The sequence below is a fragment of the Rhinatrema bivittatum genome, chromosome 4, assembly GCF_901001135.1.
Source record: "Rhinatrema bivittatum chromosome 4, aRhiBiv1.1, whole genome shotgun sequence".
Lineage (NCBI taxonomy): Eukaryota > Metazoa > Chordata > Amphibia > Gymnophiona > Rhinatrematidae > Rhinatrema > Rhinatrema bivittatum.
The window spans coordinates 200717786-200789874 of record NC_042618.1 but is presented as its reverse complement, the minus strand read 5'-3'; positions in this window follow the sequence as shown (position 1 = coordinate 200789874).

Genomic DNA, 72089 nt, shown 5'->3' with positions numbered 1-72089 from the left:
ACTTTATGTGGGCAAGACAACACATGCATTTAAAACACGTATTTTTTAACACCTTACTTGTATCCGCAACTCTCGAGAAGAGGCTCCACTGGTTTCCCATTGGATCACAGTGAATCATTCTGTTGAGGATCTTTGTTTCATAGCCATCAATGCTCCCATCTGCAGCTCTCGTGGGGGCAACTTCGATGAGCATCTCATACGTAGAGAGTGGATCTACACCATGAATTTTCTCACCCCCTTTGGTTTAAACGGGGACACTGACTGGACCGTCTTCTCTTGATTTCATCTATTACCTTTATTCCTTTCTGTATCCTTTATTTATTTATTTATTTATTTATTTATTTAGAATTTTTATATATCTCACTTTGACCTGCCCTGGCCTTGTTGTGATTGGTTGAGTCACACCATGTGACTTTTGGTGCTTCTTTTCCCACTTTCTTTATAGTACTAGCAGCTTGTTTCTCAGCATCCTTTTGATTCTTATCCAGTTTCTGAATCGCTAAAAACTTTATTTGCAAACTCATTGGTATGTATCTCTATTATCATTGGACCTCTTTTTCTTCTACGTGTTTTTTGCTGGAATGATTTAGGCTTGTTCTTCTATTTTACAGTGTTTCCCATACACCGAGATAGCGCTTTTGGCTTTTTTGCATATTTTGACTTTATTGTTGTTATGGTATGTATATATTGACTTTAATGGGCAGCCATCCTGTTTTCATGGACCCTTATTTATTTATTTATATACCCTGCGTCTCTTTATTCTGTTAAGAGTTGCTGTGACCTGGCTTCTCCCGACTCAGCCATTGTGGCGAAACACGGTCCATATTGGGGGACTGAAACCCTGTGTTGCTTGATACAAATCGCATTCAAAACTGTCATTACTTGATTGGATGTATATTAAAGCTACATTCCTCTGGTTTTAAAAAAATGATTGTTTTTTTCTCCTCCTTATAAGAAGATAGCACTACACCTCTATGTTTTGAACCTTTTCATTTTATACCTTAGTTTCCTTCCATTTTTATCCTAATGCAGTTCTTATATTTTGCACTCTTTTTTTTGGAGGGGGGTGGGGAATCAAAAAGGCATACAGATGCACTTCTTATTTTATTAGCACCCCTGTTTTGAAAACTCTTCCTTAAGTTCATTTTGTAGCTATTTGTGCTGTAATTATACTCTGCTTACACCATTTTTATGCCTGTCTTGGGTTCTGATAACTGCCATGCACCAAAGATGAAGCTACAGGTGGACCTTGGGGGCCTGGCCCCCTCACTGTTGGCTCAGTCCCCTACCCCTAGAAACAGGGTCATGTCCCATCTCAGTCAGCTCCTTAAAGATGCAACCGTTAGAGGACCTGGAAGCACTGGAATCACTGCCAGTCCATGATCCCTTACTCCTTTAAGAGGAATAAGGTGAATGGGAAACATTGTTGCCATTGGGCTAAACATGCAAAATCTGAGGACATCATAGACTTTTTTTTTTTTTTTACTTTCGACAGCTAATTATTTATCCCGCCATCTCTGAGAGCCTTCAGGAATGCCTGGGCTGGGTGGAAGCCTATTTACAAAATTGCTGTTCAGCAACCTGAGAGATTAACACTTGTATAAAGTAATCTTAATCACAGAGAGAGAATGAAAAATAGTAGAGACAGGCCATGGAAACAGGGAAGAGACAGGAGACAGTGCTGCCAGAGTTTATTATTTAAATTGTTACCGTACCATGATGGCACACGAGTAATTTGTAATCTATACCACCCATATTTCTCTTTATCGTGCCCTTCTGTAAACCTTTGCGATGGTATTTAACTTAACGACGGTATAGAAACATTTTTAAATAAATAAAAATAAATAAATTAAAGAGTTTTGCAGCCACTGTGGTCAAGATCCAGATGGAATGGGGTAAGGGATGGGGTGAGGTGAAGGAATGGCCATAGTGTTCACCCATGTTAATCTTGGTACCCTAAAAACTCAGTTCTGGCTATGCCCCTGGCCTGCACAGTAGCACCATGGGATTGTCATGGGTATTAGAACAATTGAATAGCTTTCTGCAAGAGCAGAGGAGGAATGGACTTCCTGGAAGACCCTGAATTGGCTCCATACACAAGACAGCAGGTCAAGGGCTAACATGGCAACAAGGAGATACTGTACCAGACCTGAGACCTGCAATTGTGACAAGAGGCAGACCATGCAACACCTTTTGGTCTGCTCATTACTTGATGACAGTCCTTGCACAGTGCAAGATTTGCTGAGGCCAATTCCCGAGCACTGAAATGTGCTGGTCAATGGAAAGATATAGGATGTTGGTGGATGGACAAGAATAAGAAGCAAAAACCATACAGATCTCTATTTATAATACAGTAAGGAATATGACTAGACAGGAGGAGTTTTCAAAACCTTTAAACCCAGCTGTCTGCTCAGGACCAAACTATAAATCAGAACCAAAACAAAAATCCCAGGAAGCATAATCATTTTATTAATCTAACTGGCAAAATAATTATTTTCTGCTGTTGTTTAAGAGGTCTATATGTAGTTTTCATTCCAATCCACCAGGTGGCGGTCTGAGCCCACATTATAAGCATACTGCCTTTCCATCTTCTCTCCTTTGTCGTCTTTGCTGTCTTGTAAACAATGTCTTTCATATAGTGCTACTCAGGGAGAGTTTACCATGTGGGGGTACCATAATCAATGGGGGATGGGGAAGAGGAAGGGAGTTCAGCACATGGCCTGCTAGGCCTTGTGCACTCAGGGCACCTGTGACACTCTAGCCCTCTTTCTGGCATCCTCACTGGCTTCCTAATACCATGGAGTCTCTGCAATGGGTGGGGCACTGCTGGGTTTCTGAATGCATGAGACCTTGTGGCCCCGTGCTGAATTCCCTTTCTGAAGTTGCTGGTGCTGCACCTTTATTGAAGGAATCGCCTAGAGCAGTAGGCTGTAAACCAGTGAAAGCAGGGTTCAAATCCTGCTACTGCTCCTTTTGATCTTGGGCAGGTCTGTGAACAGGGAAATACCTATAGTACCTGAATGTAATCTACCTTGAAGTGTCTGAAAGGCAGAATATAAATAAAATTGGATTGGATTGGCATGGAGGACAGTCTGCAGGTCCAGATTGGTGTGAAGACAGTAGGAGCAGCAGCAGCAGCACTGTGCCCTTATGAAAATTTGGCATTGGAAGCAGTTGCTTGGATTGCCTATGCCCAGGGCCAGATTAAGGGGCTGGCTAATCAGGCAATCACCTGAGGCATCTGCCAATAGGGCACTGAACTGAACTGTGATATGCAGTCAGGGCTTTGACTATTTTCAAAAAATGTTTCCACTTGCAAATAGTAGGTGCCAGATTGTGATATGCTGGTGGGACTCCCTGCCAGTATCAGAGGCCCAGCATGTTGGTGCAGCGTTGTGACACACTGGCAGGGTTCCCATCCCCTGCCAGTGTGCCAGGGTTATGATGCGCTGGTGGGGTTCCCAGCCCCCTCCAGTGATGAGGCCCTGCGTGGTAGTGCTGGATGTGCTGGCAGGGTTCCCACCGCCAGCGATCAGAGGCCCCATGCGGCAGCACTTATTGCCTAGTGGTGAGCCAGATAGTGACCTGCTGATGGGCTTCCCACACCCTGCTGGCTGGAAGAATAAGAGGAGGACCACCTGGGGGGATGGGGAGTCGTAGGGCATTGTGACTGAGATGGAAGGAAAGGGGTTGAGAGTGAGGGATGGGAAGAGTGAGTAGTGAGTGACTGGAGGGGAGGGAGGGGGTGAGTGATTGAGAGGAGAAGGAAGGGAAAGAGTGAGTGGGGGAGAGGGATGGGAGGGTCAAGTGACAGAGGGAAGGGAAAAAAGGTAGTGGGAGTGAGAGAGTGAGAGTGAGTGACTGGGAGGGAAGGGAGGTGAGAGTGAGGGAAGGCGGGTTGAGTGACTAAGAGAGAAGGGGAGTGGGTCAGAGTGACTAAGAGGTGAATGTGAGGGAAGGAAAGGGGAGAAAAGGGGATGCGAAGAAGAGAGGGTAGAAAGGTACATGCGTGTGCGTTATGTGTGAATGAACATGTGTGTAAATGAGAGAGAAGGTTGAAAATTTGTGTTCCCTCCCCCAGCCCCCTCCCCTCCACTAATCCAAGACAATCTTAGGGCGACTGTAAATAAAAAGCTCCCAGGTATATTGAGGAGGAAATGTTCTACCCTTATTAATTGTAATTATTGGGTGTTTGATATCTCTGCTGTTTTGAAATATTTAATTGATTTTTGGGAAATGTTTAAAGTTGTTTTTATCCTTAATCATCATTTGCTTTTAAATATTGTTTTTATTAGTATGGTTTACTTGAGAGAGGGGGGCTGTATAGCAAGACTCCTGGGGATTGGAATGGGAGAGGGGGTTGGGGGAGCAAAGCTGCTGGGTACTGGGAGGGGTAGGAGAAAGAGACTGGTATTGCATCCCTTTCTCTGAGATGGGAATGATTTTCATTTTCTCTGTGTCATTTTTGGGAAATGTGTGTCTGAATATTTCTGTTTGGTTTTTTTTACTGCACAGGGAAAATGGAATTGTTTTTATTTCTTTGGTGTTATACTGCAGGCCCCCTGATATCGATTTAGAGATGCCCAATTTTTGGACATCGGTCCTTCAAGGTGTTATACATGCTCAATCATCAGACGTTGTTGATCGGTAGAATGCCTTTTTATGGACGTCTGATTCCTGGATGCCTTTTTTGCGAGCAGTCACCCAGGAATCGGACGTCGATAAAAAAGACCCAGTTTGCGGATGCTTTCAAGGACGTCCATTTATTCCACACTGAAAAAAAAAGCAAACACTTCTTACCTTTGGAAAATGAAGAAAATGTAGATATTAAATACAGCAGAAGTCACCTGAATTCAAGGGACCAGTTTGCACCAGTCTGTAGCCAATACAGATCCAATTGAACTCAGCACAAAAGGAAAGTTTCCTTGCGGCAGTGATTTATATATAGAATTATGACATGCTTGCTGACGTCACAGTGGGGGAGCAAAGCCGGTTTCAAATATTGCTGTTTTTTTAATTAAAATATCGTTATTTTTGTAATTGAAACAATTGTATTATAGTATTACAGTTGACAAAAGCCTTTTTGACAGGTATACACTGACATTGATCACACATGTGATGCAGCATTGGACATCCAATTCAATAAAATGTACAGCGCTACGAACACCCTGTTTTGAACTACGTGCGATTTTTTCGCTTGCTTTTCATTTCCGATTCTTTTAAATATTGCATGCGCGGTACCGGCTGGAAATTGCGCATGCGTTAAAACCGCGTGCCTTCCTCATGAACACATTTTCTTTGCGAGTCTTTTATTGCATCAGCCCCAGAGTCTGGCTTTCTAGGGTTTCCAATTCAGCTTTTGTCTCCATGTTCTCTTTCTAATTTGTGGTCAATCGTTCTGTATTTGGTGAGGTTCTATTTTTGTTTTGCCTGTGATACCAAATGTTCTGCTAGCATGTAGTTTCTGTATCAAGATCGGTAGCAGTCCAACTTGTTCTTTTTTTCAATATGTGCCATCTAGTACCAGTGCGTTTTATGATGTAGATCAGTGAACATGTGTGAGCATGAGAGAGAGAGAGAGAGCATCTATGTGAGTAAATGATCTTGTATGTAAGCCTGAAAGTGCATGCATGAGTCAGTGAGCATGTCTGTGAGCCTATGAGGATTCCCAGGTATGGAGAGCAGAGGATTTTATTTTATCCTTATAAGTTTTAATTATTGGATAGTATTTGATGTGTCTGCTGTTTTTAAAATATTATATTTGTGTTTGGAAGATTTTTAAAAATTTTATATTAGTTTTAAATTACTAGATGTTCTATTTGTCAGCTATTTTGAAATTTTAATTCTTTTTTTTTTACTATCTAGAATTTAAAGAAAGAAGGCATGCTATCTCATTTGGAGGTCACCAGCTATTCTCAGTCCGGCCCCGTCTATGCCTAAATCTTGGCCTGGTGCTATCAAAGCATATAAATCTCAAATGACTATTCACAACAAGAATATATATTTGTAAGGAAAAACGTGGATTAATACAGAGTAGCTGGAATACAACCAACTCTCAACAGCTTTATAAAGACTGCAGTGTTGTAATGAGCTGCAATTTAAGAAAATTAGGTAGTCTATGCTTTTTATCATACAATTAACATCTATTTCTATGAGGTGTTTCAATTATATTTGTATACATTGAGTTGAAGACAACTTGCCAGTGAACAGCATGCTTCTCCTGTTCAATCTTTGCTCATTCATCATTTGCCAGTCCTATACAGCTCATCTAAGGCTCTGTGTTTGTAACTTCGGCAGCAGTAACCTCCTCACTGATGTCACACACCGGCCTCCACACCACTCGGCCCCAAGAAAAACAACAGATTTAAAGGTCACCCACAGTAGAAACACAGCACGGTATTGCGTAGCGTCGCTTTCCTCCATTCGGCACTGCTTCCGCTCCCTCCTGCGACTCTCTCTTCTGCATCAAGGGAAGAGAGCTGATGCTTGGGCCTCTGGGGAAAGAGGGAGGGAATTCAACCTGTCTGCTGGGAGGAGGGAGGTGAGAGACAGAGAGGACCCGAGAGGGGGAGGGAAAGGGAAAATAGTGCGGGGGGGGGGGGGGGGGGGGAGAGGAGGATGTTGTTGTATATTAGGGCGACCAAGCCCCTATCATTGTTCTTTTGTGTATGCACAGGCGATTGTGTACGTGACGGAGGTTTTAGGTTGAGGCCACTAAGGCCACTTCATTCTCCATTTGTGTGTGAGTGTGTGTGTGTGTGTGTTTGAGGGGGGGGCAGGGGGAGGAAGGGGATGTATTAAGTTGGAGCTGCTGATCCTCCATCTTGAAAGGGTGGTGTTATATTATGGTCCAAAATGTCCGGATAACAAATGCCTTTTCCTTTTTGGTTTAGTGATTTGAATGTTAGTTTTGGGAATGTGAATCTGCAGCATCTCTGAGATCTCTGTATTTTTAATCGCTAGCACGTGCAAATCCCAGTAGATACGCGTGTGGCCGGGCCGTGTGCGCGCTGAGTGCATTTTAGAAATGGCCTGGCCAGGCGTACACACAGAAGTGCCGGCAGAACCAAAAGGGGTGGGCCAGCGGGGCGGGGCAGGGGCTGGCCAGGATAGCGCCATTAGACACTGTCCCGGGGCAGCATGCACTGGCAGCCGGCTGGCAAGCACAACTTACTTCAACCAGCAGGATGAAGTAAGTTAAAAAACAAAAGAATTTCGGGGCAGATTTTAAAAGCCTACGCGCATAAATCCAGGTGGATTTACACGTGTGGGGGGGGGGGGGGGGGGGGGTGTTACGTGCACCAGGCCTATTTTCAAAAGGCCCGGCGGCGCACGTAAAGCCCCGGGATGCGCACAAGTCCCGGAGCTTGAAAAAATGAGCGGTCTGGGGGTGGGGCTTGGCGGGGCAGTCTGGGGGCGGGGAGGGGGCAGGGCCGAAGCCTCCAGGCACAGCGACCATTTGCCGCTGTGCCCGGGATCGCGGGCCGGCCATCAGCCAGCGCGTGCATCCTACACCTGCCCGGAGTCAGGCGCAACATATAAAATAAAGGTTGGGGGGGGGGGGGCGTAGGTAGGGCTAGGGGAAGGGGAAGGGGAAGGGAAGGGAAGGTGAGGAGGGCACAAGGAAAGTTCCCTTTGAGGCCGCTCCGATTTCGGAGCGGCCTCGGAGGGAACAGGGAAAGCCAGCAGGGCTCCCCAAGGGCTCGGCGCGCAAGGTGCACTATTGTGCACCCCCTTGCGCGCGCCGACACCGGATTTTATAACATGCCCGTGGCTGCGTGCGCATGTTATAAAGTCCCCCAGATTGTCCTGGTGGCCTTAGTGGCCCTCTACCTGCATCCCCCTGACCCCCTACCTTTAAAATTGTTACGGATTTGATAGTGAATCCCTTAGTAGACAACAGTCTTCCCTTAGGCCATGGTGAACACAATAAGCGGAGAGCAAATCTCAGGAACACTCCAGAGTCAGGATAAGCAGCAGGCAAAAGGAGAGTCAAGTCCAATCCGGGTCATGAGTAGTCAGCAGGCAGGTAATCCGAGGCACAATCCAAGGTCAGAGACAGCAAGAAGAAAAACTGACGAGAGCACCAGCACAAGCAAGCCTGTAGCCGAGGCAGTGCTGTGCTGGGCTCAGGGCTTTAAATCTAAAAAGTTCCCACGCAAACGCGAGGACGTCCGGGAGGGCTGCTGATGCGTCTCGGTGGGCGGAGCCTGAACGTGACTCACGTGGGGCCGTGCTGCCACCGGAAGACGCCACTGAGCAGCGATGCCAGAAGGAGCCCCAAGCGTCACGGATCGCCGGACGGTAACAAAAATGCTCATTGGGGTCAGTGGAAGGCCCGAGGTGCCATTTCGGTGTCAATGGTAGGGGAAAAGGCTGGTTAGCACAATTTTGGAAAATGGGGGTGCTCCGAGCCTTCGTTGAGACCATTGAGACTTTTAAAGGAGGGAGGGGGCCACTAAGTCTACCAGGGTGATTTTTGGGGGTTGTTGGTGGTGTCCTTACCTGGGTTAACTATTATTGGAAAGAGGAACCTCGGCATGGAGGGGGGGGGGCAGATATTGGGGATGAGAGGGTTTAGGTAAAGGAGTGGTGGTTGAAATTATGGGGAGGGGTTTGGGGCAGGGTACAGGGCCTCACCATGTTGTTCTCTTTATCTACGTATACACAGTTTTCGGCAGGGTCGCCTCAGATGGTGGCCCCAGGATAGACTGGGAGTCTAGTAAGACTGATGGCTTTTTAAACTATTTTGGGAAGGGGATCATGTTGAGCCACATGGTGCTCCAGCACTAGAATAACGTTTTTAGAAAGTTATACACAAAATAAGGTGGCTGAAAAATGTCTAAATCGACTGTTATTTTATTTACATAGAATTTATTGTGCATTTGGGGGTCGATTTTCAAAACCATGCATGCAGGTCTATCTGTGTGCCGATTTTATAGCATGCACACGCCAGTGTGCGCATGTTATAAAATCCAATGTCTGCGCGATCGCGCTGGTTTTTAACATCCGTGCGCGCATGTGAGGGTGCACCGTGACTCGCGCGGGGGAGGACTTTCAAATTACGCGTGGTGATGCGATCAGCCTGTTTTCCAGTTCCCTCCCAGTCCGCTCCAATTAAGAGTGGACTGGGAGGGAACTTCCCTACCCCCCTGACTAACCTTCCTTCCCTTTCCACCTTGACCCTTAACCCCTACCTAGCTACCCAAAATTGTTTTAGTTTAATACTTACGTCTCCTCTGGAGCAGAAGTATTTTCCAGCGAGCGCTTCCCCAGCACAGCAGCTAATGCCCGCTGTCCTGGCAGGCCTTCGGCCCGCCCCTTTTTCAAGGCCCTGCACTTCTGCATGTAGCGGGAGTTGCGCCCTGCCACGTGCGTAACCCCTGTTTTTTATGCGTGCGGCCCTTTGAAAATGTACTTGTAACTGCTTTGTATGATTTATGCAAATGCATGCAAATCAGCTAATTGTAATGATGTGGATTTTTTTCAAAAAAACAATGAGCAATATCACACAAACACTTTTTAATGGGCATTATAGCCCTATTGCGGCTTGATAAATGTCCCCTTAAGTTTGTACTTGGAGCAACAGAGGATGAAGTGGCTTTCCCAAGGTCACAAGGAATGGGAGTGGTATTTGAATGTTGGATTCCCTGGTTCATAGGCTGCTGCTCTAACCACTAGGCTTCTCCTCCAAACATATGCGAAGCAGCTCATTACTACTCACTTTTATGGTAATAAAATAATGCGGTTTGCCTGAAAAGTCGCAAGCTGACTTATTTTCAGGAAATTTAGAACGACTCAGGAGTTGTAGTTAACTTTACCTGCGGTCATCAGGAGCATAATGTGGGTCCCATTGCTCCTGGGGCTGTAGCTTAAAAGGCCCTAATGGCCCAAAAGAAGCTCCTCCCTCCAACATGTGTAACCCCTCCCAGGGGGTCTTGTGAGACCCCAGTTCCAAACCCCTGCCATCTCTAGCAGTGGTCCCAAGGTAGAAAAATTAACAAAAAAATAAAATCAAAATCCTGTGGTGATGGCCCTCCCCCAACCCTATTCCTTTGCAAAATTAGACCCCCAGCCTCCAAAAGTCCCTCCTGTCTCACAGCTATCCTCCCTGACCTGCAGAACCTGCCCCCCACGCCCAAATGGCACCAGTCTGCCACCAAACTGCTTATGCCCCTTCATGTGGCCCCCCACTAATCATCTGGGATTGCGAGGTATGGCTGGAGAGGGGAGGTAGTCAGGGGATGGGCTAGGGTGGGGTGGGGGTGGGGTTACTGAAGGCCAGGGAGGTTGGTTGTGACATGGAGGGGGGGGGGGGGGGGGCCTTTGGAGCCAGAGAATGTCTAATTTATCAAAGGAGTGAATTTGATTTGATTTTTTTTGTAAATTTTTGTACATTTGGGCTACCTCTACAGGTGACAGAGGTAAAAACAGGGGTTTTACAAGTCCTCTGGGTGGATTACACATGCTGGGGAGGGGGGGGGGAGCATGAAATTAGCAAGTAGCACATTTAAAACAAATCAGAGAAAATTCTTTTTCACTCAATACACAATTAAGCTCTGGAATTATTTGCCAGGGGATGTGGCTAGTGCAGTTAGTGTAGCTGGGTTTAAAAAAGATTTGGATAAGTTCCTGGAAGAGAAGTCCATAAACTGCTATTAATCAATAGGGAATAGCCACTGCTTGTTGCTGGGATTAGTAGCATGGGTTCTATTTAATGTTTGGGTACTTGCCAGGTACTTGTGACCTGGATTGGCCATTGCTATAAACAAGATTCTGGGCTTGATGGGCCCTCAGTCTGATCCAGTATGGCAACTTCTCATGTTCTTATGTTCTTTCAGGCTGTTTAGGCCCTTTAACATGATGGCAGCCCCAGGTGAAGGGGCTCCATCACACATTATTTTTGGGGACAGCAAAGCCATGGTATTTTTCTTGGTGGTATTTTGCCATTGGGGAACATACTGCAGGGTTTACTACACTGCGGTACTGAATACTGCAGTGTAGTGAACTCCCATAGTATTTTTACTTTTGGGGAAAATACTACAGCTTAGTAAATGATCACTTTAGACTGCTAGATCAAAGACTGAAAATTTGGCAGCTTAACTGGCTACATTTATCCCCATAAATTTCAGCAGGAGGATAAATTTAGCTGAATAAATTCTGGATGGGCCTGCGGATGGGGTGAAGGCAAGGCCAGAAGGTAAGGCAGCCAGGTTTCTACAAAGTAGTCTTGCTGCAGTGTTTTGAAGAACTGGAGACATTTAAAAGAAGTAGTAGTAAGGCACATGTTTAAAGTGTTAGATTTGTTTTATATTCCTCTTTTTCAAACACCTAGATTTAGCTAAATTTGAGAACCTAGCTGATTAAGTTCAGTTGAATATTTAGCTAAAGATAACTACCTAACATTAGCTGATTATAATACCCATTCAGTAGGTTTTTGAGTATCTTGCTCATAATGCATGGTTTTATGCACATAAATGAGCTTTTGGAAAACCACACAGGGTGTTGTGTACGTAAAAGTGCAGACAGAAGAGATTCTACATGTACTTTTATGCATGTAACATCTCCATGACCAATTACCTTGCGGGAGAATTTCTGGGTCTAGGATCAAACTGGAGGGAGCACCACCATGCCCCAGGGTAGGCTCCATCAGTTCTTTTGTACTTAGCGCCGGCCGCCCTGATGCCTCCACCTGGGGAAGAAAGTGTTAATGGATAGGATTTCCCTCTCTTCATTCCAGGAAAGCCTGATAAAAAAAAAAACAACCCAGATGGAACTGTAATCAGGGCTGGCAGTAATTTACAAATATGTTCAAGTTTTATTAGCATATATACATTTCTACAAGATAAATCAAACAGCATTTTTATCTACTTGTGGGTATTAGTCTCAGACCACACAACTATATACATTTCTTTAAGATATCAACCCGTACATTTAGCTTCTTAGAGTGTTAGCCCCCATAAAATACCACCATAGAGATAAGAGAAAATTCTGGCATTCACTTTGATCCAATACAGTTACTATTCCCCCTTTTCCATTCCCACTGTACCCCAAGTCTCACCCATGTAAAGAAACACAGCTGGGCTAGTGGGTACTGCTGGTCATAAAGGGAAGAGATCCATTATATCTAGACTGCTGCTGTCTCCTCTGCTCTACTTCTGCTCTACTGCCAGGTCCATGCCCTTCTGGAGCACCAGGCTCTATCTCCCAAACTGCCACTGGGCTCTGTTTTCTCTGTGCTGGGCTCCATGCTCTCCTGGGAGAACCGTAGGGACCCAACTCCAGACTGCACCTTCCAGTTCACCACTTGGGTCAATGCCCTCCTGGGGGACTCAATGTTATCTCCCAATCAGATGCTGGGTCCACGCTCTCTTGGGGGAACCAACTTCATCTCTTCACAGCCAATGCATTGAAGCTTTCTTCCTTGGTGGGAGAGGTTTCCTCTGCTGGGATTTGTAGTTCAACTAGGACCATAGTTTGCTTATTTTTCAGTGATTATCAGGCTGATATAATACAGTGCGCTCAGTGGATCACACTGCTTAACCCGTGGTTGGACGTGGGTGTTTGCAGCATGTCCACAACCCCTTATCCTATAAGGGGATCAGCACGTCCAAAACACACGTCCAACCCCCTGTGAAACTAATAGTGCTATCACATGCAAATGCATGTTGATAAAGCTAGTAGCGATTTTCCCCAATAAATAAAAAAAAAGTGCACCCCATGTATTGTGGCGTCTGGCCACGGCCGGCCAGCCCCCTATCTTCCCGGGCCCCTCTGGCGCGATGGCCCTCCCTTCGCGGTAGGCTGCGAACGCTGAACCGCACGGCTCTGGCAGCGTCTCCTCCCGGCGAGCGTCTGGAGGCCCCACCTCTTAAAGGGGTCGTGGCAGGAGAATCTACCCAGCTCCCGAAGATGACGTTAGCTGGAGGGGTATTTAAAGCCCGCTGCTACACTCTTTCTTTGCCTTTGCAACAGAATCTCTCTGTTGCTCTCAGGCTGTACCGCCTTGTGCTGTGCTCCGGTGCCTCTGTGTTCTTGTGCCTCCATAGTTCCTGCCTCCGCCCCTGGACCCATTCCTCAGCTTGATCTCCTGGTTTGACCTCAGCTCGTCTCTTCATCTTCGCTTGTCTGCTGCCCGTCCTGACCTGTATCTTCATTCTGCATCTTTGCCCCGGATGTTCTGCCTGGGCTTCGTTTCACCTCTTCGCTGCCTGCCCTGGATCTTCTGCCTGGACTTCGTTTCGCCTCTTCGCTGCCTGCCCCGGATCTTCTGCCTGGACTCCATTCTGCCTCTTCATGAAGTTTGGTTCCTATCTTGCTGGGTGAACGCTCTGAGTACCCGCTCCTCAGGGGCTCTCCCGTGTTCATAGGCTATCCGATCCTCGGAGGGCAGTCCTGCCTGATTCCTGGAACTAGTCTTCGTGAGTCCTCCTCTTCTCCTACTCCACCTCCCGGAGACAAGCTCCACTGAGGATTGCCCCTCGGCGGTCTTCACTTCTCGCTCCGGCTCAAGGGTCCACATCTTCAACACCATGTGTACATTTGTACCCTCAAAAATTAACACCTGCCCAGAGATTAACACCTGCCCAGAAGGGATATTTAGTTGGAGGAACAAAAACGAAGATGTCCTTTAAAAAAAAAAAAAAAAATAAATAAAAAGTGCCGGCAGTCATGCTAGGAAAAGGGATGCTCAATTAATGAGCGTCCATTTTTTTTAACCTGTGGCTGTGCAACTGGTTAGGAAAAAGGATGCTCCTAAAATTGAGTATCCGTTTTCCTAATCAGCTGACAGCCGACCTCCTAGCGCCTCCTTTTTACCATGACACCCGTTTTAAATATTAAATTGGGCACCCCAGAGAGGTCAATTGGCACGCGTTGGGAGAGCAGGTGCTCAATGATAAGCACCCTTTTTCCCTGCATCGATACTGTATCAGCCAGTATAGCACTTAGTGATGCTAGCTCAGCTAAGCCTATGCTAAGTCTCCTTTCAGCCATAAGGCCAAGACAAGGCAGGATGAACAAGCTTGTATTTGTTCTCTTTTCATAACCATAATCCTGCCTGGTATTTTTCTTCTCTGCTCTGAGAGCTAGGTACCCAAGGATTTTGACTGCCCCGCCCCCTCCTCGCCCCACCTTCCTTGCCCTTCAGGGTGAGGATCTGTTTGACTATCTTTCAATACATTTGCAACACAAATCGCTCTTTTAGTCAAAGTTCTACAATTTAGAACTTTGCTTACATTTGTTTGTGAAGCAAAATTTCACAAATTCATCAGTGATAGTCAGGGGTGTGTCATATGCAAATCACCTAACCTGAAACTCTGACTCTTACCTCTTCAATTGGGGTTTAATCACCTCCTCAGTAGGTGTCTGATAACCTTTTCAGTCTTGTTCTGACTTTCCCTGGCTGGTGGCTCATGTTGTATTGCCTCTTCCTGCTGAAGTTCATTTCAAAGGCAACATGCTCTTTCTCTCCCTCCCCTCTCCTTCTCGGATAGGGAAGGGGAGTTCACGTGCACTAGAAGGAGATATTTTGGGGGTGGAATTGGGGTGTGAAAACTATTTATGTGCATACTTTCTATTTTCGAAAGTATGCATGTAAATGTGCATGTATACATTTATATCTGTACTGAATGTGGACCCTTAGTTCGGAGCGAAGGATGATAACCCACCGAGGATCAGCCCCGATGAACTCGTCTCCGGAAGGTGGTATGGGCGACAGCCCTATAGAAGAGAAAGTCCCACAGCACTGCCAGGAGGCCCCCCGAGGAGCGGATAGCCTGGAAGCGTCAGGAAGCCTCAGAGGAGCGGGTACTACAGATGTTTCTATAGATATCGGGTACTACGAAGGAACAGACCGGTCCGAGGTTCTGAGACAGGTGGAGAAATGCAGAGACGGGCCCAACCGGAATTCCGAGGCTGGTAGCAAGGTGCGAAGTCGGAGTCCAGGCAGAAGATCCGGGGCCGGCAGCAAGGTGTGGAGTCAGAGTACAGGCAGAAGATCCGGGGCCGGCAGCAAGGCGTGGAGTCGGAGTCCGGGCAGAAGATCCGGGGCCGGCAGCAAGGTGCGGAGTCAGAGTCCAGGCAGAAGATCCGGGGCCGGCAGCAAGGTGTGGAGTCGGAGTCCAGGCAGAAGATCCGGGGCCGGCAGCAAGGTGTGGAGTCGGAGTCCAGGCAGAAGATCCGGGGCCGGCAGCAAGGTGTGGAGTCAGAGTACAGGCAGAAGATCCGGGGCCGGCAGCAAGGTGTGGAGTCGGAGTACAGGCAGAAGATCTGGGGCCGGCAGCAAGGCGTGGAGTCGGAGTCCGGGCAGAAGATCCGGGGCCGGCAGCAAGGTGTGGAGTCAGAGTCCAGGCAGAAGATCCGGGGCCGGCAGCAAGGTGTGGAGTCGGAGTCCAGGCAGAAGATCCGGGGCCGGCAGCAAGGTGTGGAGTCGGAGTCCAGGCAGAAGATCCGGGGCCGGCAGCAAGGTGTGGAGTCAGAGTACAGGCAGAAGATCCGGGGCCGGCAGCAAGGTGTGGAGTCGGAGTACAGGCAGAAGATCCGGGGCCGGCAGCAAGGCGTGGAGTCGGAGACCGGGCAGAAGTTCCGGGGCCGGCAGCAAGGTGTGGAGTCGGAGTCTGGGCAGAAGATCAGGGGCCGGCAGCAAGGTGTGGAGTCGGGGGTCCAGGCCAAGGTCAGGGCGGGCAGCAGACACAAGAAAACCAAAAACCAGTCCGAAGTCAAGCCAGGAGAGAAAACAGCAAAGCCAAGGCAGGGGCCTAGTTGCAAGGCGTCTTCTAGGTCCCAGGGAGAGGTTTAAATCTCCCTGGTTGATGACGTCATCTTCCGGGGCCGGCCTGGTTTTCACGCCACGGCCCCTTTAAGGGGCGGAGCCTGCCGCCCTCTCCCCGATGCTGCCTGCAGTGACGCCGGGGAAGTCGCGCCGCGGTCCGCCCGCGTCCGCCGCGTCTGGGGGGGCCCTGCTCCAGCGAACAACTGAAGGTAGGGTTCCTGGCGGGGGCTACCGTGGCCAGGTATCGCAACAATATCTGCTTCCTAGCAGGTGTAAACCTGTTGCGTGTGTGCTGTGCTGGATTCTGCATGGACCCACTCATTTTCAAAGCGGACTTACATGCATAACTCTATTTTGAAAATTCAGGCAAAAGTCTGCATGTGTACTGTTACCGACTTACTCTTCCTGTGAACAATGGAGTCCATTCCCATTTACTTCTCTGCCCATATGTCCCCTTTTCTCGCTTCCTTTTCTCCCTTTTATATCTTCCTCCCCATCTGCCGTGAAGTTGGCTGGGAGGCATCAGAGATTGGGGAGAGTTAAGCTCCAAAGCTTCCTTTACCCATAGGGAAGCGCAGCGTCAAGCCCGAAGGTAGTGTAAAGTTTTCCCCAAAGATAGAGAGCAGGAGCAGTCTGGGAGCCCAGGGAGAATGGACACTCATGCAGATGATCTGCTGAGCCCAAGGAGCGTACATTTAAAATTTAATGTTTAGTGGCCCGTAGACACTGTAGCTCCAACGCTGTATCTGCCTCCCTCTTTCTGTCATCAGCAAAGGCCTGAACTGTCCATGTTTTGTGCTGCACATGTGACCATGGGTCTTCGCTGATGTTGGCTGGGGGGACAAGGATGGCCTTGGAGCTACAGCGTTGGCTAGCCAGTAAGACTGCAAATTAAAAAAAAAAAAGCAAAGTGTGGGCTGCATTGAAAAGCTCTGTGGGCTGGAAATGGCCCATGGGCTATAGTTTGTCCACCCCTGGTTTAATCAGTATTATTTGACCTAGAGCTAAATGTACTGGCCTTGAGTTACAGGACTTATGATTTCTCACTCAGACAAGCCTTTGGTTACAGTAATTCATAACCTGGCTTCACCTGTTACATAAAATAGTTACAGAAGGGGAGTGTATAAGGCCATCCATTGTCAAAACACTTGAACAGATTAACTCCAGATATTTGCACAAATGATTTGTGATTCCCAAAGAATGCTTCTTTACTTGAAGTAACTGATAGATTAGTAGAGCAAACTTCGTCTTATTCATTTTGCCATCTATTTCAGGGATAGATAGAGTCGCCAAGAATGTGATGTCCTCTTTGAGAAGTAAGATAGACTCTAAGGGGCAGATTTTAATAGCCCTGCACGCGTACATCCGGCTGGATTTACGCGCGCAGGGGGGTTACGCGCGCCGAGCCTATTTTGCATAGTCCCGGCGATGCGCACAAGCCCCAGGAAGCATGTAAGTTCTGGGGCTTGAAAAAATGGGCGGGGTGGGGCGGTCTCGGGGCAGGGCATGGGTATGGCCAGAGGCCTCTCCACTGTCGCTGGGCCCGGGGATCAAGCAACCTACGCTTGCCTAGAGGCAGGCGTAAATAAGAAAACGAAGGTGGGGGGGATTTAGGTAGGGCTGGGGGGGCGGGTTAGATAGGGGAAGGGAGGGGAAGATGTGGGGGGGGGGGGCAGAAGGAAAGTTCCCTCCGTGGCCTCAGAGGAAACGGGGAAAGCCATCAGGGCTCCCCTAGGGCTCAGCGCGCGCAAGGTGCACAAGTGTGCACCCCCTTGTGTGCGCCAACTCCGGATTTTATAACATGCGCGTGGCTGCGCATGCATGTTATAAAATCTGGTGTAGATTTGTACGCGCCGGGTTGCGCGCACAAATCTACGCCCGCGCGTAGATAAAATCCGGCCTACAGCTTACCATTCAGGACAAAATTTCTTCACTAGTCCGTATTTCTTTTTTCTTTCTCTGGCAACTACGTCATTTACACCCTTTATTAGAGGGGAAAGATCCATAGATGCTGATTCATTCCCTGGTGTTAAATCATTTTAATTATGGTAATGCATTTTACCAGGGTCTTATTGCTACTTTTAAAATCTCCAGCTTTTTCAAAACAGTGCAGCAAGCTTCATTTGTGGAACCAATAAATTTGATCCTACAACACCCTTATTCGTTGAACTCCATTGGTTGCCCATTGCATGCAGAATTAAATCCTTATGCTGGTGTTCTGATGTCTTCACAGGGTCATCCTAAATAAAATATCTCTCAGTTATCTGCTTTGACTTACAAACCCAGACTCTTCGATCTCCCAAATGAATTTATAGTTCCAGTCTCCTATGAGACTGGAATTTTTTTGGCCTACTACCTTGATTTATTCTGCTCCAGTCTTATGGAATTCACTTCTATGTGAGCTTAGACAACCCAATTAAATTTCAGAAAAGAAAAGAATGGTTGCTTTCTCAAGACTTTGTGATCTAGAATTATTTTAAGACACATAGAAACATGATGGCAGAAAAAGACCAAGTGGCCTATCCAGTCTACCCATTCACACTAATTAATCCACATACCACACCCAGAGATCCCTTGTGTTTATTCCATGCTTTATTGAATTCAGATACTGTTTTGTCTCCATTACCTTCATAGGGAGGCTTTCCATGTATTCACTAATCTCTGTAATGAAATATTTCCCTAGATTACTCCTGAGTCTACTCCCTTTCAGTCTTATCCAATAGCCCCTCATTTTAGAGCCTCTTTTCTATTAAAAGAAGCCCACCTCTTGTGCATGGAAACCTGGGAGGTATTTAAATATCTTTTTGAATTGCAATTTGGCCATTTCTGGGCACAAGAGAGAGAGAAAGCGAGAGGCCCCACTGTGTGCACCTATTTATATCTCTATAAGACAGCCATCTAATAGGTCAAGGTGAGGTTTTGGTGGTGGTTTAGGGGGCCAGTTTTGCATGTAGAGTGAGATGTACGAACAGCACAGTACACCTTGGTGAAGATTTGACATCATTTGGGGTGAGGAAAGTCTCGGTACTATCAAGCTTGGGTGAGATAACATAGTAAAAAAATTCATCTTTGTGAGACTTTCCTCACTCCAAATGATGTCAAATCTTCACCAAGGTGTACTGTGCTGTTTGTACATCTCACCCTACATACGAATCTAGCCCCTAAACCACTACCAAAACCTCACCTCGACCTATTAGATGGCCCTCCTATAGAGATATAAATACGGATATTCTCTCTCTCTCTCACTCACATTATTACATGCTAAATTTACTGCACCATGTGGGAATTCTAAACACACCCCTTTTTCTTAACACGGGCATTATTAATGCATTTTGATGAATCTAAGGATTCGTTTTTTGCATTTTCAAAACTAGGTGTGTTGTGTTTGAGGGAAAACATTTTTGCAGAAAAAGTAGGTGCAAATCTATGTGTGTACTTTTTCCCTGGAGCAATGTTTAAAGGGAAAATATATGTGCATTTTTCTGTTTGAGAATAGCTGGAAAGCCTGCAGACAAATGTGTCCATAGACTTTGCACCAGAATGCACAGATTTGGGGGTTTATTATGTGAATTTCCATCCTTTTTCACCAGCCTCCTTTGGAGACTATCGGAGCACCCTAAAACCAGTCCAACATCTACTCGTACATTTTAAAGAGGTTAGGATACCTCCAGGATACTAGGCCAACTGGTAGCAGATCAACAGAAGAAACCTATGATAGACGGGGCAAAATATAGTGCAGTCAGTCAGTCATTGAGGACTGCAGAATAGAGGTTCATAATGTCCATATGTGTGTGGAGTGTCAAAATATTAATACAATGCTACATTCTTAGTGAGACTGATATGATATGCATTAAAAATCTGCCCAGGCTATTTCATATCATCAAATGTTCTCATACTCTGGTGGCTAAAATTAATGCTGCCCTGTTGATGATGTCCTTACAGTGCAAAATGGTACGAAGATCTGTTTGCCAGCTCAGAATCTCCTGCCTCTATAACCTTTTATTTATTCATTTAAAAATGTTATATTTCAAATCGTAAGTGACTTATGTAAGTACCTTCATAAAATGCAGGGGCACACTTTATTGATAATACTGAATAATCAAACAAAGACATATTCAGAACCATACAGTATTGCCCAGCCTCGACAATGGAAAAACTGCCTCTATGCTTTCTTGGCATCAAAAAAAATTTGCTCCTGTATTTAATATGTCTCGAGTTGTTTTTAAACAGTCCAAGGCATGCCTCCTTCCGAAGATAATCCGGGAGACTATTCCGTAATAAAGGGCCCATTACGGCAAATAACCCTTTTCTGGGACTCAGGAAGCCTGATCAATCGCCCTGATGGTTAGTCAAAAAACATTGCCTGGAGGATCTTAAACTTCTCTCTGGTGTGCATAGCTTCAGGAGTGAACTGATGCATTGTGATGCCTTGTTGTTCAAAACTTTGTAAATTAACTTTAGCATTTTAAAAGCAATCTTTGACTAATTAACAGCCCCTGCAATGAGGAGAGAATTGGTGTGATATGCTCATATCGAACTGTTGAATTTTGAATGGCCTGAAGGGCTCCTAATGTTGGTGCCGAGAGTCTTAAACAGATCATATTCTAATAATCTAACCCAGTGAGTACTGGCGCTTGCAGAACAGCGCGAAAATCATTTGTATTCAAAAATGGTTTCAATTTCTAGAGCATACGTAATATACAAAAAAAAAAAAAAAAAAGCTCCTGACAACTGATTTCACATGAGATTTAAAGGTTACAGAGCAGTCAAAGATCACTCCCAGATTGCAAACCTCGCTTACAATTGGAATTTGAAGTCCATCAAATCGCAGCTTCCTGGGAAAAGGTAAATAAAATCTCCTCACCCCGATGAGCTCAGTCTTTTCCTAAGGTCATTTTGTTGAAATATTTGACAGGGCTGCTTTAAATAAGAGATAATAAAATTCAGACTCTCAGAGTCATTAGCTAGGATATAAGCAAGCACACATCATTGGTGCACATTAATGATGGGAGCGAAGCATGTCCAGGGAGACTGCATATCACTATCAACAGCTGCAGCGATGTGGCTGCCCTGCTAGTCACACAAGGCCAGGGGGTTACCCAGCCATTTTCCTGACTTGCGTGCAGGAGCTAAAGCACCAAGACAAACTCCTCCAGGCAGAATAGAAAAGGCCGCCCAATGTCCTGACATTCTAAAGGGGAGGGCTAATCATTAGCATGACTACAGTGACACCAGAGCACTATGAACAGGGCCACCAGTGGTGCATGAACCCCCAGAGATACCACATTACTGTGAGCAGCTGCATCCATACTGACACTTATGGTTTCATTAAAAAAAACAAAACAAAAAACACAGAGCAGGAAAGATAACCGGCAAGGTTTTTGATTGAAAGTTTCCCTAAATCTAGCCAAACAAAAATTTGCTAGGCTAGATTTAGGCCTGCTATTTTTCTTCTCAGAATTACCTGGGAAATTTAACCAGCTGGTACTATGTTAACAAAATCTACAGGTTGTCTCTATGCATCTTGATCCTAGGAGCCCTATAAGTTTGCTTTTTACAATGTGGGGACAGCAGTCACCGGAAAAAAAAGGCTCTCTGGTGTACTTGTCATCATATTTATCCTCTAACCAAGAAACAAAAAAGTTGGGAAGCTACAGGGGATGAACGCTTACCTGTTCTTTCCTGGGAGGGTGTTAATGTGCTTATTTCTTCTGTTTTCCCCTCTCTTCAGATAGGAGTGGGGTGTTTCAAAGTCTTATGCTGAGAAACCGAGAATGCTTTGAAACAGGCATTGAAAAAACCAGGACTGATTCATCTATTCCTTATGACCTGGAGTCAGGAAGTCAGTCTAAAAGGGATGGAGTAGAGGAGGGTATTGTTGGAGTGAATTAGGTTTGTATGGAAAGCAGTAGGAGTAGATGCTGAAGGGAAAATTTATGGCATGAAAAAATATATTGGGCAAGGTGCACTTCCCTCTCAATCCATGTTACTATAAACACAACTCCTGGACTAGACTGGCTACACAGACACCTCACATTGTCACAGAGAAATTGAAGTAACCCTTACAATGCAGGCACTATGTATCATGACCACTGCCAGTTAGCATCAGGGAAGAATTACACATCACATCTCCATTCAGCCCCCTCCACTCCAAGCATGACATTGGCTTTTTCCATCATTTCTTGTCACTCAACTGCCTCTAATCAACTGAAAAATAAGCCTTAAACTTCTAATTCCATAAAGAATAACCCCACCTGACACAGCGGTGAGGTCAGGACCCCAATCACAAGTTCTTTGTGGCTAAAATAAATTATAAGGTGGCTCAGTAAAGAGAGGAGAGAGGGAAGAGAGAAGATTTCAGAAAAAGATGTAAAGGAGAAATGCAGGAGGGAAGTCGGAGCAGAGAGACAGTGGCATGGGTGTTGAAGGGCAGGAGAGATCTCTGAAGTAGACAGAATAAATGTAGCTTTAAAAAGTAGAAAGGAAAGATGTTAATTGAGAGACAACAACGAGAAGGACACAGATAGAGATAGAGGAAATGTAATAAGAAACAGGCAATAGAAGAATGTAAAAAGAAAAGGGGCAAAAATGGAGGGAGATTAACAGTTGAGCAAAGGAGGGACATAATAGAGAGATGAAGCAAGATGCAAAGAGAGGGAGAAAAAGAGATACAAATAGAGGCAATGAGATGGCGGGAGATGCAAAGAGATGGGGAGAGGAGAGGGGTCAGGGCAGGGCCAGTGCAAGGGTATTGGGTGCCCTAGGTGACCCTTGCACCCCCCAACCCCGGTCGCGCCTCCTCCCCCGGTCGCGCCCCCCCCCCCCCCTACCTGTTTTGGTGCCAACCTACTTGTGGCACCACTGGCTGCTCTTCGGCGCCCCCTTCGGCTCGGCGCCCTATGCGACTGCCGAAGTTCGCCTAATGAATGTGCCGGCCCTGGGTCAGGGAGAAGGAGAAAGAGGCAGGGAGAGAGATGGAGTAATAGGCAGGGAGCTGGAGTGAAAAAGAGAGAGAGGAAACAGAGAAAAATTAGAAACAGAGAAACATGATGGCAGAAAAAGACCATATGGCCTATCTAGTATGCCCAGCCTCACTATTCAGCTTTAAAATCCCTGTCACTCCCTCGGAGATCTCCGTGCTTGCTCCAAGCTTTCTTGAATTCAGATACCATCCTTGTCTCCACCACCTCCATGGGGAGGATGTTCTATTCACCCTCTACCCTCTTTGTGAAGAAATATTTCCTAAGACTACTCCCCCTTTCACCCTATTCCCATGACCCCTTATTCTAAAGCCTCTTTTCTATTAAAAGAGGCTTGGCCTTCTGAGCATGGAAACCTTGGAGGTATTTGAATGTATCTATCATATCTCATCTTTCCTTTAGGATATACATGTTTAGATTTTTAAGTCTATCCCCATAGGCTTTAGAACGAAGACCACTGATCATTTTAGTAGCCACTCTCTGAACCAACTCCATCTGATTTAAAGCAACTTTGCAAATATCCTCCATGAAATCGCTATTTCTTCTGTCTGTGAAGATCAGTATATTAGATGTTCCATTCCCTCTTTCCAGATTAACCCATAGTGCCTCCTCCTTACCTTGTAAACCCTGCAATTCTGTTGCTTTAATATTATTTTTTATACATATTGCGACTCCTTCTTTCTTTTTTCCTACCCGATCCTTGCTTAATAGATTGTAGCCTGATATAACTATATCACAGTCATGGTTTTTGAGATATGGGAAGCCTAACATGAAGTCTTTGGCTCAGACTTTGGTTCACTCAGCTTATCCAGAATCCTTTGCTGTCTCTGGCCTAACTGAAAATTCTGGCATACAAAAAACTCAGACTGACCCGAGCTTGAATGGCTTCTGGGAGACATCTGGAATGAATTCAGACCTATTCAGATATGATGGAGGGTCATGAGGTCACAACGAACACATGGACCAGGCCATGGTCTCACAGAATACTGTCTCGACTTGAGGGGCCCAGTGTAACTGGAGATCCCCATGAGATTAAGAGTCTGATCAGGAGACTGGAAAGAGTGACAGAACAAAGAACTACCGACAGTAATCAGCAGACACGTGGGTCTCCGCTAGGCCTAATTGGATCTCAATATGGGAGGTGGGACCAGGGCATCTTAGACACGGTTTGCCTGATTTGGACACAGGACACGTGGTACCTGATACTCTATGAAGTCCTATTAGGGATCATTGTATGTTTTACCTATAAAAAGTCAGCACTCACTGACAAACGCTAAGACACGCGGGGAGAGCTTTAAAAACAAAAAGCTCTCACTCTGGGTCTTCCAGAGGTCTCATATGATTGGCTTTCAATATTAAATAATAAACTTAAATTGCCTGATTTGGACACAGGACACGTGGTACCTGATACTCTATGAAGTCCTATTAGGGATCATTGTATGTTTTACCTATAAAAAGTCAGCACTCACTGACAAACGCTAAGACACGCGGGGAGAGCTTTAAAAACAAAAAGCTCTCACTCTGGGTCTTCCAGAGGTCTCATATGATTGGCTTTCAATATTAAATAATAAACTTAAATTTGTCTGTACTAAATTTGGACCTCTGTGTGTGTTCTTGGGCAAGCACCTTGAAGCTGATTTTTAAAGTTTCAACATTTTTTGTGTACCATGTCTTTGTAACAACTGCTGCATTCAAGTCAACTTCTTCCATTACTGCCACTAGATCTGTGACTTTATTTGCCATATTAAGAGCATTAGTGTACATAGCTTTCCAGATGTTGCTCTTTATTTTTTCCCATTTCTGTATAAGTGTTTAATGATTCACTTACCTTAGAACTATGTTCACCCATTCCTGATTATCCTAGTTTAAAGCCCTCCTCAATAGGTTTGCCAGTCTGTCCTGGAAGACACTGTGTCCCCCTCTTTGACAGGTGGATCCCATCTCTGCTCAACTGTCCTTGAAACATTATTTCATGGTTCAGGAAGCCAATAAGCTCTCATCGGCACCATCTACCCAGCTATTCCTTCATCACCAGAATGTGAGCTTCCCTGCCTGGAAAAGAGAGAGAGGCATGGACATGCAGTGAGAGAGGAGGTCAATGAAATGGAGAGAGAGGTAGCAAAATGGTGAGAGAGGGCAAGAGAGAGACAAGCAGCTGGAGATAGGGAGAAACAGAGAGGGAGTGAGAGACAGGGAGATGGTGAGAGAGAGAAGCAGGGGCACTGCTATCTATTAGGAAGCATAGCTGCCTGCCCAAGATAGGAAAAATGTCCCCACAAGCCTCCATTGCTGCCACTTATTCTCTTTGCCACTACCTCATCTTGCTCCTTCCAAGCACTCACTGCTGCCCAGTGCAAACTGCTCATGGGTCTGACAGCATCACAATTTTTTTTTCTCTTTCCCTGCATACAGAGACCATAAACCAATGCATCTTCATGGACCCCGCCTCTTCTCATATGAGTCTTTAGTTTACAATAGATGCTGCACAGGAGAAGGCAGGACTGCTGTGGGAATTGTGTGTGTTAGTTTAAAGCAAAGCCCTTGAGAACAACCAGCACTTCTTTCAAAAGTACCTTGCCTCTTAATGTACCATTAAATATAAAGTGTTTCCCTAGACAGGGGGTAACTTTATAACAATTCACATACATTTTCAGCCTATTATAAGCCTAGGTTACACCAATTTTCAAAGCATAAAATGACATACATATATGCACATATGTTATAAAATGGCTGCGTCCCTAGGCACAAGCCGGCAAACGTGCGCACATGTTCACTGGTTTAAAAGTTACCATCATACTTTTCAAAATCAAAAAGTATGCTTACTAGTACGCTTCAGAGTCTCAACAGTAGGGATGTGAATCGTTTTCCATATCGTCTTAACGATAGAAATCGTGTGGCAGGGCAAGAAAATCGTCTTAGGCACGATTTTTTAGTTAAAAAATCGTTAAAAATCGTTTTTTCCGATTAGTGCGCACTAACTGGGATACCAGGGGTATTGTGATCTTCCTGCACACAGTGCCCTATCCCTATTAATACCAGGAGTGTTGTGATCTTCCTGCACACAGTGCCCTATCCCTAATACCAGGGGTGTTGTGATCTTCCTGCACACAGTGCCCTATTCCTGATACTGGGGGTGTTGTGATCTTCCTGCACACAGTGCCCTATTCCTGATACCGGGGGTGTTGTGATCTTCTTGCACACATCCCGATATCAGGGATAGGGCACTGCGTGCAGGAAGATCACAACACTCCTGGTATTAATAGGGATAGGGCACTGCATGCAGGAAGATCACAACACTCCTGGTATTAATAGGGATAGGGCACTGCATGCAGGAAGATCACAACACCCCTGGTATCAGGGATAGGGCACTGTGTGCAGGAAGATCACAATACCCCGGAGGAGTGAGGGTCAGGCAGCTCCCCCCTGTCTGTGAAGCCAGCCTCTCACTAGTAATGCAGGGAGGGAGCTGTCTCAGACTTCACCATCCTCCCCCCCCCCCTCACCCACACACCATTCACTAGCTGGGACATGGGGGAAGTCAGGAGTGAGGGTCAGGTAGCTCCCCCCTGTCTGTGAAGCCAGCCTCTCACTAGTAATGCAGGGAGGGAGCTGTCTCAGACTTCACCATCCTCCCCCCCCCCCCCTCACCCACACACCATTCACTAACTGGGACATGGGGGAAGTCAGGAGTGAGGGTCAGGCAGCTCCCCCCTGTCTGTGAAGCCAGCCTCTCACTAGTAATGCAGGGAGGGAGCTGTCTCAGACTTCACCATCCTCCCCCCCCCCCCCTCCCCCACACACCATTCACTAACTGGGACATGGGGGAAGTCAGGAGTGAGGGTCAGGCAGCTCCCCCCTGTCTGTGAAGCCAGCCTCTCACTAGTAATGCAGGGAGGGAGCTGTCTCAGACTTCACCATCCTCCCCCCCCCCCCTCACCCACACACCATTCACTAGCTGGGACATGGGGGAAGTCAGGAGTGAGGGTCAGGCAGCTCCCCCCTGTCTGTGAAGCCAGCCTCTCACTAGTAATGCAGGGAGGGAGCTGTCTCAGACTGGTATCAGGGTTAGGGCACTGTGTGCAGGAAGATCACAACACTCCTGGTATTAATAGGGATAGGGCACTGTAAGAGATGACTGTAGTAGATTGAAAAAAGATCTGATGTTTCTGCTCTCCTCACACCAAACAAAAACAACACACAAGCAGAGAAGCCCTTCTTACAAAGCTGAGCTAGTGAGTTAAGTAGGAGGAAAAGTAAACATACTGGTGCCAGTGTGGCTACTTAAAAAATACACTTACCAACAATCAATTACATATATTTGAACTGTGTACAGTTCCAGCCAGGACCACCTTTCTAAAATGCACAGTGATTGGCAAATTCAACATGCACTAGCATTTCAGGTGCCTGCTAACAAAAATAATAAACAAACAAGTTCTAGTCACGTGAGTGCTGATCATTACATTACTTTTTTTGTCAAGCTTCCAACTGTTTCCATTTCACATCCCCCCAACCATATTGGTAACATCAATAGATAAGAGCACAGCCAGCCAATAGGAATACATACATACATATTCATTCCTAAGTGACCTTTACTGACCTGGGAAGTGTGAACACTTTGTTTCATTTTCTGTTGGTGTTCGTTAGTTTCCAGTTCCATTTCCCATCCCCCCAACCATCACCTCAGTGGTAACCTTGGTAACATCAATAGATAAGAGGGCAGCCAGCCAATAGGAACACATATTCATTCCTAACTGACCTTCAGTGACCTGGAAAGTGTTTATTTGTATCATTTTCAGTTAGTGCGCACTAAATCGAGTTAGTGCGCACTAACGGGGAGTTAGTGCGCGCTAACTCGAGTTAGCGCGCACTAACACGATTTAACGATTTTTAACGATAAATCGTTAGAATTTCTATTGTATCGTGTTCTATAACGATTTAAGACGATATAAACATTATCGGACGATAATTTTAATCGTTGAAAAACGATTCACATCCCTACTCAACAGACCCAGAGTGTGAGGTCAGATTAGGAGTGGCAGAGGGTTTGACATTCTCCAGGGTGAGATATCAGTAGGCCAACAAAACTCTTTTGGCCATGTGGTTCAGAAGTTCTTTAGGTGCCTCTTTTCATGGGAGAGGCTGATCTTCTATCCTGTCTCCAGTCCTGGAAAGATGGCTGGAGCGCAAGGTTAGGGTGCCCAGACCTTCAGGTCTAGGGGTCAAAGAGGAACACTGAAACTCCTTGAAGAACCAAAGATGGTCATAAGGAGGAGAAGGATATTTTCTTACTTCTCAGCTGCCCAGGGAGATTGTTTCAGTTGAGTAAAGAATGTACACATAAAGAGGACTAACAGATTTGAGAAAAAGTAATCTTAGTCTAAGGAAAGCATCAGTCAGAATCTGAGGGTCTTCTGTCTTTGTCTAAAGAGGAACATCCAGTTCTAATTTGCTGGATTCCAGGAAACTACATGCAGAGTTGCTGTTAAGCGTGCCATCTGGGGCAGACCCGCAGCACGGCCCCCTTCACCTTCTTACACAGACTCCAGCTCCTGGTTCCTCCTCACTAACGGCAGAAGGCTGCCGGCTCTGACCTCGGCCGCCCAGGTACCTCCGGCTCTGCCATGATCCCCAGTGTTGCCAGACAAGATGCCATTGCTTGTCGAGCCTCTCCGCACGGTCCACGGAGAGAAGCGGCCAACCGCGCTACGCCCCTCCCTAGGCACACGCGTGCACATTGTTAATCCTTTTCACAGGCCTTCGGCAGGAACAGGCCATGGCCCCGGATGATGACGTCAGACTCTCCAGTGTATTTAAGCTCAGGCCTCGCTCCATAGAGTTGCCTTTGCAACAGGTCTCCTTGTACTCTTCGTACTCATTGCTGATAGAGAATCCTCTCTATTCCATGTTCCTGACCTACATTGTTCCTAGTTCCTGTCTCATCATTCCTGCCCTGTCTTTGTGTTGGACTGTCACTACGGATATCGACTTTCCTTTGTTTGACTTTGTTGACCTTAAGGGACACTCGCTTAAACCTTGCTGGCCCCTGGAACCCAATGTTTCAGCCTGCAGGGAATGGGGTTGGTACAGGTGAAGCTTCAGCTCCAGCCCGGTAAGAGCATGTCTGCTATCTGTTGGTGTGGGCCTACTAGGTTTGCTTAGTAGGCTGCATTAACTACACCCAGCCTATGGACTCACAACCGTTACACTGGGTGCCCAAGTGTTATGACCGTCAGCCACGGGCGGCCGTGGCTGACCCAACTCACATCATGTCATGCTCTGCTCTCCACTCCTGGTGAACTCACAGCTGTGGCTAGCCGCTACTGCCGTGTTCCTCCTGGCTCTCGAGACTCCACGTGGTGGCTGGGACTCTGCCGACCGACCCTATGACTCGGGGCCTCCCTAAGCGCGCGCACGCACCACCAGGGCTTCCTTTAAAGGCCCAATGGCAGGAACTCCAGGGGCGTACCCGGCTGATGACAATACTAGCCTGAGATATTTAAGCACCTCCTTTGACCTATGCAACCGACTTGGCAACGAGTTCCCTGAATTCTTCTGGTGCTTGTACCTGTTCTCCGGACCTGCAGTTTCTTCCCATGGATCCCTGATGTCCAACCTTGGACTCTGGCTCTGGATACCCGCTCCTCGGGGGTCTGTTCTGCGCTTCCAGTTCCGGGACTCTGTCTCGCGCTGCCCCTCTCCTCAGGGCAGCCTCAGTGCTACTTCACCAGAGATCCTTTTTCTATGCTCCCCGCTCCTCGGGGTAGCCTCAGCGCTACCACACCGGAGTTTCTGTCTCTACGCTTCCCTATTCCTTGAGGTAGCCTCAGCATTACTACACCGGAGATCCTGTTTCCACGCCTCCCTGCTCCTTAGGGTAACATCAGCATTACCACACCGGACATTCAGTTTCTAGGCTTCCTCGTTCCTCGGGGTAGCCTCAGCATTACTACACCAGAGATCCTGTCTCTATGCTTCCTCGCTCCTCAGGGTAGCCTCAGCGTTATTACACCAGAGATCCTGTCTCCACACTTCCCCGCTCCTCAGGCCTGCTCTGTGTGTCTCTGCCTTGGAGATCCGTCCTCTGGTTTATCCTATCTCCTGACCTGCCCAGCACTGCAATACTTTGGAACTGTTTTCTCTCAGACCCCGCTCCTCGGGGCAACCCACAGTATTGCCTCAGTGTAGGTGTCTGCGATCACATGGCTGTGATGCAGACAACTCATTTATGCCTTTCTCCCAGGCCACAGCCGTGGTCCAGTTTCCTGTGATTCCATTCCTCCTCGCCTCCCAACGGTGGGGCCCTGTGGGGCTCAACTCTGCAAGGAGACTCAACTCCCACCTTGGGCCAAGGGTCCACGAAACCAACTAAACCTTACACCAAACTAGGGAAGAACTGCCTCTTTGCTACCTCCTGGAGGACAGAGGAATGGTAGTGACCTGCTGCAAGGACCTTCTGGTGGTTTTTGGACTCAGCTTTGGGAAGCGATTGTTTTGTTAAAACTGGTTTTCCTCTTACTTATCCAATCGAGCTTACCAGATCAGAATCATCTCTTCCATTTCTTTGTAGAACCACATACAGTCTGGTGTTCCTCAGGGTTCAGCGCTTTCTTAGGTCTTATTCAATCTTTATCTTACTCCATTATGTTGCATTTTCAGTCAGCTCGATGTGTCATTTAAACTTTATGCCGATGACATTCAGTTTTCTTTTCCTCTGAAGTCTACTTTGCAAGACACAAATCAGTTTTTCTCTTATTGTCTTTTCATGATACAAGATTGGCTTAACAAGAATAAACTTTCCCTTAATGTAAAAAAAACCGAAGTCTTATCTCTTAAGCAACCAACTTCCTACCCCAATCCACCATTATTTAGTCATAATGGTTCTGAGATTCATTTTTCTCAAGAAGCCTGTAATTTGGGTGGTCAAAGTCTTTTTTTTCAAGTTAAAATTATTTCACTTAAGCCACTATTGGAACAAGTCAATTTTCGCACTATTACAATCTTTTATTCTATCAGGTCTCGATTATTGTAATTCATTGTTTTCTGGCCTGCCTAACTCTACATTATGTCCATTGCAGATTATACAAAACTCTGCTGCTTGTTTACTTACTGGAACACCAGTTCAGAATCATATAACGCCAGTACATAAATCATTATGGCCTGGATTCACCATTCTGTCACAGAATGGTGACTCCAGCGAAAACGGGGGGTGGGGGGCGAAGGGGGAGGCGGGCCTTTGCACCACCGCGGTGTTTTCACTGCCGGATTTCGCACCCAATAGCGCCACTGCGAAAGATGGTGCTATTGGGCGTGCTAATGGCGACAATAACGTTGCTTACCTTATCACCGCCAGCGAAGACACCGCAGAGTCTGCTTCCTCGCTGCCCCAACTCCTCCCCTCGCCACCCTGACTCCACCCCCAGCATGCTATCGCACGCGAAAAGGGACTTTTCGCGTGCGATAGCGGCTTATTGTGAGCGATAAGCTTTTGAAAATGATCCCCTATATTGGCTTCCTGTTCACTACCACATTCAAAACAAAAATGCTGTAATTATTAAAATCTTCATAATGCATAGTTTACGTTTGCAATGAGGGATCAGGCAGGGGTGCCTTTTGTCCCCCTTACTTTTTATTCTAGCGGGAGAGCCTCTAGCTATTAAACTTCGTAGAGACCCACATTTTTGTGGTACCAAAGTTGGAGAAGAGTTGCTGGAAATAGCAATGTTTGTTGACATTCTAATATTTTTGGAAGATCCTTTTCAGGGATTGTCTATTGTCAAGCAAATATTTGGGAATTGTCAAGAATTTGTAGGGCTTAAGACTAACTTCTCTAAATCGGAGGATCTGGTGCTGGATGTAAGGACACAACAAGGCTGGCAGGGTGCATTTCTGTTTGTTTGGGCCCAAGGGAAATTACAGAAGGCATTTGACAAAGTTCCTCATGAGAGGCTTCTGGGAAAAGTAAAAAGTCATGGGATAGGTGGCGATGTCCTTTCGTGGATTGCAAACTGGCTAAAAGACAGGAAACAGAGAGTAGGATTAAATGGACAATTTTCTCAGTGGAAAGGAGTGGGCAATGGAGTGCCTCAGGGATCTGTATTGGGACCCTTACTTTTCAATATATTTATAAATGATCTGGAAAGAAATACGACGAGTGAGATAATCAAATTTGCAGATGATACAAAATTGTTCAGAGTAGTTAAATCACAAGCAGATTGTGATAAATTGCAGGAAGACGTGGTGAGACTGGAAAATTGGGCATCAAAATGGCAGATGAAATTTAATGTGGATAAATGCAAGGTGATGCATATAGGGAAAAATAACCCATGCTATAGTTACACAATGTTAGGTTCCATATTAGGTGCTACAACCCAAGAAAGAGATCTAGGCATCATAGGGGATAACACATTGAAATCGTCGGTTCAGTGTGCTGCGGCAGTCAAAAAAGCAAACAGAATGTTGGGAATTATTAGAAAGGGAATGGTGAATAAAACGGAAAATATCATAATGCCTTTGTATCGCTCCATGGTGAGACCGCACCTTAAATACTGTGTACAATTCTGGTCGCCGCATCTCAAAAAAGATATAATTGCGATGGAGAAGGTACAGAGAAGGGCTACCAAAATGGTAAGGGGAATGGAACAGCTCCCCTATGAGGAAAGGCTGAAGAGGTTAGGACTTTTCAGCTTGGAGAAGAGACGGCTGAGGGGGGATATGATAGAGGTGTTTAAAATCATGAGAGGTCTAGAACGGGTAGATGTGAATCGGTTATTTACTCTTTCAGATAATAGAAAGACTAGGGGGCACTCCATGAAGTTAGCATGTGGCACATTTAAAACTAATCAGAGAAAGTTCTTTTTTACTCAACGCACAATTAAACTCTGGAATTTGTTGCCAGAGGATGTGGTTAGTGCAGTTAGTATAGCTGTGTTTAAAAAAGGATTGGATAAGTTCTTGGAGGAGAAGTCCATTACCTGCTATTAATTAAGTTGACTTAGAAAATAGCCACTCCTATTACTAGCAACGGTAACATGGAATAGACTTAATTTTTTGGTACTTGCCAGGTTCTTATGGCCTAGATTGACCACTGTTGGAAAAGGATGCTGGGCTTGATGGACCCTTGGTCTGACCCAGTATGGCATATTCTTATGTTCTTAAGTTCTTACAATCTTTGGGTTTCTGGGTGCCTAGAGATCTCTTGGAATTATGCAAGCTTAATATTAATGAAATTATCCAAATGATAAAAATATCAACTTGTACTGTTGAAAGATCTCCTGTTTCTTTAATGGGTAGATGTACCCTCATTAAAATGATAATTCTTCCAAAAATTTTATATAGGCTACATATGCTTCCGTGTTCGCTAACACAATTGGATGTGAAGGAATTGAGATCATATTTTCTTAATTTTATATGGAAAGGTAAAAAAGAGCGCACATAAATTTTAATAACTTAATGAATCTTATAGAGGAAAGTGGGCTAGAATTGCCAAACTTGAGACTTTTCAACTTTGCATGTCACTTGAGCTTTGTGGGTAAATGGTGCCATTGGTAAATATAAATATTGTGTGGCTGGGATGGTAGATTGTATGACAAGTCCGTGGTCTCCATTGTAATTGTTACATGTCAATGAATCCTCATTCAATAAAATAACAAGAAACAATGTCCTATTATGGCCAGTGGTCACAGCATGGAGATAGGAAAGACGGAAGGGTCAGTTGTCTGCTAGGACCTCAATGCTACTTCCCCTTCTTGGAAACAATCATTTTATTCCTGGCCAGGAATATGAACTCATTTTTCAATGTAGGTAGAATGCTGGTCTCAGATGCATTTGGCACATGCTTGGTGGTGGCTCAATAATATCAAAATTTGCGTTGCTTTGTAAACAAATTTGGAATTTCAAATAAGCATTTTTTTTGCCTTTCTACAAGTAAGACATTATGTTCAGTCGCTAAATTGGTCACCAGCAGAGATAAACAAATAATACATTTTCTCCACGGAGATGCATTATTCGGGAAACAGGAGGAATTCTATATCAATATGGAATGTTTTTTGAAAAAAACACTTCATGTCCTACGCAGTCAGAGGTTTAAGCAAACATTGAGAGCAAAATGCTTTCTTATAACATATCAGAGGGAATACATAAGAGGATCATTAAGCTGCTGCACAGTTACAATATGGATGCAAGCCTGAAAGAATTGAAGTATAAAATCCTAAATGGTGCTTATATTGATGATGCTAGATGTTACCATATGAAGCTTTCAAGTTCATCATTATGCTCTAGATGTAAATTGGAGAATGTACTTTGGTATACAAACTTTTTGGAATGATGTACTACCTCGGGTGGATCGTTGTTTTGGGCAATATTCCAAAAATACTGACTGTGCTTCATTTGGGAGATGTGGCAGAAATATCATAAATGGAAAAACTGGCCTGTAAAAGCATATTGCATAAATGGATAGATGAAGCTCCTCCTGAGATTTCTATTTGGCAAACCAAAACGACTGATCTCATGGTGCTGGAGAGAATTGATGTGATCTACCATCATCGGACAGTGTTCAATGATTATGTGCAGGCGTAGGCTAATTTCCATGATTCATTAGACACAAAAGAAAAACTCCCTACAATTTATGACTTCTTGGGAGAAAAGAAGAGGCAGTATTTCTGCTAAATCATCTAATTGTTGTACAGTGAAGTGACATGTGGTCCAAATGAAGCCAATCTACTAATACTTATTCCACTCGTGTACCTATGCTATAAAATGAATGTTGGTGATTGGTGTGGGTGAGGAAGGTGGTTTTGGGCGATGTGTGGAATGGATGGATGGTTGTGTGGAATAGGCCATTGTGAAGGGGGGTGAGATTTAGGACAGTAAAGTAAGAATTGTAATTGTAGAAAGGGAGGAGTTTTAGTTTGGAAGAAGTTAAGAAAAAAGGCAGAAGTTGGGTGCAAGGATTGTTGTTTGATGTCATGGTTACTATCTAGTTACAGTGTGCTCTTAATGTATCCATATGACATATATGTGTTGTTGAATTTCTGATTTCTGCTAAAATAAAAAAGAATTAAAAAAAAAACCAACTGCTATAGATGCATCTTTCAGCAAGCATTTCCCGATGTTCTGGTTAACTAATGGAACACCTTTTTTATGCATCTCCATATTGAAATTTGTAAACTGGTAGGATGTCTATTTATCATCTATTGTAGACAGCATATTGTTTTTGTTTCTTTTGTATTGTTGGTTTTGATTATTATGTATGTTTCTTTGTTCCCCATCCCAAACTATTAGGAGGGATGGGTAATAAATACTTTTAAATAAATAAATAAAGTAGGAGGAAGAATTTTGCTGCCTCTTCCTTCTCTCAAGGTGAAACATGGATGAGCTGTGTGTTCCAGTTTGGATGGGGTTTTTTTCTGCCCAAACAAGAATACCCCTGCCCATTTGGGTGCCTCATTCCTCCACAGCCTGGAGGGTGAGTATGTCCCTTGTCCTAGTAGAAAGAGACCTTTGCACTGAGAATGGAAAGAGTATGAACAGTAAAGACCATTGGTAGTGATAAGAACTCTGCCATTTATTTACCCAAGAATGTCTTCAGCAAAGTTAATTTTGGACACTCTGTCAGAGTGTCTCACATTGCTATTTGCACCTATATCACTCTCAGGGGTTAATGCTTCATATCTCTCCCGGGTAAACAAGTTACAGTTTCACCCATTCACCCAAGGCCTTGGAAGAGAAATTCCTTCCTCCCGCCAGTAAAAGAACCCAACCCTGGGGTACAAGAGACTGTGTACAAATTTCTGAGATCTGAGCCAGCCCCAATACATCAAATTCTTTTATGGCTCCTGTGGTAGATAGTTGCTACCCTAAGCAAGGGTTACATATTAGATTATGTGTGCCTTCAGAGTTTGAAATTATTATAATTTGTCTCTATATTTTCTAATGTATAGAACTGTGGGGTTTATTTAGTGTTGCAGTATACACTTTGGGGCAGATTTTAAAAGCCCTGCGTGCGTAAATCCAGCTGGATTTACACACGCAGGGGACGCATGCGCCAGGATGCCTATGTTGCATAGGCCGCCGGCGTGTGCAAAGCCCCGGGGCACGCGTAAGTCCCAGAGCTTTGCTTTGGGGAGCGTGTCGGGGGCATATCGGTGGCGGCGCTGCATTCGGGGGCATTCCGTGTGCGGGGCCGTGGGCATGGTGCCAGCCCGGGGGCATTCCAGGGGCATGGCCAAGGCATCCGAACCAGCCCCCAGGTGGGGAATGGCGCGCCGGCAATTAGCCGGCGCGCGCAAGTTACGCCTGCCTCAGGCAGGCATAACTTTCTGAACAAATGTAGGGGGGGATTTAGTTAGGGCTGGGGGGTGGGTTAGGGAGGGGAAGGGAGGGGAAGGTGGGGGGCCGGAAAAAAAGTTCCCTCGAAGGCTGCTCCGATTTCGGAGCGGCCTTGGAGGGAACGGAGGCAGGCTGCTTGGCTTGGCGCGCGCAGGTTGCACAATTGTGCACCCCCCTGCATGTGCCGACCCTGGATTTTATAACATGCGCATGGCAGCGCGGTCATGTTATAAAATCGGGCATAGATTTGTTCGCGCCGGGTTGTATGAACAAATCTACGCCCGCGCATAACTTTAAAAATCTACCCCTTTATTTATTTTATGGTGCAATGTGACCTGCTATAATGAGGCTAATATACAAAGTCAGTTCTGAGGTAAAACATGTTTTACCTATGGAAATAAGTATTTTGAAAATTGTTCCCCTGTAAGTGGGTAACAGAATACTGTTATTCCACATAATGTGCATGCTTATACTATGAGCTAAGCTTCGGCAAATACCGGCATCTTCTCCCTTATCAGAATTACAGCAACCATGGATTGAGACGTTCTTTGCATTACCCTTACTTCAAGCACTGGAGGGTGGCGCCGCATCAGCTACCGGCATGGAGCGAATGTCGGAGTGGGTGGAAGAAGAGACATCGTTGAGCCCCGGTGCGCCAACAGTTCCAGAGCCACCATGTAAGACTTTGGTGGAGGACTCGGATTTGTTGGTATCGCCACTTTCCCTGTCTGGAGAGGTAACACTGGAGAAAAGAACAGAGACCCTGAGACGGGCTCCATGGGACTCCAAGCACCCCGCAGCAGCTCCTCATAACCCTGAAGCTCTGAAAAGTGGCAAAAACCCCACCGAACTAGGAGTTAAGGAATCCAAGGTATGTTTAATGCCTCAGCCTTTGTTGATTAAACCGTCCGTGATAACATTAGAGTCTATATGGAATGCTCGGTCTTCTTTAGAGAAAGTTATATTATCCCTAACACAAATATAAAGGACACTAATGTTAAGATGCAAGTTATGGAATCTCAAGTGGCTAATTTCGATACTAAAATGAAAGTTGTGGAAACAAGAGTTTCTACTGTAGAAATTGCTCAGAGTAACTTGATACAATCAGAAATAATCCATGCAAAGAAATTGGGAAATTTGGAAAACTCCTGAAGGATTTTGAATCTAAGAGTTTTGATTTTTCCTTACTTGCATCTGGTATCAGCCAAGGATCTCTTTAGGAATTTTCTTATTCAAGTTCTTAAAATGCCAGATGAAGCATTACCAGCTATTACAAAAATGTATTACCTGCCTTCATTTAAGGATGAAATACCTGGAAATCCTCCTCAAGAAGTGTCCTTAAATATCACAGCTATTTTGGATTTAACACAAGAGACTATCATTCAAGTAAGGAGAATGTTACTTGTAACTTTTGCTTTTATATCAGAAAGAAATTCTGTGCAAATATGTTTTTTGCAATCAAAGTCATTTATTTCATGGGCAAAGAGTTCAGATATTTCCTGATATAGCAAGGTCTATGCAGGAATGTGAAAAAAGTTTCTTTCGATGAGAGATGAGGTGCAGTCACGAGGAGCAAAATTCTCTCTACGATATCCGTGTAAATGTTTGCGTCATTTTCAAAATTCCAAATATTTGTTTTTCGAGCCATCACAGTTAAGAGCCTACCTTGATTCACACTCCAAGATTATGTTGCATGGGGGGCCATCTAAATGTAATGTAGGGGGTATCTCTTGAGCTTCTTTTTATTTGATTACCTTTGTTCGCTTAGGGGTAGATTTTAAAAGGTTGCGCACTGGCGTACTTGTGCGCGCGCCGCCCGGCACGCGCACATGAACACCCAATTTTATAACTTGCATGCACAGGCGCACGCAAGTTATTAAATCAAGGGTCGGTGCGTGCAAGGGGGTGCACAATTGTGCACCTTGTGTGTGCCGAGCCGGGCAGCCTTCCCCCATTCCCTCCCAGGCCACTCCGAAATTGGAGCCGCCTGTGAAGGAACTTCTCTTCCCCCTAACCTGACCTTCCCACCCCTTCCCCTAACCTTTACCCTCCCTAGCCGAACTCTAACAGCCCCCAAAATGTTTGTTTTACCTTTTGCGCATGCTGGCCGACTGCCGGCATGTGATCCCCAGCACAGCAGCAAATATGGCCGCTGTGCCGGGAGCCTGACCCCACCCCTGGACCGCCCATGCCACGCCCATGCCCTGCCCCTCCCCTTTTTGCAAGCCCCGGGACTTACATGCGTCCCGGGGCTTTACGCACACGTAACCTTTTGAAAATCCGGCCCTTGGTCTCCCCGATTGCCTATTAACAAAATATGTAGAGATCTGATATGTTTGAAAATTTGTTTGGTAAAATTAATGTGTGAAATATTTTTCATTATGTATATATCTCTTGACATATGTATTTTTCTTTATGACTGTGGAAATTTAATAAAAATAAAATAATTAAAAAAACAGTTTTCCTGGTAGAAATTGCTCTAAAAGGAGGATCTTAGAACTCTAGGTGCTCTCGTGTAGGGACACATATTTGGTATTTTACAAGATAGGTTCGCAATAAGACCAATCCCCTCCTTTCTCCCAAAAGTGGTTTCAGAATTTCAAATGAACCATGAAATCTTGCTCCCAGCATTTGAGAAAAAAGAATGCAGAGGAGAACATAAAATGCTATATCTACTAGATGTTAAATGAGTCCTCATCAGATACCTGGAAGTCATGAATGCTTTCAAGAAATCAGATAGACTGTGTTGTTCGGTGGCCCAAGGAAAGGGAAGGCAGCTTCCAGGGCTTCCATCGCAAGATGGATCAAGAAAGCAATAGCAGCAGCTTATATTGGTCAGAGCACGGAGGTGCTGGTAATCCTGAAGGCCCACTCTACTAGAGCCCAGTTGGTAACCTGGGCAGAACATAAGGCAGTGTCTCCTCTGAAGATTTGCAGGGAAGTTACTTGGGCATCATTACATTCATTTACAAAGCATTATACATTAAATTTACAGACAAAGGAGCATACAAATTTTTGCAGGAAGGTACTGACAGCGATAGAACTAGTACCCCTCCCAACTTAACACTGCTCTGGTACATCCCAGAATTTCAGACTGATCTGCAAGACAAAAAGTAAGGTGAAATGTAATCTTACCTGTTAATTTCCTTTCTTTGAGTCCTAGCAGACGAATCTACATCCCACCCAAGCAAGAAAAAAATGAATAAATAAATGAATATAGAAGAGAGGGATAGAAGGAGATTTAGAGAATAGACAAGGGCAAGGAGAAATCATGCCCATACAGGCTTAGGTATGCTTTCTCCTTAGGCATTTCAAAAAGAAAAGGGGGAAAGGGGATGCTCATAAATTCAATTATCAGAGTGATTTGCTGGTTTACTAATCTGTCTCCTTCTTTGTCTCCTAAAATGTATGCAAGTAGGTTGTTTCTAGCTAGGGTAGTAGGCCACTGGTAAACCTCTGGCTATCCCAGAATATATATCAGCAAGAAGAAAAAGACAATGGAAGTACTCTGCCTCCACTTGCTGGTGAAAAGAGGGATCCCAGAAGTTCAGACTGGTCTGCTAGGACTCAAGGAAAGGAAATTAATCGGTAAGATTACATTTCATCATTGTTAACTTGCTGCATCAGGAGTTAAACTTTTTTTAAATTGAGTGTTAAAAAAACTGTGCACTGGGTTTCAGCACACAGTGTTTTAATGCCTAGATTACGGCATCGGCCTGTCAGTAAGAGAGGGATGCTGGTAAATGCAATCGTCAGATTTGCATGTTGGTGTTAAATAAATAATTTCTTTTGTTCACAACATCCTGAACACTGAATGCTTTGCTGTTTTGGCAAAGTATCTGCAGAATATAAGGGATGAAGCCAGAGCTAGAAAAATAATTTCTCAGCTATTAACATATTAGACACTTTTTGCATTTTAATGGAAATTCTGGGTGCCCCTGATGAGTAACTATGTACTGGTAGGGAAAAGAGGTGGCAGAGAAATTAATAGCAACTGAAAAACTAATGATTTATTTGAAGAAAACATTTCAGTGGTAAGGTAGTCACAGCAGGTTTCTGCTGGCTCCGTTTCCACTATATCATTCTTGTGAAGCGTACAAATAAGGGTATCTCTTTCAGTATGCAAAACACATGACTGTCCTTAACAAGCAAAGCTTCTTTTCCACTCTGCCTACCTCTCCTGATATTCTCTCTCTCTCTCTCTCTCACTCACTCACTCACTCACACACACACACATAGTAACATATCGGTAATACATGCTTCAATGTTACTGATAATGCAAAAAAAGCTTGATGTGAGTGTAAAGCTCACTAGGCTTCATCATAGAGTTAGAATGTAGACATTTCCAGTAAGTGAAGTTCCAGTGGAATAAAGTTTTTCTGAGTGATAATTCCAGTCCACCTCATAAGGGTGAGCATTTAATCTAAGACTACATAATTGCAAGAAATGCCAAATTGGGTCAGATCACAGGTCTATCAACCCAGGCATTCTGTGTTTGACAGTGGCCAATCCAGATCACAAGTACCTGCAGGATCCCAAAGAACAGGTCCAATCCTTCTTGCTCGGAACTAGATATGTGATGACTTTCCCAAGCCTACATGACTAATAACGGTTAATGAACTTTGCTCAACACTCTTAAGTCAGTCCAACTGAAACTCCAAAATGTTTCTTAATACAAAACCACAGACCTCATATCTGAAAATGAAATAAAGCATCTTACTGCAAATTCACAAATGGAGCAGACGTTTTCAATATAATCATGGGTCGTAAATATGGTATTTGTTAAATGTTTTTGTATATAAAGTATCTACAGTGCGGCAAAAAATTGTGTCAATCAAAAATGTTAAAACATGTGTATATAGTTCACTTTTAAGTCTATGTAGTGAGTATACACATAATCCACTTATCTTGCATCTCTGAAAGTATCTCAAAGTTACAGAACGATACACAAAAGCCCAGCACCAATCGTGTTTTGATTAACTTCTGCTTCCAGGGAACTTTTTTTTTTCAAATGTATCAACCTGGTGGTACTGTCACACTTCCAGGAACTTGTCTAAACCCTTTTTAAACTCTGCTTCATTAACTGATTTCACAGCATCCTCTGGAAACAAATTCCACAGTTTAATTTTGTGCTGACTGAAAAAATACTTTCTCTGATTTATTTAAAAGTGCTAACTAGGGAGGGCATTGGAGAGATCGTCCTCTTGCAGGAGGAATCGGTTAGAGGACTGCGACGAAGGCCCGCTCAGCCAAAGCAGGTGTTGCGGAGCTTCCTGAGTCCTGGCCCTGGTGATATCATCTGCCTGTGACTGAGGAGCCGTTAAAAACCAGGAGGCTGTGGCACACTGCAGAAGTCGTGTACCAAAGGTGCATATCCCTTACCGCATTTTTGGGCCGTTTCCGTTTGGAAAATCCTATGGCCAGGAAAAGGAAGATTAAAGTCTCAACATCTACTCTGACCCCGTCTGTGTTAAAAGGATTTATGGACAAACACCTGATGTGAAGGGTGAGTCAATCTAATCTAAATTCTGTTATTGATGTCTCTTTCTCATCGGGGTCTACACAGAGTCCTGGCCAACACCCATCACCTCATAATACTCCAGGGTTTCTTGAAGCTAATTCTTTGACTCTTACAAATTCTCCAGATCTGGCAGTTAACATGTCCCGACATGACAAGATGCAATCGGGTGACTCAATAGTGACTCAAATAGAGCCTAGAAGTTCCCCTTCTACAGGGATATCCCTGCCAGAAAGTGTTATGACCGTCTGTCACAGACAGCTGCGACCACGTCTACTCACATCTTGTGTTGCTCTGCTCCCCACTCCGGGCCTGCTTGCAATGGGGGCTAGCCTCTACCGCCGAGCATCTCGAGGTTCCTCATGATGGCTGAGGTGCCACCATCACCCAAGCCGACCCTGGGCCTTCCTAGGTGCGCGTGAGCACGCCACCGGGCCCTCTTTTGAGGATGCTACAGCAGGAAACTCAGGGGCATCCCTGACCGATGACATCACTTGGTCGGGGTTCTTAAGCACCGCCTTCGCCCCTTGCTAGCCAACTTGGCAATGAGTGCCATCGCTACTCTACTTGCTCCTGTCTCCTCGGACCTGTGGTGACTATCTCGAACCCTCCTTGGACTCTGGACCCTGATTCAGGTACCCACTCCTCGGGGGCCTGCGTGCACTCTTTCCAGACACCTGGTCTCCTGGCTTCCCCCGCTACTCGGGCTAGCCCTGCGCCTTCCAGGAGTCCAGGAGTCCCCACTCCTCGGGGTTGTCTCTGGGAACACTCGCACCACTTGGGAGACCTATCTCTGTGCTTCCCCACTCCTCAGGGTTGTGCCTACATTCTACACCAGAGACTGTCTGCGCTTCCTCACTCCTCGGGGCAGTGCCTTCATTTACTTCAGTGATGGTACCCACATCTTCCCCGCTTCTCGGGGTTGCTTACATCATCACCTGGAGACCCGACTCAGGCTTCCCTGCTCCGCGGGTTAGCCTACTTTATCACATCAGTACCTTCCTCGCTATGCAGCTCCGCCCCGCGGGGTTGCCTCAGCAGTATACCTCCTGCACATCCTGCCTCGTCCTCTCACTCCTCGGGCCTGTCTAGCGCCACCCTCTCGGAGGTCTCTGCCCAGGTACTGCTCTCCAGTCCAACCTGTATACTGTAGAGTTCCTCAGTGCTGTGTCTCTCACCCCGCTCCTTAGGACCTCCCCAAAGACTCTCTCCCAGAGCTCCTGCTGCACCTGACCTCACCCCCCGATGGTGTGAACCTGTGGGGCTCTTCCCCACAGGTGGTAATAACTCTCACCTTGGGCCAAGGGTCTACGAAACCCACAAACCATAACAGGAAGTTCTAATTTGGAGCTTCTTGATCCTAAGAACATTACTCTTATAGATGTTTGGAGGGCAAACACAAATATGGAAAAACTTAACTCAATCTATGTCTCAATTTGGTAGCTACTTCTACCTCTGTATCATCTCAAATTGCCACATTGCAGCTATCTAACACTTCTTTTATAAAAGATAGCCTTGTAATACAAAAACAATTTGAAAATTTGAAAAATGAGATGAGATCCAAGAATCTTTGTCTCTTAAATTTTCCTATTTCTAGGTTGCTATATGCTATGGAATTGTTTAAAAAATATATTGGAGAAGTGTTACTAATTCCCTTGAGCAAAGAAATGATAGTTTCTAAAATATATTATGTTCCCCTGTCCAGAATTAGATCTGAGGGACAGGAGGATGAGTTGGATGAATTACAGGGAGATAGTCCTAATCTGACCTCCGTTTTGAAGGCATCTATTAATGATATTGTTGCGCGTCCCAGCTGCGTTGGCACCGCGGCGGGCTGCTCACCTTGCGCTTCCATTTACCAGCTCCAGTTTCCCCTCACTCGCAGCCACTTCCAGTGCCTCTCGTCCACGGCACCCCCGGGCGTCTCCAGGCCCATCGGGGCCTTCAGTCTCGCAATGCTCCTCATGTCGGGGCTCGGCATCCTCCACAGCATCCGCCCCGCCCCTAGGCATGTGCGCGGATCGCGCAACCCTTTAAAAGGCCCAGCACGGGAAGCCATTCCACGGCGCCCGCTGATGGCCTCACATATTAGTATAAAAGGCGAGGCCCAGTCCCCAGAGCCTCGTCTTGGCAATCGGGTCGACACCATTGGTGTTCTAGTTTGACTCATGTGTTCCAGTGTTCTCTCGTTCCAGTGTCTCCTGTTCCAGCGTCTCCATGTGCTCCTGTATCCTTCTCAGGTAGTACCTCTTCGGACTGACCTCTGGAACTGACCTCTGCCTGCCTAACCATTCTTCTGTCTGCTGCCTGGAACTGACCACTGCCTGTCTGACCATTCTTCTGTCTGCCACCTGGAACTGACCACTGCCTGCCTGACCATTCTCCTATCTGCCGCCTGGAACTCACTCTGGTATTGACCCTTGCTTTGGCTGACTATTCCTGGACTGATACTCTAGCTCAGACCCTTGCGCTTCACTCGGACACTCTCTTCTGGCCTACTGTGATTACAAGACCAACCTGCTTGGAAACTAACCAAGGCTTCCACTTGACTAGACCCACGGGTGCTGCCTGTCATGCCTGGAGAACCTCCCTGAACTGCTACCTCCCTGAGGTCTCCGGAGCTTCCAGTTCAGGTCTGGTCCATCCATTCTGCATCAGCCGCGCACCCTTGCTCGTGGTGGGCACACCTCTCCGCTATCTCTCCGGGAGACCACCAGAGGCCCACCTAAGTCCAGGCGGTCTGGGTACCCAAGGGCTCAACCTGCGGAAACCCCGGACTATTATTGGTGAAGCTCCAGTTAGCCTCTGTCTCCTTGTGTGCTCCGCCTCCTGGTGGCAGGAGCTCTCTGGGTCCGACCAGAGGGTCATATCAATCCTGCAAGAATGGAAAATCCAGGCCTATGTTGCCTTAAAATATCCCACAAACCAGATCCCATAGATCTCATATCACGTCATATGCCAACCAGTGGACACTTAGCAGGAAGTGCAGGTTCAAACATTCAAGTATTTTCCATAACATTTCAAACAATGACAAATCCCGTGGTCACCCCACCCAAAATATCTTGCACCACTAAATGAGAACAAGGCACAATTGTGGGTCTCCCCACATATGTAGTGAATATTGTATTACTGTATAGGCGAAGGTATGAAGACCATATTTGTACAGCATAGTTTATTTAGTGATACAACAAAGCTTTTTGCAGTTATATAGCACCTTGGACTTATAAAGATCTACAGATTTCCTGAAATTCTTTAAGTCTTTCTATTTTATGGCTGCAACAGCTTCATATTTGTATGTCAAACATGCTATGAAGTATGTATCTCTTGGAAGAACCTATCCTTCCAGTTGTTAAGGATGAGCTGTAAAGTCAAGGATTAGTAAAGAAAATATCTATTTTGTTTTACAGGCGGAAATATCTTCCGTAATTGCAATTGATTTCCAAATAATAATTTGAAATGAAAGCTATATTGGATATTCAGGATAACCTAGTCCTTCCTCATGCTTTTTTCCGTATTTTCCTTATATTGTTTTAGAAATATTAATATGAGTGAGAATGTCCCTTTCTCTGTGTAGCAAACTCCCCTCTCCCAACATTTAGGATCTATGTACTAACCATTTTTTCCCATAGACACAAAATGAGAGAACCCCATTAGTAAATGGACCCCTTATTATCTTTTTGGTATTGAGTTTGGAGATTTTGACTGGTCCCTAGAGTGCCCTATGAGCAATAAAATACCGTGTCTGAGTGACAGATGCAAAGATTGAAACCCACAATGACCTCCTCCAAAAAACCCTGTTGCCAGGTTCTATGTAAACCTCTATATCAAGGATTCCCTTATCTGTCCTACCGACTCCATCAGTCATGTTTTCAGGAGATCTACAATGAATAAACATGAGATCAATTTGCATATGCTGGAGACCTGGTACATGCAAATTAATCTCATGCATATTCATTGTGGATCTCCTGAAAACCTGATTGGCTGTGGGGTCAGCGGGGCAGGTTTGGGAAACCTTGCTCTAAGTTCTTTTTCATGCTTTGTTTTATTTCTCAGCAACCACAGTAAATGCTGTCTGCAAACACTGACAGAACCTCTAAGCCAATTTAGAGAATGCCAGCACCTTTTCACAAGTTTTAAAAATCCCTGGTTCATCTTGCAATGCATAGATATCAGTTTTCCCTACTAGTATACAGTGCCTCAACTGAAGCCATTTAAAGCTATGAGAACTTGCGAAGTTTAATGTAATTCTTATCTCTTGGAAAGTTAATCAGCTCTTTTCTGTTTAATACCTGATCCAACATCCCTATGTCCTGCCTTAGCCTTGGTGGTGCCCTATGAGGTCGGAGTACCACAGCAATGATGCTTTGAAGCCATGCGAGTACCATTCCTGATCTTTGCCACCCAGGCCATTTAATGCTAAAGTTATTTATTTTAAATGTAGAGGTCCACATCCAGTGCCACTTAGCAGGATAAGTTCAGATTTATCCAGCTAGGTGGCACTGTTTGAATAATTCTTAGCCTCATTCAGCAGCTAGTAGCTACCACATAGCTGAATAACTATTTATCTGGCTAACTAGTTAGCTGGCTAAGTGCAGGGTTGGAATGGGCATAACGGGGTGGAGCTACTTATTCAGCTAGCTTAGCTGGATAAGAGCCAATATTCAGCTTTATCTGCCTATTAAATAGGCTGGTATTTTCAGTGCACAGCCTCTCTGCTGAATATCCTGGCCAGGTTAGCCAGATATGTTTATCCGGCTTACTTGCTCAGCTGGATAGCAGCTGCCTTTGGACCTCATAGTGTCTTTCCATTTAGACAGTAATTTTCAAACAGCCCACATAGGCTAAAGGCTGTGGATACTTTTTAATCATAGACTTTAGGCAGAATTTTCAAAGTGGATTTGTGTTTTGAAAATCTGCGGGTGTGTGCAGAATCCACTGCACCATGCACTCACTGCTTTTATTGCATGCAAGCTTATCTCATGCATATTCATTGCAGATATCCTGAAACCTGACTGGCTGGGGGTCCCCCAGGATAGACCAAGAATCATTGACTAGAGGAGCTGGAGAGAGGAAGCAAGTGGCTGTGCTATCTTGGGCTCCAAGGAAGGAAACGACAGCTGCCTTTCTTTTCCATTGAGAAAATGGTTTTGCTCTCCAGGAGGGACTCTAGGAGCCAGTGGTGTGCAGTGACATGTATAGCGGGGGATTCAGTCTCGCTCCCTCAGTCCCCTCTCCCCTCCCACATGCACCTCCCATCCATCCACCCTCCCTCTCTCCCGGTCTATAGCAATCTTGCTCCCTCAACCCTCTTTCTCCTAGATTCAAAAGACACATGGAACCCATATGGCATTAGGCCTGTTGTAACATATAATGGGTGTGGGCTTGTTCCTCAGAAAGCCTTGAATAAATATTTACAATATAGTAAACCTCCCATACCAAAAACAGCACTAACTGCCAGCACTCAAATTACAACCTTACTTATGAAAGGCAATACTGCAAACAGTGGCATACCTGCAGTATCTGGCACCCGGGGTGGATAATTCTTTTGGCACTCCCCCCCCCCCCCCAGATTCACTTCTCTGTCCCTCCCCCCCCCCATACACACTTCCCCATCCCCCTCCCCCTCCAGTGATCTCTGGTTGTCCTCTCCCTCACACAGGCTTGCTCTCTCTCTCTTGCACACACTTTCACACACCCCTGCACACAGACTCCCTCCATTTCTCTCTTTCACATACACACCCCTTCACACAGGCTCCCTCTCTCACACACAAATATGCACTCTCACTCCCACACACACACACACACACACACACACACACACACAGACATGCTCTATCACACAGACACACAGACTCTCCTAGACACACACACACAGAGACACACTCTCACACACACATAGACACAAACACTCTCTCACTTCCTACCCCACTCCCCATCAGAAGCACAGCAGCAGCTTCCTCCTTCAGCTCCCATTACAGACGGGGACTCTTCATTTTTCTTGAGGCTGCACAGGGGCTGGTGCGGCTCTACTGCCTGCATCTGAGGCAGGGAGGGTGGGGGGCAGTGCTGTTGCTCATCCTCCTGCTTCAGGCAGAGACTGCATGACCTTTCCTTTTTCCCGCCCACATGGACCCACCACTTCTTCTTCTGGGCCGCGGGGGGCCCAGAAGAAGAAAAGACTATGCAGTTGCCGGTTCCAGGCCCATGGCGCTCTAGGTGACTGCCCAGGGCTTGCGCTGCTCACAGCCCGGTGGCCTCTCTCTTCTTCTATCATGAGCGGGAAGGGCTCCGCTCACAGCCACCAACCTTTCGGCTGGCACCCCTCCTGACTGTCACTCCGGGTGAACTGCACCCCCACACCCCTCCTTAGTACGCCACTAACTGCAAATATTATTACACCAGGCTCTAAAGCACCAATATATCTCTTATTTAGAAAACAAATCAAAGCCAGGCTGCCTAAAATATCTGTAAAATAAAAAAAACATGTACCTAAAAATATTGCACAAAATCTTTTAAAACAACATAAATCAGGCAGTCACCTACCCAGCCAAATACACACACACACACACACACACACACACACACACACACGTTACTGTGTGTTAATTGGCCGCAGGAAGCGGTAGAAGACCCTCTTTTGCATTTTCTCCTCCCACTCGTCTCTCATTTGCATACTCAATTGTATATTTGCATATGCATTTGCATTGCAGTATTTATCGCATGCATTAGAGCGTTATTGTGCGCGTTAAGCCATTATCGCACATGTTAAGGCCCTATTACAAAATGATAAATGACCCGGTTAGTGATTTTCTTCTGGCAGAAAGTATCAATCTGTACAGAGAATGTTTGCCTTCTTCATATGAGAATCAATTAGTCTTCTTTGAGAGCCCAGCCCATGACACTTGGCTCATCTGGCAGCAGTTGCTGTTACCCCTCCACCTTCTTCCACTCCTTCCCCTCCCTCTTGCCCCTCCTCCTCCTTCCCTCCCCTCCCTCTTTCCCCTCCTCCTTCCCCGCTTTCCTTCTTCTAGCCCTTCTCCTTCCCTCCTTCCCTCCTCTTCCCCTCTCTACCCGCTTCCCTTCCTTCCCCCTCCCTCTTCCTCTTCCTCTTCCTCCTCCCCCTTCCTCTCCCTCTCCCCCCTCCTTCCCCTCCATCCCCTTTCCCCTCCATCTTCCCTCTTTCCCCCTCCTTCTTCCCTCTTCCTCCTCCTCCTTCTTCCCCTATTCCCTCCCCCTCCTCCCTCCCTCTCTCTTCCCCTTCCCCTCTCCCTTTTCTCCTTCCCTCTCCTCCCACCTCCCACCTCCCACCTCCCTCTCTCCCCCATCACCTTTTTAGTCCCCTTCTCCCCTTGGCCATCTCATTCATTTGCAGCCATTTATTCACCTCTTTCTCACAGTGCAGGAATAATATGCACTGATTGCCATCCACTGTTTGTTTCCCAGTATTCAAGCTGCCTGATTTTGATGCATTTGCGAAGACCCTGACCCAACGCTTTAGGCAGGCTCATGGAGTTTGGCTACAATCAGTGCCTCCCACGACCGCGCCCCTTGCATCGCTGCCTCCCACAAGCCTGGTCCATGCTTCTGGGGATTGCAGAGTCATACAGTTAAGGCCCCCTCCTCCTCTTCCAGAAGGCTCATGGAGCCATTATTGCCGTGATCCTGACTGCATTTGAAGTCGGAGCGACAGTGGGGCCTGGAAGCAGCGGAATCTGCAAAGTAAGGGGCAGATTTTTAAAGGAGCGCGTACAGGCTACATTTATGCTCGCTACCCGGCGCACACAAACGTACACCCGATTTTATAACATGTGCGTGCTGCCGCGTGCAGGGTTGGCGCGCTCAAGGGGGTGCACACTTGTGCACCCTGCGCGCGCCGAGCCCTAGGGGACGCCCGATGGCTTTCCCCGTTCCCTCCGAGGCCGCTCCGAGGGAACTTTCCTTTCGCCCCCCCCCCCCCACCTTCCCCTCCCTTCCCCTATCTAACCCACCCCCTAGCCCTACCTAAATCCCCTCCCCCTACCTTTGTTCTCTAAGTTACGCTGCGCGTGCTGGCCGGCTGCCGGCGTGCCATCCCCCGGCACGGCCACTGTGTCGGAGGACTCGGGACCGCCCCCCACCCCCTTCCTGCCCCTTTTTCAAAGCCCTGGGACATACGCGCGTTCCGGGGCTTGCGCGCACCGCCGAGCCTATGCAACATAGACTCAGTGCGTGCAGGGGCAGGTTTTCGGGATTACGCACGTAACCCTTTGAAAATCTACCCCTAAATGTGAATATCAGTGCAAAAGGGGAAATATACAGAAATTCTGCATTCCGCAGTAGCGCAGAATTCCCCCAGGAGTATAAATTAGCTGGATTAATTTACCCAGAGGAATCCTAAAATTAGCTGGATAAAGTTATCCAGCTATCTTTAAGAAAGTTGGGTATATTTAGTGGTGCCACTGAATATCCCAAAAATGTTAGCCGGATTAAATTTATCTGGCTGATTTTGCTGGCTGAACAGCAGCTGATAATGGATGCCTTTGTTTATTGAAATCTATGAAGAACTGTTTCCTCCTTTTTTCTATTTTTGTGCTGCTTTACTTGATTATGTCTCCATGAAGTATATTTTATTTTGGAGAACAGCACTCAGTGGGTGGACTTGTTTTTCGAGAGACTGTCGAGCGAGATCCTCTTGGGTCTTACAGGTTTAGCTGTGCCCCATGAAAAAACTCCTGAGCCAGTACTGCAGCCAGGTTTTCCTCAACCCTACAGCATTTGAAGGTGATCCCTTGCCTATTTCTGGGAGCACCTGGAAAAGAAAGGTTACTTTAATATTACACTTTCCTTGTAGTTTCTGAATGTACTGAAAGTAAAACTCAAAAACATCTTAAGCCTCTTCCTGCAGGCACAGAAATACAATGGTAATCCAAAATGGGAAGCACAAAATGGATACATTAGTCTAGTGTTTCTCAAGTCGCTCTTGCAATACAACCTGGTGTCAGGCCCAGCCGGGCTTGGACTGGTGGCCCTGGAGTCTTGGAGCCAGGGTACTTTACCAGTGGGCCACAATATTTTGAGATACAGGGGAAGAAGCAGTGCCGGTGCAAGGGTCTGTAGTCGCCCTAGGCGGCGATGATGTAATGGCAGGCATCACGTGATCTCTCTCCTCCTGCACCAACCTGACTCCTGTAGATCGCACACCATGAAACTTCAAAGCTCTCTTCACACACTGTGACCTTTCCAAGCTCCATGCCTCTCCACCCTCATTCACTGCTTTCAAAAATGCTGCCCTCGACTATGGCGCCCCACCCACTTCTGGCACCCTAGGCGGCTGCCTAATGCTCCTGCTGGCCCTGGGAAGAAGAATCAGTAACTTAGCTTGCAGATGCAAAAGTAAGTGAAAGGATCCTTTTTTTTTTTCCAAAAAGGGAGCTGCCTCAATTGGCTAGAGCAGTAGAATTCACTGCTAGTCCTTAAGGGCCACAAATGGGTTTGGTTTTCAGGATATCTGTAATGAATATGCATCCGATTTGCATGCTCACTGCTTCAAGTATATACAAATTTATCTCATGCATATACATTAGGAATATCCTGAAAATCTGACCCATTTTTGGCTCTCAAAACACTGGAAGTGAATAAATACCATTAGGTTAGAGCAGTGGCTCTCAACCTTTTTCCCATTGTGACACACCTGACAGACCACACTCATATGTGTGACGCACTGCTCATTACAATTTACGGCGGAAATAAAAAAAATAAAGGTCCAGTTAAGGGGGCCTTAACTGTATTGTTAACTTTTATTGTTAAGAATGACACAAGGAAAAGGTACATATTCTGTCTGAACAGAAATTACATAAACAGTAAACAACATCCCACACCAAAACAGCACCAATTTCCAGCACTTAACAGTAACCAGCTTACCTAAGAGAAGGCAACACTGAAAATATTACACCAGGTCTTAAGACACCAATACATCTCCTATTAGGAAAACGGACCAAGCCAGGCTGCTATAGAGCCCTACACAGAAACTACACGCCAGCAGAAAACCTCACCTAAATCACATGTGCTGACCCTCACCTAACAAAGAATAAAGAAACCAAAACGCATAACTAGAAGCATGCAGACAAAAACTGGAAACCGCATGCAGTGTAACAAAGGAAAAAGAGAAACATCACCCATCCTTATAAAACAAATCAAGAAATATAAAATCAGTAGCAGTAAAACCATACTAACAAAAAGAACAGATTATTTCAAAACAGCTGATGAATGGAATATCCAATAATTAAAAACTCATATCAAAAATTTCTAGATACCAATAAAATATTTCAAAATAGCAGACACAAAGACTCAGTAATGAAATATAATAAGGATACAAAAAATGTTTTGCTCTGTATACCTGGGAATGTTTGATATCCAGGTGCCTTGAGATTGTTTTGAATTAGCAGGAGGAGGGAAGGTTTGCTTGCAACTTTCTCCTCTCTCTCTCACTCTGGCTCTCAATCGCTCACATATACACATGCTTTTTCTCTCTCACTTATTTAGGCTCTTAATTACACACATGCTGTCTATCTTTTCAGGCTTACACAAACAGGCTTTCAATCACACACATACATGCTGTCCTTTTCTCTCACACACAGACTCTCATTCATATGCTTACAAACATGCTCTCTCTTTCTCTCATTTACACACAGGCTCTCAATCACATACTCACATGCTCTCTCACCTAAACCAGCTCTCAATCACACACAGACACACATGCTATCTTTCTTTCACTTTCACACATGCTCTCAATCACATACTCACATGCTCCCTCACCTAAACCAGCTCACAGACACACATGCTCTCTCTCTTTCTCTCATTTACACATAGGCTCTCAATCACATACTCACGTGCTCCCTCACCTAAACCAGCTCTCAATCACAGACATACTCTCGTTCACATGTACAGGTTCTCAATCATGCACATACATGCTATCTCACTCACACACACATACACAAGATCTCAAACACATGCTTGCTTATTCACTCACTCTGCTGCGCTGCTCATTCCTCAGGCTGCACCTCTCTTCTCTTCTTCGGGCCAATGCTGCCTGCAGTAGCATGGTCTCTTCTTCCCGCGCATGCACCCGCTGCTCACCACTTCCTCTTCCAGGCCGCGGAAGCGGGAAGAAGAGAGAATGCCAGTGCTGCTGACTGCAGCTGTCCTGCTGCGTTCCGCCTGGGCTATCAGCATTTTAAGCCCGGGCGGAGGACCTATTTCGCTCGGGTAGGGGGAGCAGGTGGGTCAGCGGGAGACCGGGAAGTGTGGCGACACACCTCTGTGTTCTTGGCGACACACTGGTGTGTCGCGACACACCGGTTGAGAACGACTGGGTTAGAGTATTTAAAGGCCAGGCATCTCTCCTTGTTGAAACAACCAGAACTCTTTGATTTCCTTCCTGATTTCTGCTTCTGTGATTGGTCATCTGGACTTCAGCCTTGAAAGGCCCACTTAGATCTCGGGCCTATGTTCTGACCTGCTCAGTAGTGGGACCCCCTCCATTCTCCTGCCTCAAACTGAGATCCAGCCTGCCTCCTAGAAAAGCATACTAAGTCCAAAGCCCCAGGTCCTCTGGACCAGCATTTCCTAGACTCTTGAAGGCATTGGTGCTACCTGACCTTGTCGATGATCTATGCTTCCAGCCAGTCTGGTTTTCAGGATATCCACTATGAATATGCATGAGAGAGATTTGCTTGCATGTCCTCCTTTGTATGCAAATGGGATCCTGCCAGAAATCTATGACCTGGATTGGCCATTGTTGGAAACAGGATACTGGGCTCAATGGACCCTCAGTCTGACCCAGTATGGCAATACTTGAGTTCTTATTTCATGCATATTCATTATGGATATCCTGAAATGCAGACTGGTTAGCGGTACTGAGGATCAGCTTGGGAAGCACTGCTCTAAATCAGGAGGCTGGCAACAATTTTTGTCTATATCAAAAACCCTTACATGATCACTAACGGGGTGTTGGTGTGCTGACTGCTACCTTCAGGGAGGAGGGGAAGGAGGAAGAGTCCCCTTGAAAAAATCATGCTTCCTTTGTGGGAGGGATAAACCAAATGATGTCTCCTCTTCAGGAAAAAGAGGGAAATAGTGTCCACTTAATGAAATTCAGGCATACTGCTTTATACAACGTCCTTGAATGCTAGCATCAAGTACCAGAGGTTGAGGACCCTGCTCTAATATACAAAAACAAAAAGAGCGTATGACACAAGAAGGGAGAGAATGAGTCATAAATCATTTTACAGAACTAACCTGGGCTGCATAATTTACACACTGCCCTTCCCTGTCACTGCCCTTCCATCAGAAGACTTCAGATAACTTCTGTGCCATGTTAGCTCAGTTTTCTTGTCAAACAAGATTTTTATTTTGATGTTATCAGCACTGCGGACTTAGCGTAGCTTAAGAAAATCCAGCTGTATCATTTCCACTTCATAGATCACTTCCAAAGAAGCAGCTAGGAGCATTAGGCAGCTTTCCTGCTACCATTGCCTCTTGTCTGTCCTGAATGGTTATTGGAGACACTGGACAGCCCGTACCAGGCTGGAGTGGATTGATAATATGCCTGAGCTTTGGAAGTAGTTCTGGAAACCACACAATGTAGAGTTTATGAGCTGCTATTTTTCACAAGTGCAAATAAAAGAACTAGACATGTTCAGTGTCTTTTAGACAGAGAAAAATGTCTGCCTTGCTATCACAAACCTTAAAAACGAGCTCCAGGTGCCGTGGGCAAGAATTTGAAAATCGCAAAATCTTAAGCACTACGCACCTTCCATTGCAAAGGCTTTCTGTGCTCATTGTCCTTTTGGTTTTCATGAATAAGGACGAGTCCTGACCTTTTGACTTTCAAAAAGAAAAGACAAGGGAGAAGTTTGCTAACTTTAAGTTTTAATTCAATATGGATTTTGGCTAGTGGAAAGCAGAGTCTACCATGATGCCCATATCACTGGCCTAATCACTGGGGGCCAGTGAAGAGCCCTGTCAGTAGCAAGGGTGTTCAGTTATTTCAAATGACATAAGAAATATCAACGACGAAATGGTTTTTTTTTTAATATCGACTTCAATATTTGTAAAATGAGATGCCACAAAACCAAAACAAAATTTCGTTTCGTTTTTGTGTTTTTTCTTTTTTCTTTTTTACTGTAATTAAAATGAACCAAATGAATTCCCCCTGCCCCTAACTTTGGGGGTTGCTTCCCACCCTTCACCTTCTCATATCCCCCCCCCCCATCTCTTATTTACCCAGTTGAAAAGGGGGCAGCGGTGATCCCTGGCCTGGGTCTGGGCCAGGCCAGCACCATTTTGTGAGGAAGAAATGAACACAGGTGGTGGTCTTAGTCTGCCGGTGCCACTTCTGAACATACCAGGGGATCGGGGATCACGCCTTCCCCGTGAAGAAAGAGAAAAAGATGGTGAGAGAGCTCATGAAAGGGGAAAGGGGGGGGGGGTCATCGGAGGGGGGGGGTTTCCCAATGATAAAATATATTAAAAAAAAAAAAAAATTAAACCAAACATTTTGATCATATTTCTTTTGTTTTGTTTTGAAAACAAATTGAAATGAAACAGGAACTTTCATTAAAATTTCCAGTTTCGTTTGAAATGAATGCGCATCGCTGTATCTTACCTATAACCTTTCTTAGGTGCCCAGGAAGAAGCAATAAGGATGATGGTAGGCAGTGAGGTTCTTATAGAAACAGATTTAACCTCAGATCGAGAGTTTTTATTCAACTAAAGACTTTTCAGCCTCTCTTTACTGCCATGTGCATTTTCCCCACACAGATATTTACCACACCATTTTTCAATCATAGGCAATTTCTGTCAAAACAATTACGGTTGTTGCATTCCTTCTTCCCTAGACTATTCTCCCTTTGCTCTTTTGTCACACAAGCTGGTTCTGCCATGAGAAGCTGGCACTGAAACAGTTAATGTGACACATCAACATCATATACCGCCACACTGTGCAGAATCTGGCTGGACAGCCAAGATGGATGCAGACTTATCTTACTGCAGCCAGGCTCTGCTGTTGCCGTGGCTCTAAAGAAATGCAAATTTCTCTCTCTAGTCACACAAGCAAGAGGAGAGCTCGATTAATCTCCAAACCATGCTGAGAGCTCTCTTGCTGCTGTCTACCACCCCCTGCTCATTTGCTCTATCACCATCCTTCTTGGTCTTGGTTCCTCTTTCTACCATCGCCTTTCTCTCACTCATCCTTTTCCCTTCTGACATCATGTTGCTTTTCATTCAGTTCCCTTGACACCCCAGGATTGCATCTTCTGCCACACGGTAACCTGAAATAGTATCCCCTTCCCTGGTCTTTGTCTCATCTGTCCTATTACTGCTTTTCTTCTGAATGTGAGGCCTTCATTACAAGGGTTTTCACAATCTCTCCTTTCTGTCCATACTGCCTTGGTCTCAGGAAAGGCCCTTGGGAAGGGGAAAGCAGGGTGCAGGACCAGGGGAAGTCAGTGTGGGGCCACTAGGATGTGCATTCATTTTTAACAAATGACAAAAGTACACAACAAATCAAGTCATTTTCAGTTTGTTTCAAATGGAATGAACTGAAACTAACCTTCTATGAAAAAGTCTGAAAATGTTAGGGTATTTTTGTATTTGTGGCATATTAAAGCTAAGATAAAAAAAAATGGGCCTCCAGGACCCTCTCTGGACCTTCTCATCCAAAAAAGTACCTTGGCCTGGTGTCAAGGCTTAGCACTGAGGCCCAGAACCAAGGCCAGGTTCTGACACTGAGGCCTAGGCCTGGCAATGGGGCTTGGTGCCAGTACTGGGGCCCAGCACTGGAGGCCTGGCAACAGGGCCTGGTCCTGGTGCCAAGGCCTAGATATGCCTGAACCAGATCTTGGTGCAGGGGTCTAGGCCTTAATGCCAGGGCAAGCCCATTTTTCATTTTCCATTGAAGTCAATAAGGAAAGCAATCCCTAGGCCTCGGTGCAGAGACTATCCCTTTGCACAGGATCTGGCAGGCCCTAGGAATGGCTTCCCCTGTTGACTTCAATGGAAAACAAAAAACAAATGCGTCAAATAAATGAAAATTGCTTTTTTTTTTTTTTTTTTTTTTTAAATGAGCCAAATGAATGGAAGTGACCTACAAAAAGAACCAACAAACTGGATTCAAAATTTTGCCTCTGCATACCTTTTATGGCCACTAGTCTTGGATATAGGGGTGCCAGCACGAATTGTTGACCAGGCCAGTGGCGGACGGGGAAGTTTGTCAGCATTGTTTATGTAAGAAAGTAAACTCATATGAATCTTTGCAGCTCTCTCTTGGCTCTCCTTTTCATCCTTTCCATCCTTTTCCCATACGTATCACCTGATTCTCTCTGACCTTTCTGATTTCTGGACTAGCCTTGTTTCATTTTTTGAATGGCTTTCTCAAGACAATTCTGCAACTTGCAGTCCTCCTTTTCAAGGGAAATCAGAACTAAAGTTTAAAATTCCTTGGGTTACAGAGGGGCTAGTATCCACCCCTCTGACCTGTGTCTAATTTTTTCTGGACTTAAAGCTTAGGGCACAAGAACACTGCGATTCAGCAAGAGGTTTTAAAATTTAGTTTATTTGGCTTTTTAAAAGAAGAGGCAAAGACAAGTGTTCTTGTGAGATGCAATATGCCCTCTATCTGTAATAAGTAGCATCTCAGTGAATCTCTGCCATGCCCTGACTTATATAATCAAACTACAACATTCCCGAAGCTTCCAGAAAGGTGTATCCGCCCACAAACACATGATACTGTTGTCATGACAATCTATCCTGTATAGGAAATGCTTGTGAGGACCTCCCTCAACTAAGAATTCTTCTAACCCTGTTCTTCCTCCCATGATAAAAGTTCCTTTATCAATGACTTTGCTGGCTTTGTTCTTCTGTTCTTCTCTTGATATTCTTTGTTGTATAAACAGGTAACAAGTCTGGTGTTTGAATAGAAGCTCAGCATGAATTCCGTTTTGTGGCACCAGGGTTTACTTGAAAACTGTAACCTCACAGGATCTTCTTTTCAACTGATTTCTGTTCTTTGAAAGAGGCATCTGCAAGACAAAAGCTTGCATCCTGATTTCCTGCAAAATAAGTTTCCATGTATTGTGGTGCAGATATTGTCATTGATGCCTTCCTGGCCTGTAATTATAGGCTTTGCAGGGCCTGCCAGTAGGTCGATCTCAGGGATATTCTGCAAGTCATGCTCAGAAAAACACTCAAAGTTCATTCACCTTTGACAGGCTACAATACCGCAAAGGCATCTGGGAATTCTTGGTTATCTGCTCGGCCTATTCTTCATTTCCCTCTATGGGACACCTTTAATGGACAGGTGTCACATCAACCAGTCTTCGATGCTAAGCCATGACAAAGGAACTTAAAATGTGTCCTAACCACTAACCTTGGTATTTATCAGGTGTAGTGCATAGGTGTGTGTCCCTCTAGATTCCTACTTAATATGAATGATACTCCCACAAGCATTCACTAGTTAATCAAACAATAACAGCAAAACTAATTTTCACTAGGTAGCTATTAGCTCTATAATGGAGCTATACAGATACCTGCATTATAAAAAGGCCCTACTTCATAATAACATAATCACATATGTTATCTTTCAGAATCAAGTAAGTACATAATAATGGTATAACATGTAAAGATATGTAAAGATAAGTACACAGAGAGACTAGTATAAAAGTACTATGTTTCTCATATAATACTTGGTATACTGGGCAAATCTTTTCAATGAATAGTACTCTCATTATGAACAACTACCCAGGATAATATTCATTAAAATGGCAAACAGGGATATAATCAATGCACCTTACCAGAAAAGTAAAGAAACCAATAAAATAGAAGAAAACCAAGAATCTATAGAAGAACTCATACTGTGTTGTGCATACATGATGTAAAAGTGTTGCAAAGCATAAGACATATTCTAGTCATATGCTGTAGTGATGGAAGATCAAATACAAAGGCATATGCATGATAGGCAAAGGCATAGCAAAAGTCTGAAACATCATACTAATTCTGTAGGGTATTTATAGTGCTATCCAGTATTAGGACAACAACCTGTAGCAGTGAAAGCACTCACTGTATGGACAGTCCTAATTCACTTGTGGCAGTCATATGTCCAAGAGATAATACAGCTGTGGATGGCAAGGGTTCTAAACCAATTTCAGTCAAGGGGTATTAATTATTAAGGTAGATGATGGCTAATAATACTGCTTCGTCTTCAGATACTTCTAGGGGAAATGGGGCTAATACCCTTCTTAAATGATGGTAAGCCTAAGTATATTTGGGGATCATCATAAAAACAAGTGAAAACTGACTCTGTGAAAAGTCTTTAACCTATTATGTAATCTAAAACAAACTAATGTACTTTGCAGAATTGATAAACCATCAGTGTAAGACTTTACACAGGGAAGGAAGGAATGTCATATAAATAAAAGACAGAAATAAGGAAAATTATATCTTCCCCTTTGGAATCCTAAATAGAAACCAACTAGCTTATAAATCACAGATAGAGTTTATAGTGAAAGGACCAAGATAAGAAGAAAAGAACAATGAGCAATTAATATACCGAAAGATATAGTAATAGAATGTTGCAGATCCCTATAGCAGAGCTCCTCATGTGTAAGGTATGTATTTGTTTCAAGGAGAAAAGAAATCTTTGTGAAAGAGAGTGAAACAGTCATTAGGTAAAATCTAGTAAATAGTGTCATAGGAAAAAGATATTCAAAGAAGGGTTCAGCGACAACATTAGAATAAGAGATAGAATATTGAGATATTAAAGATCAGCAAAGTGATTATCCTAAGTGCAAGCTGCAAAACAAAAGAATAGAAATAGCTTATAACTTAGGCTGGTGTGGAAGAGAAATATAAAGAGATCTCCCTCTTGAACCCTGAATTATCATATTTAAATCACAATGAAACACATCACCCTCTATGTGATCAAAGCAGCTTCCATAGATAAAGATAGAAAAACCTAGTACATTTAACTGATTCAGCATATAAGTATTATAAAATCTAAGACTGGAAAATACTACTGAACTTGGAACATACAAACTAATAAAAACAGCATCACTTCAAATAATATTATTAACTTGAACACCTAAGTACTGACAGAGAATGAAAGAACCGAAATTCTGCATAAAGTCATTCCCACAAAACATAGAAAAAAGCAAAAATCAGGTATAAATTGTACGCCTTGCAGTCCATATAATAGGTAAGAACGTCTGTGACCAAGAATAATTTCTGCATTCAGTGCGTATATAGTTCTTTTAGTAGGATTCAGTGATGATGTCAAGGCAAAATCTCTTAGCTCCTTAGATTAGATGCATGTGTATGAAGTCAAACCTAAATAAAAGTGCAACAAATCCGATTAAGTAGTAAGAAAATACTTTTATGTCACGTACTCCCTATATTTAATTTGTCAAATAATCCCCACATTATTTCAAAACATCATGCAATGGTCCAGACCACAAACATCAATACTCAGACTTTACATTAAAACATATATGTCACAGAACTGACTACATAATGCATGCATTCATTCATTCCTCCTTGTACACATGTAACATAGAACAGACAACATGACAAACTTTTGAGCTCAAAAAGAAAAACGTAGTTTAAAATATAAAAGAATTGGATCGATCCACAAAAGAAAACAAAAACTCAGGATTAAAAATAGAATAGATCTATTAAAAATGAAAAAGAAATCAAACTGGAATAAACTGCATTCTTCATCTCCCATAGAACAGAGACAGATGCGCTTTGTGCTTTGGTACCCTGGAAAGAAATCTAATATATAACAGTTAATATAATGATTAAAATGAAAATTAAAACATAACATTACAGCTTATTAATAATTAATAACAACAGCTATTAAAGTCCCATCTGGGGTGCCAAAATGTCTAATTTTTTCTGGACTTAAAGCTTAGGGCACAAGAACACTGCGATTCAGCAAGAGGTTTTAAAATTTAGTTTATTTGGCTTTTTAAAAGAAGAGGCAAAGACAAGTGTTCTTGTGAGATGCAATATGCCCTCTATCTGTAATAAGTAGCATCTCAGTGAATCTCTGCCATGCCCTGACTTATATAATCAAACTACAACATTCCCGAAGCTTCCAGAAAGGTGTATCCGCCCACAAACACATGATACTGTTGTCATGACAATCTATCCTGTATAGGAAATGCTTGTGAGGACCTCCCTCAACTAAGAATTCTTCTAACCCTGTTCCTCCTCCCATGATAAAAGTTCCTTTATCAATGACTTTGCTGGCTTTGTTCTTCTGTTCTTCTCTTGATATTCTTTGTTGTATAAACAGGTAACAAGTCTGGTGTTTGAATAGAAGCTCAGCATGAATTCCGTTTTGTGGCACCAGGGTTTACTTGAAAACTGTAACCTCACAGGATCTTCTTTTCAACTGATTTCTGTTCTTTGAAAGAGGCATCTGCAAGACAAAAGCTTGCATCCTGATTTCCTGCAAAATAAGTTTCCATGTATTGTGGTGCAGATATTGTCATTGATGCCTTCCTGGCCTGTAATTATAGGCTTTGCAGAGCCTGCCAGTAGGTCGATCTCAGGGATATTCTGCAAGTCATGCTCAGAAAAACACTCAAAGTTCATTCACCTTTGACAGGCTACAATACCGCAAAGGCATCTGGGAATTCTTGGTTATCTGCTCGGCCTATTCTTCACCTGCAGGTACTAGGCTTGTATGTGCCTCTTTCTGCTACTCACAGTGCCTTTGTTGTTTGTTTTTCAAGGAATCTAATTTATAATGGATGATGGAGGGAGAAGGAGCAGCAGTGATTTTAGGAATATCCAATTGCTTTGTGCCAAACTCATTATGAAACACAGGGTGTGCCAGACTGGATTCTGTTTACCAGGAAAGAGATTGACACATGGGTGAAAAACAGGAATCTACTCACCAGGACACAGGCTGAGATCATCAGAATGCACTACAGAATGGTCCGAGGTAATAATTCATGCACAGGGAGACTGACTGAGATAGATACCAGAACTGGTTACCCAGAAGATGGAGTAACACCCATCAAAACTCACTACCAGGCCGATGCAGTAAGGTGCGTTCAGCAGAATGCACAGTTTTTCCTGAGGTTGTGCGCACATTTTGTGCGCGTAAACCTTACTGCTGATGCAGCAATGTGTTTTACGCACATAAAATGTGCATGTCAAACTGCGTTCTGCTTAGCACCCTCGCATGGAAATCCTGTGCAAATGAGGGCATTAAGCATTACCCCCTAGTGCATAGAGATGCACTGTCCTAACCCAGGTTTTGTTAGTGTTGGAAACGTTACTCCTGGTCAGAGATGGAGTGAAAGCTTTCTGCGCTGCTGTGCTGGCAGCACTTTCAGTAGGTAGAGGAGCCCAAGGGCGTCCGTGGCTTCTGACACTTTCAGGGATCTAAAATCCCTGGGCGTTCCCCAGTAGAACAAGGTCATTTATTTTTCACAGCTGCATAAATCTTCAAAAATCCAAGCCAATTTTCAAGTTTATATTATAATACAACAGTGAAATTCTGTACACATTAAGTTCATTTCAGCTCCTTGACAGCCAAACCTGGCCAATTTTCAAACACTACTGACCATCAACAACTGGCTACAAAACAAACAACTGTTTCGGATTAGGAAGAATTAAACATTGTGTAAACAATATACTTTCCACCTGTGTTTTCTGGTTAGAAGTAGTTAATATGCAGGGGCGGTTCTATAATGAGGCAGGGTGAGGCGGCTGCATCAGGTGGCAGAATTCTGAGGCAGCAAAAAATGCCTCTCTCAGAATGCTGCTGTGGCGTTTGCTTCACACTGCCTGCAGCTGCCGACCCAGGCCAGCGGAGGCTGAAGAGAGCAGTGATGCTGTGGGCCGCTGCCAGAAGCCAGGCCAACGGTGGCTGAAGAGAGCAGTGACACTGTGGGCTGCCGGCAGAAGAGAGGAGTGATGCTGCGTAGGGATGTGAATCGTTTTTCAACGATTAAAATTATCGTCCGATAATGTTTATATCGTCTTAAATCGTTATAGAACACGATACAATAGAAATTCTAACGATTTATCGTTAAAAATCGTTAAATCGTGTTAGTGCGCACTAACTCGAGTTAGTGCGCACTAACTGAAAATGATACAAATAAACACTTTCCAGGTCACTGAAGGTCAGTTAGGAATGAATATGTGTTCCTATTGGCTGGCTGCCCTCTTATCTATTGATGTTACCAAGGTTACCACTGAGGTGATGGTTGGGGGGATGGGAAATGGAACTGGAAACTAACGAACACCAACAGAAAATGAAACAAAGTGTTCACACTTCCCAGGTCAGTAAAGGTCACTTAGGAATGAATATGTATGTATGTATTCCTATTGGCTGGCTGTGCTCTTATCTATTGATGTTACCAATATGGTTGGGGGATGTGAAATGGAAACAGTTGGAAGCTTGACAAAAAAAGTAATGTAATGATCAGCACTCACCTGACTAGAACTTGTTTGTTTATTATTTTTGTTAGCAGGCACCTGAAATGCTAGTGCATGTTGAATTTGCCAATCACTGTGCATTTTAGAAAGGTGGTCCTGGCTGGAACTGTACACAGTTCAAATATATGTAATTGATTGTTGGTAAGTGTATTTTTTAAGTAGCCACACTGGCACCAGTATGTTTACTTTTCCTCCTACTTAACTCACTAGCTCAGCTTTGTAAGAAGGGCTTCTCTGCTTGTGTGTTGTTTTTGTTTGGTGTGAGGAGAGCAGAAACATCAGATCTTTATTCAATCTACTACAGTCATCTCTTACAGTGCCCTATCCCTATTAATACCAGGAGTGTTGTGATCTTCCTGCACACAGTGCCCTAACCCTGATACCAGTCTGAGACAGCTCCCTCCCTGCATTACTAGTGAGAGGCTGGCTTCACAGACAGGGGGGAGCTGCCTGACCCTCACTCCTGACTTCCCCCATGTCCCAGCTAGTGAATGGTGTGTGGGTGAGGGGGGGGGGGGGGAGGATGGTGAAGTCTGAGACAGCTCCCTCCCTGCATTACTAGTGAGAGGCTGGCTTCACAGACAGGGGGGAGCTGCCTGACCCTCACTCCTGACTTCCCCCATGTCCCAGCTAGTGAATGGTGTGTGGGTGAGGGGGGGGGGGGGAGGATGGTGAAGTCTGAGACAGCTCCCTCCCTGCATTACTAGTGAGAGGCTGGCTTCACAGACAGGGGGGAGCTGCCTGACCCTCACTCCTGACTTCCCCCATGTCCCAGCTAGTGAATGGTGTGTGGGTGAGGGGGGGGGGGGGAGGATGGTGAAGTCTGAGACAGCTCCCTCCCTGCATTACTAGTGAGAGGCTGGCTTCACAGACAGGGGGGAGCTGCCTGACCCTCACTCCTGACTTCCCCCATGTCCCAGCTAGTGAATGGTGTGTGGGTGAGGGGGGGGAGGATGGTGAAGTCTGAGACAGCTCCCTCCCTGCATTACTAGTGAGAGGCTGGCTTCACAGACAGGGGGGAGCTGCCTGACCCTCACTCCTCCGGGGTATTGTGATCTTCCTGCACACAGTGCCCTATCCCTGATACCAGGGGTGTTGTGATCTTCCTGCATGCAGTGCCCTATCCCTATTAATACCAGGAGTGTTGTGATCTTCCTGCATGCAGTGCCCTATCCCTATTAATACCAGGAGTGTTGTGATCTTCCTGCATGCAGTGCCCTATCCCTGATACCGGGATGTGTGCAAGAAGATCACAACACCCCCGGTATCAGGAATAGGGCACTGTGTGCAGGAAGATCACAACACCCCCAGTATCAGGAATAGGGCACTGTGTGCAGGAAGATCACAACACCCCTGGTATTAGGGATAGGGCACTGTGTGCAGGAAGATCACAACACTCCTGGTATTAATAGGGATAGGGCACTGTGTGCAGGAAGATCACAATACCCCTGGTATCAGGGTTAGGGCACAAGTTCTAGTCACATTGACTGATCACATTACTTGTTTTGTCAAGCTACCAACTGTTTCCATTTCCCATCCCCCATATACTGTCAGTAGGAAACTTGGTAACATGAATAAATAAGAGGGCAGCCAATAGGAATACATATTCATTCCTAAACTGACCTTAACTGACCTGAAAAGTGTCAAATTGTATCATTTTCAGTTAGTGCGCACTAACTCCCAGTTAGTGCGCACTAACTCCCGTTAGTGCGCACTAACTCGAGTTAGTGCGCACTAATCGGAAAAAACGATTTTTAACGATTTTTTAACTAAAAAATCGTGCCTAAGACGATTTTCTTGCCCTGCCACACGATTTCTATCATTAAGACGATATGGAAAACGATTCACATCCCTAATGCTGCGGGCTGCTGCTGGAGGCCAGGCCAGCGGCGGCTGAAGAGAGGAATGAAACTGCGGAGGCCAGACTTACTAGGCTGAAGAATGAGAAGAGGCTCCACGTGAGAGAGGAAACTTACTTGTGTGTGTGTGTGTGTGTGAGACAGCTAGCTTTGAGGGAGAGCATGCAGTTTGTGAGTGTGTATGAGAAGGTGGTGTATACATATTAGATGGTGGGGTATGTGTGTATATATGAGAGGGTGTGTGTGTGTGTGTGTATGCATTGTGAGTATGGAAAAGGGAGAGAAGTGAATGAGTGTATATGTGTGTAGGCATGCATGGGTGTCTATGGAAAAGGGAGAGGGGTCGGGGCGAGGGGGTCGCCATCTCATCTTTCACCTCAGGCAGCAGATTGCTTTGAGCTGCCCCTGTTAATATGGGTGTTACTGGTGGAAGTGAAAGAAGAAAACTCTGTTTAATGTTAATCATATGGTAAAGGCACCAACTAAACGATGCTTGCTAGATTTTTGCCAGTTGACTATAATTTATCTATAAATTATACAGCACAGACATGTGGGCTTGCAGATCTTATTGACCAACACGAAGAAAATCTTGTTCATGCCTTAGGGATGTGCTCTCTGCCCCCTACCCCTGAGTTAAAATGTGCTTTCAGGCTGAGCTCAATACACATTTTAACTCTATTTGCACTCATTTTAACTCCCGATGCATTAGCATTACATTAACTTACCACACTGGGAATTTAAAAAAAAAAAAATCAAAAAAATCTTGTGCATTAGAAAATTGTGCATGGAACCTCAGCACACAGTTTTAACACTCAGTTTTCTGCATTGGCCTGTACTGTAGAAGACCTAAAATGAAACAATTCAGACTTATTTTATTTCATTGATTTGTTTTGTTGCCTGTTCTTTCACAAAAAGCTTCCAGAACAGGGTTCAGAATGAAAAATACACTACAGCTAACATTGATACAATAAAATAATACAGATACAATACATGGACCACAAGCACCCTACCCACCCCCAAACTCTTCCCTGTCCCTCTTCCCCTCTAAAATACACCAGCCCTCCAACAGGAGGCACTCTCTAACCAGGGACTGCTCAGCCTCCCACGCTAACTCACTTGAGGCTCATCAAGATCCGGCCTTCCTCCATCAGAACTGATCTAACATGCAGGACACTGGAAGCAGGAACTGAAGTTAGGTCCCATGGGTGAGAGGCTGCAACAATGGCAGCACTTCCAACACCCTTGCTTTCTGTATGGAAATCCAGGCTGGAAACCAGGTAAACAGAAATGGTAAGGTCTGCTGGGCAGAGCCTAGAGATATGAGGCTGTATTCCTGGGTTCTAATCCCATCAGGGACTCTGCTCTCAGCATGTCTCGTTAATTCCTTGTGCTTCAGTTTCCATAACTTAATGGGGTAATTATTATAGTATAAATATTCCTGGATTCAAGTGGCTCTCTCTGCTTGGCTACACTCCAAGTGACTATGCAAGACAGCAGCTATATGTTTTGAAGTGCTAAATTAGCAAATGGTATTCTTTAGATGCTGGCGAAGGCTGCCAAGTCAGGGTTTAAGGGGACATTAGATAAGTTAATACAGGTGAGGACTGAAATGGGGACCCCAGCACTGCCTTGCTCCAGGGAATCTTTTCTACTCTTTAGCTGGCAATAATGTTAAGAATAGCTGTTTATAGACCATTGCACTTTCCCTCTAGTACTGTAATTCTCTAAGGGTTTCACATCTTGATGCTGAAGATCAGTATGTCATTGGAGGACTGACTTACAAGTCTCTGCTTTTGTAAGTTTTGTTTAAATCTATGCCCGTTAATCTTTCTAACAAGTATCATCTCCCAGAATGGTGTACAGTCTTATCTCAATGACCAAAGATGACTAAATAAATCTATTTGATGTCTGTGAGAATGATAGTTATTTTGGCATTCCTGTAGGCCCCTTGCCACACTGTGTTTTATTGCATATTTTTCTTTTAGAAATGTGCAGATGCCCTGCCACTGGGGATGGTTGGCTTGAGTGTCCTGTGGACGTGGTGTGCTCAGGCCTCTGGACATGTTTTATATTGTAATTAAAAACTGCATTTATAACCTGCCTTTTCCAGCAGTTCCCAATGCAAAGAGGTTCACAACAAATTTAAAATAATGTCCAATTGAAAACAAAATACAATATAATCTGACCTAAAATGCCATACATACTTCTAAAATATTAATTACCCCAAAATCCTCCCATCCCAATCCTATCATCACCAAGTATAATAAGCCATCAACAATCTGACCCTGATTTCATCACAATCTCTTGATCCTACCTAAAAATCTGAGAGCCATAACCCAAAGGTTAGTCATCTCATATTCATTACTTCCCAAATTCAACCTTACCCACCCATCCTCCCTTACTTTCCCTCTCTTAACATGCACAATCCTTAGCTCATAAATGGACAGAGCAAAAGCTTGTGTCTCAGAATGTATCATCTCCTGAGACATCCCTAAGGATCTCATTAACCCATCGCTGCACCAAATAGTACAGTTTTCAAAGACTATTGCAATTCAGCTAAAAAATATTTTGTTACAGCATTTGAAACCATTAGATAAACAATGGGTATCAATGGAAATAGCTTGGGCTAGAGCACAGGGTTGGAAGTTGCTTTCTTGGATATCCAGCAAAGCTTCGGCATGAACATGAGGATTCCATCCTTTTATTGGACCTATTTAACTTCTTAGTATAAAATTTTAGACACTACCACAGGGGTGGCCAACTGTAGCCTGTGACAGCCACAAACAGGTCTGATTTTCAGGATATCCACAATGAATATGCATGAGATAGATATGCATGCTCTGCCTCTATTGTATGCAAATCTATCTCATGCATTTTCATTGTAGATATCCTGAAAACCAGGCCTGTTTGTGGCTCTTGAGAACTGGAGATGGCCACCCCTGCACTACTGGTATTTCTTCATCTTTATCACCTTTATCATCCTTTTGGAATAATCCAGCTTTCCCTGGTCACTTTAACTTAATGCATTTCTGTGAATGAATAACTTAAATGATAGGGCAATTTTTTGATAAGAGAGAGATTAAGACTTTATGTCTTAATCTCTCCCATCCCCAAACTTTTTGGGGATGGGATGCCCTCCCAGTTTTCCAATACTTACAGATAAAAAGCTTTTAGACTCACCCAACTGTAAAAAGCCTCTGTGGTAGAAAACTGACCAGATTTGAGGGCCGAGGTCTTATCTCTAGGATGAAATCTAAATGGGAAAAACTGGTGAATCAGAATATTTCAGATGAACAGTAGGGGCACATTTTTTCTTGATTAGCAAAAAAGAAGCTCGATTTGTGTTATCAGCCAGGAGTCCGATTATAAAATTTTGTCTCACTGGTATTACACCCTCCCCAGAGACTAAAAACATTAGGTTTATTGGCGTGCGAAGCTTGCTTGCGGGAGTGTGGAGAAATTGGTACCTTTTTTCATATTTGATGGGAATTCCCCAAAATTCAAATGTACTGGAATGACGTCCTCTCCTGGATGTTCAAGTTCACAAACATTCATCTACCCTTGGTTCCTCTTGTGATTCTTTTAGGATTACCGCATGGAAAATGCTTACCTGTTACGAAGGGGGTGGGGGTGGGGAGGTGTTAGTCATATGTTGATGGCGGCGAGAAGGAATATAGCATGTCACCTGAGATCTTCTTCGGTTTCCCCTGTGGTAAAATGGATATGTCTACTGCCGAGGGTATAAACTATGAACCTATTACTTTCCAATTATGCGATTTCTGTTCAAATGTACCGAAACTCTGGGAACTCTTTTTGCTTAAGGTGGACCTGTTCCTTAAAGAAATACATTGAATATTTTCTTGATATCTGAATCAGCAGAATTTAATGCAGTCTGGGGAAGGACTTAGGATAATAATGTATATATGGTTATTATTAGATATGTATCTTCAGCTAGCTCTGTGCCAATATGTACTTGGCAATGCGTTTGATTTTAAAAATAGTAATATGAGGATTATAATATGGTGGAAGACAGGTTAAGAGTTCTTCTGCCATGTTATTTGTGACATTGTAATTGTTGAATTGTGTGTGTGAGCTGATCTGGCAATCTTGTAATTCTTAATGTTAAAATTTCAATAACATTTTATTTTATAAATTTATATAAATATTTGAAGGCAATGAATTGCTCCAAAGACAGTAAAGGCTTTCAAATTGGTCCTTGTCTTAGTTATAGTTTGTATTGAGAGTGTCATCAAGTGATATTTTTGGCTAGATCGCAAAGGCCTCATGGGCAAATATTGTGAAACCTTATCTCTTAAATAATTTGGACCCCAAAATAAAACAGCTTCCAATTTTTCAGGCAAACCACATTATTTTCTGGAAAGTTAACTACAACTCACAGTTGTAGCTAAATTTCCCTTGAAACATCAGGACACTAATGTGCATCTCAGTACTGGCAAAACCCCAGGTGTCTCTTGAGTCCTTTTGTCCCAGCCTCACCATTATCCATGAGGCAGTCAAATTAATAAAAGATTTTAAGTGAATGAAGACCCTCCCCAAATCCTTTTGTAAATCCTCCCCACACTCACACTGTAGCTTACCCTCCTGAATCCCCCCAGTCCTACCATAACATCCTTGATGGCCCAGCGGGGTGTTACAGCTGTTGCTGTAACCACTAAGCCACTCCACTGCTCGCATTGTAACTCAGACCTTATTTGCATCTGAAGAAGAGCCCTTTGTAATCTTCATAGTTTATATTCAATATTTTTGGATAAAACTTACATTAAGAGTGTGCATGTTAATCTTTTGTACCACCTTTTAGATTCATTTATTTTTTAATTTTGTTTGTAGTTTATTTCATTTTGTTTCATTTATTTGAATCAAAATAAACTACAAATCAAATGAAAAACTAGACAAAACAAAAATGAAACATAACTGGCTCCAGGCCCTTCCTTTTCCCCACCAAAAAACCACTGCTGCAAAAATAAAAAATATTCAATTCTTCCCAGGGGTCTGCTCAAAATCCCCACCCCTCTAGATACCCCTTGCCCCTTTTCTAGGTCTGTGGTCCAGGTTCAAAGGGGAAAGACGCAATCCAAAGTCACTCATGTGCTGCCAATGTCATTTTGTCCATATAGCCGACTGGGGCCATTTTGAAGAAGCAGGATAGGAGTGATTGAGGTTGCTTGTGCACCCTTTGAACTCTGCCAAACACAGGAAGGGTAAGATGCAACAAGGAGGTGGGTGGTGGGGGGAGGGGGCAGGCCTACATTAAGTTTTGCCAGTGTCCCAAATCTCAGGCAGCAGCCTTTTGCTTCCTGTTCCAGCTGCTCCCCTCCCATACTGAGTACAAGGAACAGGAGGGGGAGGGTGGAGCATGGAGCAGAGAGAGCACAGAGCACTGCAAGGAGGAGTCACTCTGCTCTCTAACCCAGTCCCTACCAGCCTGTTGTTTTCCTGCTTCCATTCCTGTCCTGCAGAGAGGAGTAGGGGAGGGGAGTGAGGCTAGAGTTCAGTTTTTGTCTGCATATTTCTGTTTATAATTTGTGTTCACTTATTCTGTATTTGATAGTGTATACTCCAGCTTGTTCTGTTTTCCCAGTAGGAGGATATTGCTAAAAATAAATTTTGATTTTTAACCTGCCTTTCCAAATAATTCTCAGGTGGCTTACAGCATTTTTAGAATTCAGGTACAATGGCCCTGCACCAAGAGGTTACTATCTAACAGGGTAATTTTAAAAGGAATGCATATGCACCCATAAATACGCATATTGGCACGCAAGCAGAGAAATGCTGCAATTTTAAATTGTTCATGCAAGTGCTCATGTATCATTTAAATTGCCCCTCCTGCGCGTACTTCGGCTAGGGCTTCAGCGGCTTTTACGCGCATATGCAAGCAGATTTTAAAACATGCTCACGTGAGGGGAAAAAACAGTTTTTCCAAACAGTCCACCAGTTTGCCCAGTTCATATCTGTTGTGTTCCGTGCCTGTGGATGGCCACGGGCACGGTCCCCTACCTCACCTGCGGTGGCGACCCGCCGCGGGAGCTCCTAAAATAACCCTTGGGCCGGTGCCCGTCGCTCCGGCACAGGTCCCCGGTCTGGCCGCCGGATGGGGAGCCGACCCTGCTCCTCCCTCACGGCATCCTGCAGTCTTTCCTCCACGGAGGAAATCCAAGATGGCCACCGCCATTTGTAGGTGCGAGGCCGCGCCTCCTCATTAGAATTAAAGGGACATGATCCCTTTAACCATCTACAGCTGTTCCCTATGAACCAGAGCAGAGGAAGTATAAAAGTAGACTTCCTCTGCTCATTCCTTGACTTGGCAACGTCCCACGTAGTCAGGTCTGCTTGCTTCGATGAGTTCTTGTACTTCGGATCCTTGTTCCTGTCTCATCTTGGTGTTCCTGGTTCCTGACTTTGGATTGGCTAGCGGTGATTCCTGGTGTGTGACTTCAGACTGGCAAGTGGTGATTCCTGGTGTAAGACCTCGGACTGGTAAGCGACGACCCTCTGGCACTTGACCTCGGACTTCTTCTGGACCATCGTCTCCAAGGGCCCACCTAAGTCCCAGCGGTCTGGGTCCCTACGGGCTCCTCCCGGGGGGACCGCAGGCTTTCAGGGGTGAAGCTCCAGTTAGCCTTTGCACCGAACTCGCGACTCCTTGACCTCTCAAAGGTCCACCTAAGTCCCAGCGGTATGGGTCCCTACGGGCTCCTCCTGGGGGGACCGCGGACTTCCAGTGGCGAAGACTCCGTTCTTCTCCTTGACGTCACAACTCTTCATCAGCTTCCACAGTCGCCTCAGTCTCCAGTGCCGAGGGTCAGCTGGTCGCATCTTCTGTTCTGCCTCGCCACCCGACGGGAGAACCTATGGATCTTCCTCCTAAGGTTTACCATCCTCCCGTCAGCCCAAGGGTTCACAAGTCTGAGCATAACAGATTGCCAAGTCCATGGACCCAGCAGAGGCATCTGCTCGCCAGGCCATTCCGGGAATGGCACAGCGTCTGATGAACCAGCAAAAGACCCTGTATGTCCTTGTCTCTGCAGTGGAGAGCCTGAACCAACACATTGAAGTGTTAGGGCCCATGAACCCCACCCTGACATCCCCACCTGTGGCTCCGGTGGGCTGCTGTACTCTCCAGGGCC